Below are 66,944 nucleotides of genomic sequence, written 5' to 3'. Positions count from 1 at the left end.
GGATCCATCAGGCGCCTGGGGCGGAACCATCTGGTCGGTTCCGCCTCCCTGCGGTGGGGCGTAGCGGTCAGGAAGTCAAGTCTGAGGAGAGAATGGTCTGACCATGACAAGGGTTCAATAACTATATCCCCTGTATCTAAGCCATTCAACCACTGACCAGAGACAAAAACCAGGTCCAGCATATTTCCTCCTATGTGAGTGGGGCCCTGAATTAACTGGGTCAGGTCCATGGACGTCATGGAAGCCATGAACTCCCGAGCCACCTCAGATGCTTCACCGATGGACGGCAGGTTGAAATCCCCCATGACTAAAAGCCTGGGGGTATCAACCGCCACCCCGGCTATAACATTGAGGAGCTCGGGCAGGGTCGCTGCCACGCAGCAAGGAGCCAGGTACGCAACCAGCAGGCCCATCTGCCTCCCATGGCCCCACTTCACAAGGAGAGACTCACAGCCGGCTATCTGAGGTACAGTGGCCTCCCTAGGATCAAGACCTTCCTTTACAATAACCGCCACCCCCCCCACCCCTACCCTGGGCCCTCGGCTGATGAAATGCGCAGAAACCCGGTGGGCACATTTCTACGAGGGGGACCCCCCCCCTCCAGGCCCAACCAGGTCTCTGTAATACCCGCCAGGTCCGCTCCCCCCTCCTGAATCAGCTCACAAATGAGGGGGGCTTTATTAACCACGGACCTGGCGTTGCACATCAGCCTAAGACCAAGGCTCTGAGACTCTGGACAACCCAGGGAATGAGAAGAGCATTGGGAGCCGGAGCACGTCACCGCTTGGAGACAGCGGGTGCGTGCCCCCACATGATATGGCCCCCTGCTCCCACCATACCTGCCCCTCCCACCCACGGTCCTGATGACATCGCCCTCTTCCCTACCAACACCAACCCCCTCCGATCCCCGCTCCGCACCTCCCCTAACGTGACCCTGTGCCGGGCCTGGCCCCCTCCCCAACAAATCACCCTACCTATCCTTTGCCAAACAACCCTCCCCCCTCCCAAAACCCCTTAAAAGATTGGCAAATGACAATTTTAAAAAACCCCTCAACCCCCTCTTCGCCACATGCCACCTCTCGGGATTCCAAAATCCGTCATCGAGGTAGGCCCTCGATTAAGTGGAGGGCCAATCCTGCAAGAGGGGGGAGTCTCGCAGAACAAGAAGCTCAGCTGCCGAATACATCTTGCCACAGAGGATAAGTGACCATGTCCCAAGGGTCCAGATGGAAAATAAGAGGTCCAGGGGAGAGCAAATAAGATGGGGGCATCCAAAATCCGAGGTCCAAAGTCCACTGTCCCCTCACCACAGTGGGTAGGATCTCTTGCCGAGTCGACACAGTTCAAGGGGGATACAATCCAACCACCCTCTCACAGTGATTAGTCTGATGGTCAGTCCCCTCTACTGGTGAGATGGAAGTAGTGAACCTTTGCAATATCAGCACAGCACAAGGGGTTAAAATCCATAGCCACCCTCTCACAGTGGCTGGTCTGATAGTCAGTCCCCTCTGCTGGTGAAATGCAAGTAATACCATACCGACTCCGCCCGAGGGGCACAAAAAAACCAAGACCACCCTCTCACGGTGGCTGGTATGATGGTCAGTCCCCTCTGCTGGTGGGATGGAAGAAGTACACCGGCTCCCATAATCTCCCAACACAATTTACAGTCCCCCTCCACGGCAGGGGGAAGGGCTCTGATGAATATGAGCCAGATTTCAGTGCCAGTGAGTCCATAAACGGCAACCGTTATCGAGAGTTAACTTTCACTTTCACACCCTATTAAGCACAAGCACCATTTTCTTCACTCCTTTAATCAGCTTCAAAAAGTAGCAATTTAAGCGTGGAATTAAGGGTTTGTTACTTGTGATTGTCTGTTCTCCTGTCTTCACTCCGTCTGCATAGATAATCAACTTAGAGCTCAATAAAGATTGCAGAAGTGGTCGCGATGTTTTTTTCTGCTTAAAGCAGAAGCGCCCTGGATCTCGGAGTTTCACCGGACTTCCTGGGGAGGTCTCACCCTCCGAGCCCCCAAAACTATTTCAGGGGCTTTCGGGGAGCTCTACCCCCATCCGATTACTCTCCTTTCCCTCTTCTCCCGGGGGAAAGGTTTTCCAGCCGCCAGACAGCTGATTTGCGCTGTCAGGGCGGCTTTACAAGATCACAGGGCTGGCGCTCCGAGAGAGAGCGTCCAGCAACGTCGGCGGTGCCACCGGAAGTCCAAGAAAATCAACAATCTCAATGAGCACCAAGAACCCCCCCCCCCCCGTCCTCCTCCCCCCTCCCTGCAAATCCTACTACCTTGTAGCACTGATGATGTTCCCTAGTTGGGTAATGAAACATCTGCAAGAAAATCACCAGTCTCAATGAGCACCAACAACCTTCCCATTCCCCCCTCCTCCTCCCCGCAGATCCCACTGCTTTGTAACACTGATGTTTCCTAGTTCAGTAATGAAACGTCTACAAACAAACAACCAGGCCAGAGAGTACCAAGGACCACCCAGCCTTCCTCCTCCTCGCTTTCTCCTCCTCCTCCACAAACCCCACTACCTACAGCACTGATGAAGTTGCCTAGTTGGGTCCTGAAACATCTGCAAGAAAACCACCGCACTCTGCACCAATGACCTCACAGTTCAACCCCAAGCTACAAATATTCTTTTGATAATAAACATTGAAAGCTGTAAAAACACAGGAAGCAGGTATATAGGGTTTAACTCTGCGCTCACAGTTCTGAACCTGTAGGGAAGGTAAGTGGAACCCACTACTGCCTGGGGGCTGTTGACTCTCCATCTGAGGGCAGCCCAGGCTCCGCCTCTGTCTGTCTCTGCCAGCTCCATTCCCTTTTCCCCCTCAGAGCTCTCAGGTTGCCTTGATGCTGACCGTGACTCCCATGCCACCGCCTCCTCTGATTCAGCTGCTGGAGGGGCCAGCGGCCAACAGGCCACAACAGAGAGCCATCATGGTTTGCACAAACCATGTTGGCTTGGGTTGGGAGCAAGCCAGGTGACCAACAAATTTCAGACTTTCCTTAATCGCACATTCTCGCCTTCCTGTTGGCGCAATTGCCCTTCAAAGGCGTTTCCCGCTACAATCGGGTTGGCTGCAGGGATGCAATGGGACAGGCCTTTGGAGACTGTCCATCTGGATCTCCCCCCCCCCAAAAAAAGTCTGGATGCCTCCTGGGAAGACAAGACTCATCCCTGTCTAAATCCTTATTAGTGGGAGCCTCTTGGCCAGCAGCTGCCTTGACACACGTGCAATTTTGCATGCAAGACGCCATGATCCATGTACAGGTAGTCCTCGACTTACACCGGTTCATTTACTGACCGTTCAGTCACAACGGCACCAAAAACAAAGTGACGTAGGACCATGATTCACACGACCTTTATAAGCAGCCCCATGGTCGCGGGATCAAAAGTCAAAACGCTTGGCCATTGTTTTTTTTTTTTTTAAGTTTTTCAGCTTTATTTCTTATACACATAAAATGTACATTTTCTTATACATAATTAATCCTACATATACGTTTTCCTTAAAGCATTAAAATAAGGCATTTTAATTACATTCGGAGTTGCTCTTCTACCCTTTCTTCCCTCATTTCGCAACAAACCTCCTTCTTCTCTTTCCCTTCCCTCCCTCCTCTCCTTTCTCCTTCCTCCTACCTAATCCTACTTCCCCTTCCTTTCCCCCACTCCTGTCTTCTTTTCCCCCTTCTCTCCTACTCCTGTCCCCTACCCTTCCTTCCTCTCCTTCTCCCTTTCTTCCATTCCTCTCCCTCCCTCTCCTCTTCCTACCCTCTACTCCTCTCCTTTCTATCTCCTTTGCTGTGGAATATTCTCCTTGTTTGGTATCCGAGCAACTCCTGTATTCTAATAGTATATACCTTCTTTCAATTTCTTTTCAGATTTATTCTATCAGTATTATCATCATAATTGTACATTTATGCTTATTATTTTCTTTCTTTCCCCCCCCCAACCCCCTTTTTCATTTACTCTGGTGTCATCTGGGTTTCTATTTTTTATCCTCTCCCTCAGTTAACTTTCTATTATCTAAATCATTTATCCTCTTCATATTTCTTTTCTAACCATATATAAAATCTTCCCCATGTCTTGAAATACACTGATTCCTCTTTATCTCTTAATCTATTCATTTCCACACAGTCTAAAATCTTTATTACTTCACCTTCTGATGGAATTTTTTCTGTCTTCCAATTTTGTGCAAATACAATTCTTGCTGCTGTTATTATATGTATAGTTAAATACACATCTTCTTTACTATATCTCTCTGGGAGAATACCCAATAAAAAAAACCTCTGGTTTTAATTCTGTAGATTTATGTAACATTTCTTCCAACCATGTCTCTATTCTAGACCAATAATTTTTTTTTCCTAAACATGACCACCACATATAATAGTATGATCCCGGCAAATGCAAACATTTCCAGCATTTGGCTGATTTATCCTTAAACATCTTCGCTAATCTTTCTGGTGGTATATGCCACCTATAAAACATTTTATATAGATTTTCTTTATATGCAGTTGCCATTGTCAATTTATAATTCCTTTCCCATAGTTGTTGCCATTTCTCTAATTCTATTGCATATCCAAAATTTTTCGCCCATGTTATCATTGTCTCTTTTACCTCTTCATCTTCCAATCTAATTTGCAACAAATAATTATACAATCTTTTAATCATTTTTTCCTTTCCAATCATTATCTGATCCAACTCTGATTCCCCCAAATTGAAACCATGTTGTTTCGAGTCTTTATCATATCTTGATTGTATCTACAGCCGTGTATACCAGCCAATCTCAATCCCTTGTTTTTCTAAGTCTTGTTTCTGTTTTAATTCTCCCTTCTCTGTTAAAATGTCTTTATATCTTACAATCTTGTCCATGTTAATCATATTTGGATGTGTCAACGCTTCTATTGTTGAAAGCCACATTGGTACTTCCATATAATGTTTTTCTTTTACTCTTTCCCATACTACCAACAAACCATTCCTTACACAATGTCTCTGGAAATATCCATGGATCCGATTTTTTCCATACCATAAGAAAGCATGCCATCCTAGTTGTAAGTCATGTCCTTCCAAAGTCAATAGTCTTGTATTTCTCAATAAAATCCAGTCTTTAATCCAAGTTAACATTGCCGCTTGGTGATACAATTCCCAATTTGGTAGACCAAATCCTCCTCTAAATCTGGAACCTTGAAGCAATTTAAGGTTGATTCTCGCTTTTTTCCCTTGCCATATATATTTTCACATCATTTTATTCAAACTTTTAAAGTATTGTTTCTCCAACTTTATCGGAATTGTTTGAAAAAAACCCAACAATCTTGGCAATACATTCATTTTGATTAACGCTATTCTCCCCATTAAAGATAATTGTAAATTTTTCCATTTTTCCAAATCTGTTTCAATTTGATTTTTTAGTTGGTAATAGTTATCTTCCTTCACTGTAATACATCTTGAGGTTAATTGAATACCCAAATATTTTACTTTCTTCACTATTTGAATATTTACAAGCATTTGCGGATGATTTAGTATTCATTATGGAAGAACCAATAGAAACGGGTCCAAAGTTAATTGAGCAAATAGAGGAATATGGAAAAGTAGCTGGATTGAAAATTTTATTTATTTATTTTTGCTTTAATTTATATGCCGCCCTTCTCCAGAGACTCAGGGCGGCTTACAATGCGTTAAGCAAAAAATAAAGATAAAACAAAAATTATAGTTAAAAATATGAGAGAAAAGCTTGGGCACTGGTTATGATGGTCGCTGTGTCCTGGAGTTCCCCTTTTGATCCTCTTTGGTGACCAAAGTCAATGGGGAAGGCGGATTCACTTAATGACTCTTGTTCCTGACTTTTATCAACCGTGGTGATTCGCTGAACGGCGGCAAGGAAGGTTGTAAAACGGGACAAAACTCACGGAACAAAGGTCTGTCTTGCTTAATGACACACATTTTCGGTCGTACGTCAAGGACTATCTGGTATAAGTGCTTCAGGTCCGAGGTGGCAAGGAAGGTTGTAAAATGGGACAAAACTGAGAGAATGAACCCGTCTCGCTTGACCACACACACTTTTTGGGTCATAAGTCGAGGACTATCTGCTATAAGTGTTTTAGGTCCCAGGCGATCTTCCTCCCGACCGCCAGGGCAGCGATGGTCTGAGCTCTCAAGAACAGACGCTCTTTCACCGCGCGCCGCCTTGACTCCCAGGCCGGGCTCGGCGCATGCGCGCCACGCGGCCAGCCTTCCGAATGCGCGGCGTTGCGGCAGTCGAGACAAAGGCGGCCCCGCGGTAACGTCCGGCCGGGGGAGGGGCGGGCGGGTGCGGCCAGGTAGCGCAAAACGGGGCGCGGGTGGAGGGGGGGGGAACCGGGGGTCGCGAGTCCCGAGGGAGGGGGGGTCTACAGCTCGGGAGCCAGCCGCTCATCGGCAACCGGGCGCCCTCCGAATGTCTTCCCAGAATCCTCCGCGGCGAGCAGGGGGGGTGTCTTCTGGGATCGCCGTGTTACCCCGTCTAGAAGAACTGGGCTGGTGGTGTTTCCCCTGCAAGACCCCCGCCCCCCAAAGTGCGGGAAGGGCTCTTCTAGAAAACCTCGAGGGGTCCCGGGTGCCTTTTGCACGGAATCCACCAGGCGCGGCGTGGCCTCTCCCGGAAATCTCCATTTTTAGCTGGGGATTTTTCTTTCGCCTGGCTTTGCAGGTCTTGGCCTTTGCGTCCGAATCTAGACTTCCACCTCTCCGGGAGTCCTGCGCTCCTCTGTCCCCCTCCCCCCCCTTTTTTGGGGGGGAGGGTTTCAAACTTTTGAAGGAAGGGGTTTGTCCTAGCGTTTCTTCCGAGGGTGGGGCTGGACTAGACCTCCAAAGTCTCTTCCCGGCTTAGCCTTCTGTAAATGATCTGCCCTGGGAATGGTTTTTTTTGCATTGAGAAAAGGTGGGGGTTGGTCCTTCAGCGGGGCATCAGTTGCAATGATGGATCCAGCCGAGTAAAGGAGAGTTATATGTAGGGTTTTCCTGGAAAAATACGGATTTTTTTTCAGCCTGCCTTCTTTTTTCTTGTTTCCATTTACAAACAGCTCAAAAGTCTAAGTTTCACCCGACGGTGCCCTTTGGGCTTTTTTCCCCGCAATCCTTTCCGTCGGTGGGTTATTCTGCAATAGGAAGAGAGGTAGGTGTCCTTAGTCCGCATTTATATCTCGCGTGATTCCAGTTTTTCCCTACGACCCTGTAATGTAGGCTAGGTGAGTGAGTGAAGTTGAACCTAGATCTCCCAGGGCCTTTTCCATCAACTTAAGTTGCACTGGAGACAAATTCCTTGTGTGTCTAGTCACACTTAGCCAAATAAAGTATTGCCAGGGGTGTCAAACTGGTGGCCCAGAGGCTGGATGCATCATGTGCAGGCCATGTCCACCCCAGCTCCGCGAAGGGAAAAAAGTTGTGAAATGTTATGTTGGTGGCAGTGGGGTCAGCTGATTAGACTGTATTTTCTGAGTGAAGAGGGTTAGAAACTTGAGTTGTAGTTTATGTGGCCATGTTGGTAGTAGGCCTTTCTTAATGTTTCCCGAATGTTAATGAGCAAATGTCCAGCCATGAGGACTAGAAACTTTCTCTAAACCAGGGGTGTCAAACTTGCGGGTCAGATGCATCACGCGCTGGCCACACCCACCCCTGGTTTAGTGAAGGGGGGAAAAGTCGCGATACGTCACGTGACAACGTGATGCTGTGAGTTGGACACCCCTGATCTGGGAATCGGGGAATCTAGTTCCCTAATGGGAACTGGAAAACGTAGGGACTGGGGTTGGATGACTTAAACTTCTCAAGCAGAATACAGATGGTTAAATCTTAGCAGCAGGTGACAAGTAGCCCAGTTGAACTTTGCAATTCTTGAAATGCATGTCTGAATTTGGTGGAGAAGAGTTCTGTGTGAATTCCTCTTTCCCTCTAGCCCGAAAAGCGAGCTGCGGGGTGCAAGGCCTCTGGGTTGGCCTCCCTTCTGCCTTGAGAGACTTCAAACCAGCGTGGGATGGGGAAATGAAGGTCAGGAACTTGGAAACATCTGCTGGGTCCGCCATGTCTGCCGGAGAAGCCAAGGATGCTGGGATGGATCCCCCCAATGCCCAGTTGCTCCATCTGGAGCAGAGGATGGTTGCTGCTGAGCAGAAGTGGATGGGCTGCGAGAAAGCCGTGATGGAAATGGGGAGCCAGCTGGAGAGCAAACTGGCCGTGTTGGGGACCATCTTGGAGGAGAACAGCCTGTTGCAGCGGAGGTTGGAGAACCTTGAGAGCCTGTTGAAGAACCGGAACTTCTGGATCTTGCGATTTCCTCCAGGATTTAAAGGAGAAGTCCCTAAGGTAACCTCTGTCCCACTGGAGTGGCCTGATTCAGAGAAGAGTCGGGACTCAGCAGAAATGGTTTGGGAGGAGGCTACAAAGTGTGACTGGACTTGTAGATGAACCATCATCCATAAAGTTTAGTTCTGCCTTACAACTCAGCCTGTGAAAGAAATTCTGTGGAATTCAGTTAGCATTATGGTTTATCTCTCCCAAATTACAATGAGAAGCCAGGATATCTTTGCAATGAATCACAGTTTGCTCTGATTTTGGACAAGACAGATTAGCTAGTTGAAAACAGGAAGATCATCCACTCTCCGGTTTATGACTGGAAGGAAAAAATGACGACAGATGGAGTTATTTGGATTTTAGGCATCTTCAGATTCTGGAGCTGTAAACCGTAGTCTGTCAAAGAACATACTGCTTGCTTAAAAGCTGGTCATTTTAATTGTTTGTAAGCTGCCTAGAGTCCATAAGAGTGAGTGGATGGCCATACAAATTCTTTAAATATATCAATAAATAATACATTGCCAGCTAGAGGTTTGCGAGTTTTTAGAACCAAAGAGAAGATTAGGATTTCGCTCGGGATCTAGTATGAAAATGCAGAAGGGAAATGGGGTTGACTTGATGGAAGATGCACAGTGATTTTCTTTAGCTGTCTTGCTTTTTCTAGGTGCCCTTGAACTTCAGTAACACTTCGGTCCATTTCAATGAGCAGGAATGGAGGAACCTAGAAGAGTGGCAGAGAGAGCTTTATAGAACCGTCATGAGGAGCAACTATGACATGCTGGTCTCTCTGGGTGAGGACTTTGATCTCTTGTCTATACATTGACTGAGTTATCCTCTGTGTGCATTGCTGAAATGGCCTGGTTTCCTAACAACCTGTCTCCTTTCCTATGGTATAGATCATGCGATTTCCAAGCCTGATATCCTATCCCAGATGGACCAAGGGGAGGAAGTCCGCATGGAGGAGTCAGAAGTCTTGGAGAATAGGGAGATACCTAAAGATCCCAGCTGCACAAGTATGTTAATGGCACTGATAGATGAAGCTTTCTCATTTCTAAATGGTCTTTCCAGTTTATTGCTGGATTTGTTGTTGTCGGTGGGAAGAGAAAGAGCAATTCAAGCCACTTCCTGGACTGCAGTTTCCTTATATCCGCTGCTTCCTTATATCCGCTGCTTCCTTATATCTACTGTTTCCTTATATCAGAGCCTGAACTTGTATTTTACTTCATTATTGACTATTTACTTTCCTGTGGACTTAGATACGTTGGCACATATGCATTGAAAGACAGAAGGTATAATAAAAATAAATGCCCCTTGTTCAGGAGAATACCCTGTGCTTCTGATGGAATGGACAATCACAGAACCTGATGCTATAATACATTTTTTAAATCCGTTGCGTCCTTGGTGCTTTCCAAGCTTGTTTTTTGCAGTCGTTTCGTGACCTGACTAGATAACATCATCAGTTCTAGAAGGGAGGAGGCTATGGGAGGAGGAGGAGGAGGATTGTGGGATGCTTGGTGCTCTCTGAATTTGTTTTCTTGCAGACATTTCATGACCCAGCTACGGTACGTCATCAGTGCTAGAAGGGAGTGAGGTTCGCTCTCTGTTTATGTACAGTAACATGCCTTGCAATGTTGGAAGTGGGAGGGTTTTTGCCCTTTGTACTTCCTCAATTACGAGAAAACCATACCCCCATCAACAGTGGCAGGGGAAGCTACCCTATACAGGTAGTCCTCTCTTAACAACCAGTCACTTAGCAATTGAAGTTACAATGGACCTCTTCAGAGCTAATTCCAATTTGGTTCTGGAGTTCTGATGGCTGTGCCTTCCCTGTGGTCACATGGATCATATTTTGGACACTTGGCAACCAGTTTGCATTTATGGTGTTTTTTGTTGGTTTCCAGCGTTTACTCCTGGTTTTTGGCAAAAAAGTGCCCATTGTGTAAAATGTATTTGTTTCACGACTGAGGCATTTGCAATATGACTGTGGTGTTTGCTTAAGAGCTGCCGCAAAAAAAAGTTGTAAAATCAGGAGGGTCACAAGAAGTGACCTGCTTAAAAACTACCGCAATTTACCACCATAATTCTAGACTCAATTATGGTTGTAAATCAAGGACTACTTGTATAAACAGAGCAAATCCTTCCAATACCAATGATTTTACCTAGTCAGATAATGAAACGTCTGCAGGAAAACAACCAAGGACTAAACAATTCTTGGATATAGATATTCTCTTCAATTTGTTAATCTTAGTTGTTGTTGTTGTTGTTTTCCTTCTCTGCGTGCAGCTTCCTCAGTTGATGTGGCAGAGGTTTCTTCTGGAGATGGAGAGGCCGAGGAAGAAACTAACCTGTTTGTTGACGTAGCAGATGCTTCTTCTGGGGATGGAGAAGCTGAGGAAGAAACAAACCTGTTTGTTGATGCAGCAGATGCTTCTTCTGGAGATGGAGAAGTGGAGGAAGAAAGTAATCTGTTTGTTGATCAAGAGAATTGCTATGAAATGAGCTTCATTGATAGCGCTGGCCTTGGTGAGTGTCTGTTCCGTAATATTTATCTGCTGAGCCTCAGCCATTGACCCACATCTTTTTGTGGTGTAATGTAACAAATTGTACACAAATCCACTTACGATGTGGCAAGTTTACCCAATCCTGTCCCCAAAGCTGGTAATTTGTATTCACGTGTTGACCTGCCAAGTGGCCAAGTTCATACTATGAAATTTGCTATCGGATATGACAATAGCCACCAGTTTAGTTATTTCTAAAAGATTGGAGAAATGAATGGAGGAGCCGATGATTGATGGCTGCCTGCAGATGCCATATTTTCGGTAACAGCTATCAGGCAACAATAATGGAAAATGGCTGTCATTCTTCTGTCTGCTTGCTTGCAAGCTTCCTAGAGATACTTGCTGTTTTGCAAAATAGTTATTAGCCTGATCCAGTCTTTGTGTCGTTATGCTGTTAATACCTCTCAGATGGAAGAATGTGGCAACATTTTCTTGCTTGCTTGGCCAGGCAAACATGATGTTTTTTATCAAGCAATGATTTATCATGCTTTAAAAATACTTGGTCTTTACCAATTTGTCTACCACGTAGTCCTGCCTTTAGGTCAGAACCTTCCTAGAGGAATGACTTGATACAGATATATTTCTTCCTTAAGCATTTAGGCCAAACTGCAGCGGAGGCAGCTCTTTTAGGATCTAGAGGTAGGAAATCTAATTTGATCCCAGAATATCATAGTAATACATTTTATGCACATTGGTACTAGGTAAACTATGTTATATCAAATAAAAAGGTATTGTTGTTTAATTCCCAGTTGAAATCATTTGGGGTCTAATTCTCTTTATTCCACAAAGAATATCAGATTGTTCGTCATAATATCAAGGAAGAAAAAGAAGAACTGCATATTAAGGAGGAACCATGGTCTCCAGGAAGCCCTGGCAGTGATGAATGTGAGTGTAATAATAAAGTGGAACATTTTGATACTCCTGGGAATCTTAATTGGGGTGAGTGAAATATTCTAGGAATTCGAATTGCTGTCCTTCGTTACTGCCTGATATACTCGTATGTGATTACTTTGAAATGGATTTGGCATTTTCTTCATAGTGTTCTATTTTAAAGATGTGGAGTGGGAGGACAAAGAATGGCTTGAAAAGTGATGCTTTGGCATCTCAAGACAATTTAAATTGTGGCAGGGAAGAAAGTGGAGCCTACAAGCATTTCAAGCTACTTTGGTTTCCACTGAGAGCTCATGGAAGACCACCTTTCTGCCTGCTGCACTGGAGTCTAGGGAGGTGAACCAGAGTAGAACTTTTTGATTTGTATCTCTTGTGCACAGATCCACCTGTTGCAGTCACCATTAAACAAGAAGAGGAGTTGTGTGTCGAGGATCAGGAGGGTTTGGCTTCACTTGGTGAGTGCTGGATAATAATGGCAAAGTACAGCAATTATTTAGCATAACCAGGCTTTCCTAAAATTGAAGGAGTATTTAGTCCTTTATGATATAGAGAATGAATTCCATGTGGTAAGTATAACATTTTTTGGTTACATACTTTGAAAATGTTGTTAAGCCCACAAATACAGATACCGTGTTTCCCAAAAAATAAGACCCAACCAGAAAATAAGCCCTAGCATGGTTTTTCAGGATGCTGATCTGTCCCCGTCCCCACACACACACACACAGCCAGTCGAGGGTTAAGGAAACACTTTGGAACGCACCCAGTTCTTATCTCCGACTTGGCAGCGATAGACACACCGTCTGCCAAGTTACTTTATTTTCACAAACAGACAGATAAGATATGAACGTTCAAGAAAGTCCAAACAGAAATAATATTCCTCCCAGCAGTTCCGGACGAGGCTTTAGTGACTGTCCAAGGTTTTGCTTTGTTCGTCACAAAAGATCCTTGACCACCACTCTCTATTATATAGTCTCTGGGGTGTGGTCTCTGGGGTGTGGTCCAGTGACTCAGTTCTAATCCCTAGCACGCCTCCCAAGCTGCTGCAAACGTTTATCACGCCTTCGGAGGCGTGCGTCCAGGAATGATGTGTCATTATCACTCTGATCCGAAGCAGCTGTTTCCTCTCCCTCGGCCGGCACTTGAAACAATGCCAGAGGGGAGGGGCCTGGAGAGGGAGGCCTGGCTGACTCCTCTTCCTCATGCTCGGAGCTTTCTTCCTCCGATGGGACAGGCTCAGAGGGCGGGGCCACAACACTATCCCCCACCGCAGGGCCCTTCCCCCGGGTCTGATGGTCGGGATGGGGTCGGGACGGGAACTGTTCGTGGAAAGCCCGCACCAGGTCAGGGGCCTGAACGGCAGACGCGTCCACCCAGGTGAAATCCTCGGGCCCGTACCCCTTCCAGGCAATGAGGTATTGGAAGCGCCCCTTCAGCCAACGGGAGTCCCGGATACTGTCCACCTCGTACGTCGAGGCATCGTCCTCGTCGGCTGCGGCTGGGGGGGCAGGCGTCGGCGGGCGGCGGAGATGGCTCGCGGGGGCCTCAGGGACCAGGAGGGACCGATGAAAAACAGGGTGGAGCCGCATGGAGCGGGGTAGAGTCAACCGGTAGGCCACCGGATTGATGACCGCCTCGATAGGGAAGGGACCGATAAAGCGTTGGGCCAGTTTCCTCACCGGCCGGTCCGTGGGGAGGTGTTTCGTGGACAACCACACCCGATCTCCTACTTCCAGCGGTGGCGTCGCCCGGCGGGCGCGATCGGCGAACCGTTTATAATCCTCTTTCGCCCGGATCAGCTGCCGCCGCACCAGTTGCTGCACTGCCTGCAGCTCCGAGAGGAAGTCCCGGGTCTCGGGAACAGGGGAGTCCATGATGGTCAACGGGAAAAGCCGTGGATGGTATCCGACGTTGGCATGGAACGGAGTCATCTGGGTGGAGGTGTGTTGGGAGTTATTAAAAGCGAACTCCGCCAGGGGAAGGTACTCGGCCCAGTTGTCCTGCTGCTGGTTGACAAAACAGCGGAGGTACTGCTCCAGTATGCCGATGACCTTCTCCGTGCCCCCGTCAGTCTCCGGATGGTGTGACGATGACAGGCACACCTGCACCTCCAGCGCGGCCATCAGGCTTTTCCAGAAGCGAGCCGTGAACTGGGCCCCGCGGTCCGAAACCACCCGGTCCGGCAGGCCGTGGAGGCGGAAGATATGTTGCAGGAACAGGCGAGCCGTGGTGCGGGCCGAGGGCAGGCCGCGGCACGGGATGAAATGTGCCATCTTCGTGAGCGCATCCACCACCACGAGGACGGTCGTGTACGTAGCGGACAGGGGCAGGTCTGTCAGGAAGTCCATGGAGATGGCTCCCCACGGTCTCTCCAGTGTCGGTAGCGGCTGGAGGAGTCCGGGAGGGGGGCCGGACGCGGCTTTGGCCTGTCGGCACGTCACACAGGACGTCACGTAGGCGTGCACGTCGTGCCGTACCCGAGGCCACCAAAAAGTCCGCGTCACCAGATTCAAAGTCTTAAAGAAGATGAAGTGCCCCGCCGCGGGGTTGTCATGACACTGGTTCATGACGAGGGCTCGGAGCGGACTCGTGGGCACGTACAGCCGACCCCAATGTCTGAGCAAGCCCTCCTCCACGGTCCATGGGGACGCGGGGCCGACGTCCGCTCTCCGCTGCTGCGACCAGTCGTCCCGTCGCTGCGCTTCCAGCACCTGAGCCCGCAGGTCCACCGGTTCCTGGACCGCGGCCAAGGAGTCCGCTGGCAGCACCGTCCGGGGGGGAAGGGAGTCCTTGGGGCAAAAGTATTCCGGCTTACGGGATAGCGCGTCCGCCCTCTGGTTGAGGTTGCTCGGAATGTAGGTGACGTGGAAGTTGAACCGGGCGAAAAACAACGACCACCGGATCTGCCGCTGGTTCAACTTCCGTGCCGTGGTGAGGTGCTCCAGGTTCCGATGGTCCGTCCGCACCTCCACCTGGTGTCGGGCCCCCTCGAGGTGATGTCGCCAAGCCTCGAACGCGGCCTTGATGGCCAGCAACTCCTTTTCCCAGATGGTGTAGTTGCGCTCGGAAGGGTTGAGTTTCCGGGAGTAGTATGCGCAGGGAAAAAGAGTGCCGCCATCCACCGGAGCCTGTAGCAGCACCGCCCCAATCGCCACGTTGGACGCGTCCGTCTCCACCACGAACGGACGGTGTGGATTGGGGTGCCTCAGGACTGGCTCCGTGAGGAAGGCCTGCTTGAGGACCTCGAAGGCCTGCTGCTGCGGGGGCCCCCACTGGAACGGGACCTTCTTCCGAAGGAGCTGGGTCAACGGCAAGGTCAGGGTGGCGAAGCCCGGGATGAAGGTCCGATAGTAGTTGGCGAATCCCAACAGACGCTGGACGTCCTTCACCCGACGCGGGGGTTCCCAACTGCGCAAGGCCTCCACCTTGTGCGGGTCCATCGCGATGCCCTCGGGGGTGATGATGTGCCCGAGGAACTCTATGGAAGTCTGGAAGAAGTAGCATTTCTCCAACTTCGCATAGAGCTGGTGCTCCCGCAGGCGCTGCAGGACCTGGCGGACATGCTGGAGGTGACTTTCCGGGGTCCGGGAATAGATCAAAATGTCATCCAAGTAGATCACCACGAACCGATCCAGCATGTCCCGGAACACATCATTCATCAAGTGCTGGAAGACCGCGGGGGCGTTGGTCAACCCGAACGGCATGACGGTATACTCGAAGTGTCCGTACCGCGTGCCGAACGCCGTCTTCCACTCGTCCCCCTCTCTCACGCGCACCAGGTTGTAAGCCCCTCGGAGATCGAGCTTAGTGAAGATCGAGGCCTCCCGCAACCTCTCCATCAGCTCCGGGATCAGCGGCAGGGGGTAGCGATTTCGCACTGTGATGGCATTCAAGCGCCGGTAGTCGCAACACAGGCGCAAGTCCCCGTCTTCTTTTTTTTTTTTTATTAAAAAAGTTTTAAAAACAAACATATTTTCCCCACAACCCCCCCCAACCCCCCTCCCCCTCCCCGACCTCCCAGAGCAGAACACAAGGTATTTCTATTGATCTTTAACAATGATCTAAATTGCATAACCAATCATTAAACTAACATCCCTATAAAAAAAAATTCTTAACCCCCCATATATAAAATCCTATTTCTTAAACATAATACTTCTAATGTCACTTATATAACGCTTATACAAATAAAAAAAATCATTCATAAATGAATGATTTAACGAAGAGGACCGGGGCCGAGAGCGGGGAGGTCGAAGGCCGGATGAACCCACGGGCCAGGTTCTTTTCCAGAAAGTCCCGTAAGGCGGCCAGCTCGGGCTCCGACATGGAGTACAGGCGTCCCGATGGCAGGGGCGCGTTGGGCATTAGGTCCACCGCACAGTCGTAGGGTCGGTGCAGGGGCAAGCGGTCCGCCTCCTTCTCGCTGAACACGTCAGCGAAGGGCGTCAGCTCCGGAGGCAAGGAGACGTTTGGGGCAGAGACGTCCTGGCCGGCGCAGGTGTGGCGAAGGTGGTCGACACACTGCAGGCTCGGGAACGAGATGGCGTTTCTCGACCACGCCACCTGAGGGTCGTGCGCCCGAAGCCAGGCCATCCCCAGGACCAAGGGAAAGTGCAGATCCGCCGTTACGTAAAACTGGATCGCCTCCTCGTGGTTTCCAATGGCGAGGCGCAAGGGCTGGGTAGCGGTTTTGATGGGCCCCGCCACGAGTTCCCGCCCATCTATAGTTTCAACCCTCAACGGAGGGTCCACTGGAACCAAGGGGACTTTGTAATGGGCCACAAAGGCCTGGTCCATAAAGTTCGTGGTGGCCCCCGAGTCCACCAGCGCGTGCGCTTGGAGCCCCTCCGACCGGTTAGCCAACAACACCCGGGTGTTCAAAATCAGGTGCCGAGGGGGCTCACAGTCCACAGCCGCCGACTCCGGCGGGGCATGGTCACGTGCCTGACCCAGAGTTTCCCCTAGGCCAGGCCTGGCCCGTTTCCCGGCAGGTCACGCCGAGACTCCGGAACAGGCCTGAGCGGTCCACTCTGCTTCCAGGGACACGAGGCGGCAAAATGTCCCGCCTCGCCGCAATAGAGGCACAACCCCCCTTGACGTCTCCGCATCCGCTCCTGGGCCGTCAGTTGAGGTCTGGCTGCTCCGAGCTCCATAGGCTCCTCAGCCGTCGCCACAAAACGCTGTGCGGTCCGGAGCGCTGTCGGTGCGAAACGCGGGGGTGCCGACGCTGTCGATGGTTCCAGAAGAGCCCGACGGGGCCGTCGCCGTTGCAAGCGGGCGTCGATACGCAGGCATTGGGTCACCAGCGCGTCGAGGGTCGGTGGCGCCTCCACACGAACCAGCTCGTCCTGCATCTCGTCGGAAAGGCCGTCCTGGAAGGTGTCCATCAGCGCCACCTCATTCCAAGCCGAATCCTGGCCTAGCAGTCGGAACTCTGCAATATAGTCCTGCAGGGGGCGCTTGCCTTGGCGGAGGTCCTTGATGCGCCTCGCTGCCGTCTGCACCCGGAGGGGGTCCTCAAACATGGTGCGCAGGTGTTGTAAAAAGCCCTGAAAGTCCAGGAGCAAGGGGCTATCTTGCAACAACAGGGGCGTGGCCCATCGGGCGGCAGTGCCCGAGAGGGAGCTGATAACAAATGCCACCCGAGCCCGGTCATCCGGAAAATCCTCCGGCCTCATTGCCATAAACAGTTGGCATTGTCCCAAGAAGGCCGGAAACATCTCCTGCTGCCCAGAAAACCTATCTGGCACGTTCACTGGGCATCTCGGATGGGGAGGGGGAGGAGGTGGAGCTGCAGGAGCATTTCCCAAAGCAAGTTGGGCAGTTAGCTGTGCTACTTGCTGTTGCAGAAGCTGATTGGCCTCCAGCATCTGCTGTATCTGCTGCTGCAGCTGTTGGTCCATCGTGGGTTAACGATGGAGTATGTGGTGACGAACAAGATGATCTGTCCCCGTCCCCACACACACACACACACACACACAGCCAGTCGAGGGTTAAGGAAACACTTTGGAACGCACCCAGTTCTTATCTCCGACTTGGCAGCGATAGACACACCGTCTGCCAAGTTACTTTATTTTCACAAACAGACAGATAAGATATGAACGTTCAAGAAAGTCCAAACAGAAATAATATTCCTCCCAGCAGTTCCGGACGAGGCTTTAGTGACTGTCCAAGGTTTTGCTTTGTTCGTCACAAAAGATCCTTGACCACCACTCTCTATTATATAGTCTCTGGGGTGTGGTCTCTGGGGTGTGGTCCAGTGACTCAGTTCTAATCCCTAGCACGCCTCCCAAGCTGCTGCAAACGTTTATCACGCCTTCGGAGGCGTGCGTCCAGGAATGATGTGTCATTATCACTCTGATCCGAAGCAGCTGTTTCCTCTCCCTCGGCCGGCACTTGAAACAATGCCAGAGGGGAGGGGCCTGGAGAGGGAGGCCTGGCTGACTCCTCTTCCTCATGCTCGGAGCTTTCTTCCTCCGATGGGACAGGCTCAGAGGGCGGGGCCACAACAGATGCTTGTAATATAAACCCTACCGCCAAAATAAGCCCCGGTTAAGATTGTCAGCATTAGTATGTCTGTTGCAACACACAACAGACACATTGAATTATAAAATAATATATAATTAAATACAAAATAATATTGACATTAATACTTAAAATAAATAAACCATTGAACTCAAGACTTATTGCCAAATGACCAGAGTACAGACACAATGCACCTGTGTTGTAATGGACATATTTAATGCACTCATGTTTTCTGTTTTCTGAATTTTCGTGCCTGCAATTTTTCATCCCTTTTTTGTGTCATTCTTAACTGTCATACTTTTTGTTGCCACTCCTGTCTTGTAAGTCTTCAATTAAAACTTGATTTAATGCAGACATATCAAACACAAGGCCTACAGGCCAGGTGGGCGCATATCTGGCCCACGGGGCTGCCCCAGAGATAATGAGGACCGGCCCCTGCAGCCCTGGCCCAGCTCGGCCGACTGTCCCCCTGCTGTGTGCACAGGCGGCAAGCACGCAGGGGCTGACGGTGTTTGGCAGCAGCCACAGCCCACTGGCCCCTTGGCTGGAGCACTCGGGCTGCGCAGCCCACACAGCACAAGTGAGTCGGAGCGCTGTGACTGCTGGGCCAGCCCTCCAAGCAGCAGGTGGCCACCTGCCCACTCTGTCCCACCGTTGGTCTTTGCTTGCTCGCGGATGTGGTGGGGCAGGTGGCTCCCCCGAGGGCAACCACAATGCTGATGCGGCCCTCAATGAAATCGAGTTTGACACCCCTGATTTAATGATAGATCTAAAAGGAATAAATATTTTCACCCCCAGACAAGATGAGTGCAAAAAGAAAGAGCTATTCTGTCGAGTTCAAGAAAGGAATCATGGAGGACTCTTGGGGCAAGAATCTTAACGGCTTTCTGCAATGAAAAGAAGTTGGATCTCTGATTGGTCCAAAAATGGTGAGCAGAGTACAATAACCTTAGTCAACAGTTGGACAAGGGAAATGCTAAGAAGCACAAATGTGGATCAGGTCGGCAACCATTAATTCCTGAACTGGAAGACATCATCTGTGAATGGATTGCTGACAGGAGAGCAAAGGCTTTGGTTGTGCGCAGGGCTGATATTCAAGCACTTGCCCTTGCAGTAGCATCACAGTTAGAAATATCTCCAGAAGAATTCAAAGCATCGTAACACTGGCTGGATGACTTCCTTCAGTGGTATGAACTGTCTTTAAGAAGATTGACAACACTGTTCAAGCTGGAAGATACTGAACTTATTAAATGTGCACTTGCATTCAAGTCCTTTGTTGAAGGCATCGACTTTTCTAAATACCAACTTTCCAACATAATTGCTATGAATGAAACTGCAGTGATTATGTGCCAAGGATATCAAACAACAATTGATCAGAGGGTTGCCTCATCAATCTACATTCCCTCCACTGGTTACGAAAGTGCATGTGTTACCTGTATTTTGGCAATTTGTCTGAATGGAAAGAAAGTCCCACCTGTAATCATCACTAAGGGCAAGAAAAATAAGATTTACGTTCTTGAAACTGAAAAGGCCTGGTGCACAAAAGCAGTTATAAGGAAGTGGGTCAATTTAATATTGCCACTTGTTTTGCGAGGTGGCCAAAGAGGTCTGCTAGTCTGGGATTCAGCCAGCACTCACTGCACTAAAGATATGAAGAACTTCCTTGCAGAGAAAAATAGATCAAATAATGATTCCCGCAGGAATGACTGCCTATCTCCAGACTCTTGATATTGCAATAAACAAGCCATTCAAGGACTATTTGCATATGGAAATCAATGACTACATTGAAAATAGAATGGAGAGAAATCAGTGTGGAAACTTTGTGAAGCCTAGCCTGCCAGAGGTCGTGATTTGGGTGAAGAATTCATGGGATAAAATCACTGACAGCTGTGTTGCCAATACACTACAAGCAGGCTACGTGGACAAGAAGTGCTCATTTAAGGAGAGCTCTATTGCTGAACATGACAGTTTGAGGCCAATGGTTCTAGAGGAAATGGAGTCGCAAGAAATTCAGGCTGGAATTCGAGGTTTGGAGAGTTATGATGATGTTCCAGAAGAAGATGACATGACTGTATTTGAATAAATGTAGATTGTTGTATATCAGGGGTGTCAAACTTGATTTCATTGAGGGCTGCAGCAGCATTGTGGTTGCCCTTAGGGGGAGTGGTTGCCCTTAGGTGGGACAGAGTGGGGCCTGCTGCTTGGAGGGCCGGCCCTGCAGTCGCAGCTGCTGCCGGACACTGTTGGCTGCCACGTGCGTGCTGCTTCCTGTGCGTGCACTAGGAGGGCGCCTGGCTGAGCTGGGCTGGGGCTGCAGGGGGCAGTCCCTCCCCATCTCTGGGGCAGCCCTTTGGGCCAGATATAAGCCCATCCAGCCCACAGGCCTTGTGTTTGACATGGCTGCTGTAAATGAAAAAATAAGAGATCACCTGAAAATAAGCCCTAATGTGTGTCTTGGAGGAAAAATTAATATAAGACCAGGTCTTATTTTCGGGGAAACACTGGTAGTCCTTGGATTATGACCACTTGTTGAGCAACTATTTCAAGTTACAAGTCACTGAACCAAGTGGTACTTAGACTGATCCTTGAAATTCTAGCTGTTGCAATATCTTGTGGTAACACAATCTACATTTGGAAGCTTTGCTGGCTTCCCACAAGCAAAGTCAATGGGGAAGCCGGCAGTTTGTGCATTTAAGTCACTCCTGCCACATTTCTCCTGAGAAGCCCCATTACGGAGATCTCAGGGTTCTTGTACTCCATAGCATTCCAAGCACATGCCCATCTGCAGTTCCCCTCCACCAACCTACCTGCCTGCGGTCCCCACCAACCCACTCATGCTCCCAATCTGTGGCACCCATGCTGTCTCCACCTGTTCTTGCCTGTGACTCCCACCTCTTCCCACTTAACTCTGCTGTCCTGGAGTAACAATGGCAATCAGGACTGCTGGGATTGCTCTTATTAAGTGATTTGGTCAAGTGATGTCACAATTTATCACTCAGTGATGAGAATTCCAGTCTCAATTGTTGTCATAACCCAAGGAGTACCTGTAATGTATTCATAGATGTTTTCATTGCAAGTGATTTTAGCCTGTTATTTGTCCTTCAGATAAGGATGAATTGTAGAACATCTCCTTTTCAGACTTTGGTTTCTAAACTGGAATCTTTCAAACTGTGGATAGGGATTTGTTTTCCTTAAAGAGTGGTTCCTTTTTGCCTTAGCTGGGCACCCAGTGCTACTACAGTCTGTTGAAGAAGAAGAGGGACAGAAGACTCCAACATCCTTGATAGCCTGTAGGAATGCTCTTCTGCACGATGCCACAGATGACCCTGAGCAGAAAGAAGCATATGCAAAAGGATGCCTTGTTCAGTGTGGCAAATGCACTAAGAACTCCACGTACCAGGAGACCTTGACTGATCACCAGTATAGCCGCAAACGAAAATTCCAGTGCACAGAATGCAACAGGAGTTTTGCTTTTGAGGGACAGCTGTCCCAACACTTGCTAATACACGTACCGGGGACACAGTTCCATTGTACTGAATGTAATTTGTGTTTTTCAAGCCAAAAGGCGCTTACTGTGCATGAGCGTGTTCATGCTGTGGATTGGCCGCTGCACTGTTCTGCATGTAACAGGACATTTTTGGACACAGCAGCATTTGACCAGCACCAGCTATCTCATGCTCCAGGCCAGGTTTGCCGGTGTGTGGAGTGCAGCGTTTACTTTACCGATCCAGCAGCTTTGGCAGAACACAAGCGAATGCACTCAGAAGACTGGCCTTTCCGGTGTGCTCAGTGCGACCGAACTTTTGTCCATGAGGGCTTACTGTTGGAACACCTTCAGAATCATAGCCGGACAAGGAGTCGCCGCTGCCATATCTGTGGCTCATGGCTATCCTACAAGGGTTTGCTGAAGCATACTGGGGCCCAGTTGTATCACTGCAAGAAGTGTAATACTTCTTGCCAGGTTCAGGGGTCTGATTCAGTGACTATGAAAAAGAAGCCAGGGAAAGGTAGTTCTTAGCCCTCATTAGGCTGCAGTCAGATGCAAGGATTATTTTTGTGGATTCCTCTTTAAGGCAGTTAAGAAAAGTGAAGGAATGCTCTTGATTATATGGTGATAACATGGAAGTCTTCCTAATTCTCAAGGATTAGGCAACATGGATTGGTCCAGAAAGGATGTTGTTGTGGAATAAGAAGACCTCCTGCTCCTATTAGCAATGGAATGTAGAAGATGCTTCTTTAACTTCTTACCTGCAGTCTCCTAATCTCTCCTCCCTCAGTACATCCAAACTTGATTTTTCTTGTGATCAGGTGGGCAGTTTTCTTCTTTTGACCATTGAATAAGTGTTGGAAATTGCAACCTCTTGCATTGTGTAAGGGCTGTTTTGCTATCTGTAAAATAGGTTTGCTTCTGAGGCATGCCAATTTATGGCAATTGGACTACTGTTTTTGCCATCCACTTATCCAAATCACCTTTTTGTTTTCACTCTCAAGTCCCCCTCTGTAGAGGATTATCACTTGTCTGTTGGGACTTTCTCATGATAGATAACCATAGTCACTGTAGAAAGAATATTCCGAAAAGTTTCACAATGGTCAGGCAGTAAGTGGCTGAAAAACAAGCTGCAAGCTAAATCTGGATATATAATCTCTGAAATATTTTCTGATTTCGCTATTGCACATTTATACTCCGTATTCTTCCTATGCTATGTTTCAGCTTTCCTTGGTCTGAGCTTTTCCATATGTGTTAGACAACAGCAAAGTGGGCTGGATGTATGTGATGTAATCCAACATATCCTGAGGATTTCAGGTTGCAGAAGGTGGCTTTATTTTTTTACTCCATATCAGGAAGAATATATTCGTGTTTTCACTTCTGGAGGAGTTATATATATTTTTTTCCTGAAGCAGTCACTAAGAGGTTTCGATGCATTGTATGCTAAAAGATTATCCTGTGTGCTCATGATTTCCCCTCATGATTTCCTTTGCTCTTAATCCATTAATTTTCCTAAAGGTGGTTCTTCATTTGAGAAATATACCAAACCATACTTTTTCCAGGTTGATGGTAGGTTGGTTGATTCGACTGAAGAAGCTGCTTTATAGTAAGGAGGAAATCAGTCAATTTGCCTCCATCAAGTACTTCTTCGCTTTTGTGAGTGTTTTTAATATTTGCTTTGTCATTAAATGGTTACTTCCCTCCAAAATATCGGATTTGGATTTTGTGGTATTTTTACATATCTTCCTAATTTATAACTTTATTTTAGTCCTATGGCCTTGTTCAAGGTGCTAAAGTTACTGGCTTCAAATTCTGTTGGAGTTCTGCCAATAAAATCTTAGCAGTTTGTATTATCAACTGCTCTAGTCTTGGGTATCAGCAATGCTGGCAGATAGAAACAAATAAACCAGGGGTGAAATGCTCCCGGTTCAGACCGGATCACCTGATCCGGTAGCGATGGCGGCAGGTGGTTCAGAGAACCGGTAGCAAAAATCCCTGGGCCCCCCCCCCCCATGCCCAGCTGAGCTGTGTGATCATCAGAGGCTTTTTTCTTATTTTTAAAAGCATTTTTTCTACCACCTCTTCAGCCAAAAAAATGCTTTTAAAAGTAAAAAAAAAGCCTCTGATGATCGCGCGGCTCAGCTGGGATCGTCAGAGGCTTTTAAAAGCATTTTTTTTTAACTTTTAAAACCCTTTTTTCTACAACCTCTTCAGCCGAAGAGGTTGTAGAAAAAATGCTTTTAAAAGGCTCTGACGATCCCAGCTGAGTTGCTTGATCGTCAGAGGCAGGGGTCAGCAACCTTAAACACTCAAAGAGCCACAAAGGTCCTAACCCGAAGCTCCTGTTCACTTCTGGAGCCGACCGGAAGTGTGGTTCCCCCATCATAGTCTCCTCCTAGCGTGGCGTCCTTTTTCCTCTGCTGTCCGCAAATCCGGTTCCCCCACCATGGAGTCTCCTCCTAGCGCAGCATCCTTTTTCCTCTACCTGTCCTAACCGAAAGCCCTATCAACTGTGCAGCCGACTAGCAACAGGGAGTCAACAGCAGAGGGATGAAAGAGCCACATGCGGCTCCAGAGCCGCGGGTTGCTGGCCCCTGGTCAGAGGCTTTTAAAAGCATTTTTTTACAACCTCTTCAGCCAAAGAGGTTGTAGAAAAAAGGGTTTTAAAAGTTAAAAAAAAAAAAAAGTTGGCCACGCCCACTCAGTCACATTGCCACCACCACCACCAAGCCACGCCCACAGAACCGGTAGTAACAAATTTTACATTTCACCACTGATATAAACTACAGAAAAAGACCAAGTAGTCCCTCGAGTCCACCTTTTTGAGTTTTTTGTTGTTTTTGTCTCAATGTATTTGTTTTTTTAACTATTTTTATTATTTTGTCGGGTGATGAACATATTTATCCCAAGCATATTTGAACTCAGTTACTGACGATTGGACCACTACCTCTGCTGGTAGCTGGTTTCAAGCTTCTACTACTATTTCTGTGGAGTAATCCTTTCTAACATTACTTTTGAACTTCCCTCCTGTCAGTTTATGCCCTTGTGTTCTTGATTTTTGCTTAATATTGTAAATGCTGCCTTCTAAAACTCTATTCATAGCCTTAATATATTTAAAAGTTTCAATCCTGTATCCCCTTTCTTTTTTGTCCTCCAGGCTGTACATGTTCAGTTCCTCCAGTCTCTCCAGAGTTGTTTTGTACCTCAGACCTTGCAACATTTTTCTTTTGTTACAGTGGCACTTTAAAGTGGCCATGTGCTGACAAGGTGTTTCAGAATAAAAATTCTTTTATTCTTCTATGGATCTTTCTATGAAAAGGCAGACCTGATTTCCAATATTTGGAAGGCCATGAATCGGGATGAGTTTGGTCAAATGAACTTTAGGTGTGGTTCTTCTGAGATCATCATTAATTCAGAGAAAGACAAATACCCCCAGGCCACTCAAGATTATGCTCAGAATGGCTGAGGGAAGCAAAAGAGGAAAGACAAGATGGTTGGAGAAGCCTTGAAAGAGCTACATTATCAGTAGTCTTTGATTTACGACTGGTTGCATAGCAACCATTCAAAGTTCTGATGGACCGGGGTGGGGGGGGCACTCAGACTTCGTTCCAATGGTCTCACAACACCTGCATCACATGATCACATAGGGCACTTGGCAGCTGGATTGCACTAACGGCACCGCCGTAAAATCAAGCCTATCAACATGACTGATCCATTTTAAAAATTGTCATGAATTAGTCATAACTTAAGGACTTCATGTATCCTGGAAACCTTCACGTTCCTAGGGCTACTGTTCTGACCAGTGGTGGGTTGCTCCCGGTTCGGTCCTGTTCTTTCTAACCAGTAGTAAAAGCGGCGGGAGGCTCCACTCACCTGCCCAGACGTCATCATGGATGATATGCACATGTGCAGAAGTGCGCGCACAAAGTGCATGTGTGCACTCCCGTTGCGAACCGGTAGTAAAGGTAAGTAGAACCCACCTCTGGTTCTGACCCAGCCTTAGCAGAACCAAGAAACAGCCTCCTTGTCCCGAAAACCCCCTCTTTATTTAGCTCCTGTGAATTACTGGCATTCACACACTGAAAAGTCCTGGCAATAATCCTTCAAAGGGTTAATTGCAGTAACAGACCTTATCAGTTCCTTGAGATACTTGCCAGGCAAAGCTGTAAACCACCCCTCCCTTTTTTTTTTTTTTAATTTATATGCCGCCCTTCTCCAGAGACTCAGGGCGGCTTACAGTGCGTTAAGCAATAGCCTTCATACTTTTGTATATTTTTATACAAAGTCAGCTTATTGCCCCCACAAACTGGGTCCTCAATTTACCTACCTTAGAAAGGATGGAAGGCTGAGTCAACCTTGAGCCTGGTGAGATTCGATCTTACTATAATTGCAGACAGCTGGTGTTAAATTACAGTGCTTAGTCTGCTGAGCTATCCAGGCTCCTATTTATTCCCCAGCCAGGGAGGGGCCATTCAGTGTCCACCTGTGCCTTTCTTCCCGAGTCAGCTCCTTGTCCTCAGTTCTCCAAACAGCTCTGCGCATGCGTGCATCTGGAACAGGCCCCAGCTGTTCATCCTCCCCACTTACCTCCAACTCCGAAGGCTGCTGGGAAATGTCTGACGGCCCTGGCTCTATCGCTGCTTCTGATGCAGAGCATCAGAGCGACAGCTCCCGCAGTACCTGGATGAAACCGTCTATCTAGATCCGTTCCAGTCCGGCTTCAGGCCCGGGTACAGCACGGAAACGGCATTGGTCGCGTTGGTTGATGATCTCTGGAGGGCTCGGGACAGAGGTTGTTCCTCTGTTCTGGTCCTATTAGACCTCAGCGGCTTTTGATACCATCGACCATGGTATCATGCTGCGCCGGTTGGAGGGGTTGGGAGTGGGAGGCACTGTTTTACGGTGGTTCTCCTCCTATCTCTCTGACCGGTCGCAGTCTGTGTTGGCTGGAGGGCAGAGGTCGACCTCAAGGCACTTGGTTTGTGGGGTGCCACAAGGGTCGGTCCTCTCGCCTCTCCTGTTCAACATTTATGTGAAGCCGCTGGGCGAGATCATCCGTGGTTTTGGGGTGCAGTGCCATCTGTACGCTGATGACACTCAGCTGTACATCTCCACCCCAGACCACCCCAACGATGCCCTTGAAGTGATGTCCCGGTGCCTGGAGGCGGTGCGGGTCTGGATGGGGAGGAACAGGCTCCGACTCAATCCCTCCAAGACTGAGTGGCTGTGGCTGCCGGCGTCCCGATATAGTCAGCTGGTGCCATCGCTGACTATTGGGGGCGAGACATTGCCCCCCACGGAGAGGGTGCGTAACTTGGGTGTCCTCCTGGACGCACGGCTGTCTTTAGAAGAGCATTTGACGGCCGTGGCCAGGGGGGCTTTCTATCAGGTTCGCCTGATACGCCAGTTGCGCCCCTTTCTGGATCGGGACTCCCTATGCACGGTCACTCATGCCCTCGTTACTTCCCGCCTCGACTACTGCAACGCTCTCTACATGGGGCTCCCCTTGAGGAGCACTCGGAGGCTCCAACTGGTGCAGAATGCGGCCGCGCGGGTACTTATGGGGGCGACATGGCGCTCCCACGTGACACCTCTCCTGCGCGAGCTGCATTGGCTTCCAGTGGTCTTCCGAGTGCGCTTCAAGGTGTTGGTTCTCATCTTCAAAGCGCTCCATGGCTTAGGACCCAGTTATTTACGAGACCACCTTCTGCCTCCGATAACCTCCCACCGGCCAACACGCTCCCACAGAGAGGGTCTCCTCAGGGTGCCGTCTGTCAGGCAATGTCGGCTGGCGACCCCCCCGGGGAAGAGCCTTCTCTGTGGGGGCACCCGCCCTCTGGAATGAGCTACCCCCAGGGATACGACTAATCCCGGACCTTCCGCCAGGCCCTGAAGACTTTTTTATTTCAGCAAGCCGGGCTGGGTTAAAAAATTTTTAATTGGGTGAATTTTATGGGTAACGGGGTTTTAAATTGGAGAAGCCTAAGATAATTTAATTTTGTTTTAATGTATTTTAATATTGGTATTGTGTGTTTTTAATTCTGGCTGTTCACCGCCCCGAGTCCTTCGGGAGAGGGGGCGGTATAAAAATTTAATAAATAAATAAATAAATAAGAGCCTTCCCCAGACTCCAGGACTGGCCCAAGTTCCTCCCCAACCTCCTCCTCATCCAAGTAAGTCTGCTACGGCCACAACAGGCTACCATGAATCAAGCAGATGCAATGACACCTGCAGAACTGTCTGACAGTTAATTCTTTCAAACATCTGTCCAAATCCTTGGATATGAACACTCCTGTGGTGCTCATCCTGGGTCAAACATTTCCCTCCAAGTGACCGACAGTTGAGGGACGCCAAGTAGTGGAGGATGTTTAGACTGTCCATTCATAATCCCCTGGACTGCGAGATGTGGCAAATAGATAAGAGGATGGATAGGCTAGCCCAGGGGTGGGCAACTGTGGCCCTTTTACAACCTTGGCTGTCTCAGGAATTCTGGGAGTTGAAGTCCACAGGTTGTAAAAGGGCCACAGTTGCCCACCCTTGGGCTAGACAGATGAAGTGTGTTGGAAATGATTCCACACAAAAAAACTTGGATTGGTAAGAAAAGTTTATCTCCCCCCCCCCCCCCCAAAAAAAAAAAAAGCAGTTTGCAAAGTGCAATGGGGTCTTGGCTAGAAGCTTCAACAGGAAGTTCTAATCCAAAAGCCACACCCCTGAATTCAAAAGGACATTTTATACAACCTATCACGACGCCCCATTCCTTCCCCTTCGGTCCCATTGGATAGGTGCTCCGGGGTTACAACTAATCCGAGGCACCTATTAAGAATACATTAACCCCCTTCCCGCCCTCATTTGCTTAACTGCTATTATCCAAATTACCTAGCCATGCACTGGTACTTCCTAACAGTTGACAATACAAAGGATTTTATTTTTGAATTTCATTGTTTCCTACAAATGGATAGATAGCATAGATGGATGGATGGATAAGATGGATAGCATAGAATAGATGGATGAGTAGGATAGATGGATAGTGGAGCTCCCATGTAACACCTCTCCTGCGCGAGCTGCACTGGCTCCCGGTGGTCTTCCGAGTGCGCTTCAAGGTTTTGGTTACCACCTTTAAAGCGCTCCATGGCTTAGGACCTGGTTATCTACGGGACCGCCTGCTACCACCAATAGCCTCCCACCGGCCAGTACGCTCCCATAGAGAGGGGCTCCTCCGGGTGCCGTCAGCCAAACAGTGTCGACTGGCGGCCCCTAGGGGGAGAGCCTTCTCTGTGGGGGCACCTACGATCTGGAACGAGCTCCCCCCGGAGATACGGAGGATCACGGATCTGCGCACCTTCCGTCGCGCGCTTAAAACATTTTTATTTCATCAAGCTGGCCTGGCCTAAATCTCCTCTTTTAAATTTAAATTTTAAATTTTAAATACAAATTTTAATTTGTTATGGGGTATTTTAAAATTCAGCCAAATTATTTAATTTGTTTTAATCTATTTTAAATTTTGTATCCCTGTGTTTTATCTTCTGGCTGTTCACCGCCCTGAGTCCTTCGGGAGAAGGGCGGTATAGAAATTTAATAAAATAAAGTAAAATAAAATAAAATAAATAAATGGATGGGTGGATTGATAGATAACAAGGCCAAATGTTCCCAAATGGGACTTTTGAAGAGGGTCACTCATGTGGGAAGCAAACCTCGCAACAACCCTAGATGGCAATGGGGCCATTGTGGAACCCTTTAACCCCACTTTTTCTTGATGGAAGCTGGGTGGGCGGCGCCTGAGGAGAGGCCAAGATGAGCCCAAGATGCCCATCGCTCAATCAGAAAAGCCAGAGAAGAGAAGGCTGGGGGACGGGGGGAGAAGAGAAAGAGGAAAAAAGAGAAAGGGAAAGATAGAAACAGCAAGAGAGAAAAAGGGAGAGAGACTGAGAAAGGGAAAGAAAAACAGCAAGGGAGAAAGCGATAGAGCAAGAGGGAAAGGGAAAAAGCAAAAGGGAGAGATAGAAAGCAAGAGGAAAAGGGAGAGAAAGGTGGAGAGGGAGAAAAAGGGAAAGAAAGGGAGAGATAGAGCAAGAGGGAAAGGGGGAGAGAGATGGAGAAAGGGAAAGACAGCAAGAGAGAAAGGGATGGAAACGAAAGGGGGAAAGGGAAAAAAGAAAGATACAGCAAGAGGGAAAGAAAAGGAAAGTCGGAGAGAAAGGGAAAGAAAGAGGGAGAAAGGGAAAGAGCAAGAAAGAGACGGAAAGAGAGCAAGAGGGAAAACAAGGGAGAGAGAAAGGGAGAGAAACAGAAAGAGGGAGAGAAAGAGAAAATCAGAGCCACCTTTTTGGTTTTTTTTCCTCTTCCCCTCAGGACTCTCCCCTCAGCCCGACGCAACCAGTCCCTGCGCGCTCCTTCTGAGGCGGACACAGGCAGTTTTCCCGCCCCCCCCCCCCCAAAAAAAAAAGCGCGGAGGGAGGGAAAAAGAGCGCGTGCGTGAGAGGGCGAGCGCGCCTCCTCGCTCCTCCCGCCGGCAGGGGTCCACCGCCCCCAAACGTGACGGCCGCTCTAGGCCTTCCTCCCAGCTCTCGCTCCCCGCCTCCTCTCAGAGCCGGCGGGACAGGTGGGGGGGGGTGGACGTAGCGTCCGCAGGGTGGGCGGGGCTCGTCGGGAGGTCCTCCGTCGCGGGGCATGACGGTCGTTTCCCCCCCTCCTTTCTTTTTACCTCAGAGCGAGGGAGATGGAGGCGCTGTTGTGGCCGGTCGGGGCCGCTTTGCAAGTCCCGGAGGCGTCGGACGGCCCCGGCCTTCGTCTGTTGGGCCTGGAAGGGCGCTTGGCTTCGGCCGAGAAGAAGCTGGGCGGTTGCCAGAGGACGGTAACAGAGCTGGGCAGCCAGCTGGAAGGCAAATGGGCCGCCCTGGGCGGCCTGGTTCAGGAATACGGGCGGCTGCAACGGCGGCTGGAGAACCTGGAAAACCTGCTGAGGAACCGCAACTTCTGGATCCTTCGCTTCCCGCCGGGCGGCCAGGGGGAGACGCCCAAGGTCGTTAGGGGGGATGATGGGCCAAGAGATGGGGGGGGCTAGTTTTGCTGTGGGGGATGATGGGCCAAGAGATGGGGGAGCTGGCTTGGCTGTGGGGCAGAGGGAGGGGGGATGATCGGCCAAGAGATCAGGATGTGAGATTTAAAATTCCCAAAATTTGGCCTGGTGGCTCAGCAGACTGATAGCATTGTGATTAACACCAGCTGTCTGCAATTACTGTAAGTTCGAATCTCACCAGGCTCAAGGTTGACTCAGCCTGCCATCCTTTCAAAGGTAGGTGAAATGAGGACCCAGATTGTGGGGGCAATAAGCTGACTTTGTATAAATATACAAAAGGATGAAGGCTATTGCTTAACACATTGTAAGCCGCCCTGAGTCTCTGGAGAAGGGCGGCATATAAATCAAATTTAAAAAAAAAAAATTATACTCAGAACTCCAAGACAAGTCTGGTTAACAAAATCAAAGATTTATTGGAGAAAAACATGAAAATAAAAAAAAACAAGAAAAGTGGTTGCAAGTGTGGCCTCTTAGACCATTCCCAAATGGATTGAGTTCAAAGAGCGCAAAAAGCAGTTTTCAAGCTATACATTTTATACACCTTCACAATGCAGCCACACCTAAGAAGCCCTCCCAACTCCCCCTTATTCTCTTAAGTCATCCTTTAAGTTGTTTTACACTTTAAAGGGTCTTCTTGACAATTTCCGACCATCCACTAATATATTTACTTGTAATTTTCACCTTGGGCCGATGTTCCCTTCTCGTTCCCTTCTCCTGATAGCGATTTTTGCCCAAGGCTTAAGTTCCTGTCTCCTGGGGAGCTCTTAGCAAGTCATAATACATTGTCTCCACTGATTACCATTTATGGTCACTTTACATAGTCAGAAAACAGCAGACAGATAGTCTCACACTTTGGTATTACATTTGTTACAATTTATAAAAGAATAACCTTTATTTCCTTTAAGGAGGAGAGGGGCTGGTTATCTTGGCTGTGGCGCAGAGAGACTGGCAGGTGGGTGGGTGGGTGGGGGGTCCTTGGGAGGGTTGCCCTGAGGGTGGTGGTGGTTTCCTGCCGGACGTCTTGGGACCCAACTAGGTGACAGCATCAGGGCATGGGAGGGAGGGGGGAGGAGGAGCAAAAAAGACTGGGAGAGTCCTTGGGGGTCTCCTTCAGCTTTTTGGTTTACTGGCAGACATCTTGGGACCCAGCTAGGTAATATTGTCAGTGTTAGAAGGGAAGGTGGTTTGTGGAGAGGAGGAGGAGGAGAAGGACCGGGGAGGGGTCCTTGGGGGTCTCTCTCAGTTTGGTGGATTTCTTGCAGATGTTTCATGACCCAACTAGGGAACATCATCAGTGCTAGAAGAGAAATGGTTTGTGGAGAGGTGGTGGAGAGTAGGAGGATGACTGGGGGTGGTCCTTGGGTGGTCCTCTGAGGTGGGTGGTTTCCTGGCAAACATCTTGTGACCCAGCTGGGTGACAGCATCAGGGATGGGAGGAAGGAGGAGGACTGTGGGGTCCTTGGTACTCTTTGAATTTGGTGGTTTCCTTGCAGATGTTTCATTACCAAACTAGGTAACATCATCAGTGATAGAAGGGAGAATGGGTTGTGTTGAGGAGGGTGGAGAGGAGGAGGAGGAAAAAGACGGGGGGTTCTTGGGGGTCTCTGAGCTTGTTGGTTTCCTTGCAGACATCTCGTGACCTATCTCGGTGATGGCATCACTGCTGGGAGGGAGGAAGGAGGAAAAAGACCGGGCTGTCCTTGGTGCTCTTTGAGCTGGCTGGTTTTCTTGCAGACGTTTCATGACCCAACTAGGAAACATCATCAGTGCTAGAAGGAGAGGGGTGTTTCTGGAGGAGGAGGCGGCCATGGGGTCCCTGGTTTTTTCTGCGCTTGGTGATCAGTGCAGTTGCTCTCAATGTTAAACACGCCGTGAACGTTTAGATCAGGTTTGGATGAGGATCAGATATTCTTGGAAGATGTAGTCCTTGACTTCGGACCACAATTGAACCCAACATTTCTGTTGCAAAGCAAGACATTTATTGAGTGAATTTTGCGCCATTTTACGTCCTTTCTTGCCACAGTGGTTAAATGAATCACTGCAGTTGTTAAGTTGGTCACAGGGTTGTGAACTGAATCTGGCTTCCTGGTTGACAGTGGGAAAAGGAGGATCACATGACCCGGGACACTGCAACCATCCTAAATATGAGTCAGCTGCCAAGCATCTGATTTTTAATCTTGTGACCATGGGGATACTGCAATGGTTAAGTGTGAAAAATGGTCATAAGTCACTTTTTTCAGTGGTATCATTTGAACGGTCACTAAACAAACTGTTGGTGAGGACTACCTCTTAAGAACATTTATATGGCTACCCCCACTCACGGTCGTCATCGTCATCCTTCTGTCTGCAAACGTCACTCCCTTCTATCACTGCTGCTGTTACCTAGTTGGGTCATGAAAAGTCTGGAAGGCAACAACAAAGTTCAATGAACACTACAGACCCACAGTTGTCATTGTCCTCTCTGCTTCACATACCCCATTCCCTCCTTGCACTGATGATGTTACCTAGTTGGGTCAAAGCAGGGACTGCCTTGACCAGGTTTAGCATCAGGCTGAGTCCTACATTATTGGTTTGGGGAGGCTTGAATGAGTGACAAGTTTGAGAGGTTTTGACACTTCCTTTGCGAGCTTCCTTTTTCAATCAGATTCGTTTATTTCTATCAGGGATCTCCGAACTTGGCAACTTTAAGACTTTGGGGGACTTCAACTCCCAGTATTTCCCAGCCCGACAGGCAGTGTTTCACTTAACAACTGTGGCAAGAAAGGTCGTAAAATGGGACAAAACTCATGTCTCGCTTAGCAACAGGAATTTTGGACTCAATTGTCATAAATTGTACCTGTACAACTACCTGTACAGACTGAATTCTGCAAATATGGAGACGCTGGTGATCTCTTAAATTAAATTCTGGGAGTTGAATTCCACCATTCTTGAAACGTGCTGACTGGGGAATTCTGGGAGATGAAGTCCACCTCTCTTAAAAGCATGCTGGCTGTGGAATTCTGGGAATTGCAGTCCACAAGTCTTAAAGTTGCCAAGAGACCCCGATCTAGAGGAAGCTAGTAGGTTTTTGTGTGCTAATGATAAAATACTGTTTTTCCCCCAGTATGCAATTTAACTCCAATTTATAGTATTTGTCAAGTTGCTGTTAAACATACAGGATTTGGAGGCCAGAGAATACCAAAACTGTAACCCTGCTATTGTATTTCCAGGTTCCGGTCACTTTTGATGACCTTTCTGTTCATTTCAACGAGCAAGAATGGGGCAACCTGGATGAATTGCAGAAGGATCTGTATAAGACAGTCATGAAAAGCAATTATGAGATGTTGGTTTCCATGGGTGAGAATATGTTATAATTCATCATCTTTCCAGCCATTGTTTATCCACTGTTTATCCACTAATTCTGCAGTATTCATTTATATAAGAAACTTTTTTATATACAATACCATACAGCAGAAGCCAGAACCAGAACTCAGAATCCAGAAGTACAGTATCAATAATCACAGAAGCAATAATGCAAGGACAAACCAACTCTTTTATACATAACAGTCAAGCTAAGCCACGCCCAGGCTCCAAACTGTCTGAGTCACCAAACAGTCCCCATTGGCTGACTTGTTGCCATGTCTTCCAATTCATGACCTCTTATTCACTGACAAGCTCCACCTCTAAGCCACCGCACCACTCTACAACAGTTCGTTTAGTGACTGTTCGAATTTACAAGGCACTGAAAAAAGGGATTTAGGGCTGGTTTTTAATTTATGACTGCCGCAGCATCCCCATGGTCACCTGATCAAAATTTGGACGCTTGGCAACTGGTTCCTATTTGTGGATGGTCACAGTGTCCCTGAATAAATGTTAGGCCACCCCAATTTCTTTAAACTCTGGGTAGAAAAACGTCATTTCAACATGGAATAACTTGAAACAATCACAGTCCAGGTAGTTCTTGACTTACGACCCCAATTGAACCCCAGGATTTCTGTTGCTAAGTGAGACAGTTGTGAAATGGGTTTTGTCCCATTTTTACGACCTGTCTTGCCCCATTTGTTAAGTGAATCCCTGCAGTTGTTAACTCAGTGACATGGTCGTTAAGTGAATCTGGCTTCCCCCTTGACTTTGCTTGTTGGAAGGTCGCAAAAGGGGATCACGTGAGCCCGATATGCTGTGACGGTCATAAATACGAACCAGTTGTTTAGCATCTGAATTTTGATCGCATGACCATGGGGATGCTGTGACGGTCATAAGTGTGAAAAACAGCCCTCTGTCCTTTTTTCCGGTGCTGTTGTAACTTTGAACGGTCACTAAACGAACTGTTATAAATTGAGGACTTGTACTGTTTTGGGCAAGACTTTGCCGGATGGACGTCGCCCCATTTCTAGTGACGGTGTTATCTTTTCCACTTATTTTGTTTTTCCCCAAAAAATTTTGTATGCAGTTAATAGAACTGTATTTTCATTTGTCGTCTGGATAGATTACGTGATTGCCAAGCCCGAGATCCTGACCCGGATTGAACAAGGAGACTCCTTGTGTGATACAAACATTGAAACCATGCCTGAAAATAACACACCGGCACACCCTGGCACAGGTAAATACACTGTTTCTTGAAATATACAGCTTTGTTTTTCTTTTTTTAATCCTTTTTTTCATAAAACCGGGTGGTTTTCTTGCAGACGTTTCCTGACCCAACTAGGTAGCATCATCATTGTTAGAAGGGAGTGGGGGTTTGCGGAGCGGAGGAGAAAAAGAAGGGAGGAGGAGGAGGAGTGTGGGGTCCTTGGTGCTCTCTGACCTGGGTGGTTTTCTTGCAGATGTTTCATGACCCAACTAGGGAACAGCATCAGTGCCAAAAGGAGGGGGAGTTGTGAAGTGGAGAAAGAAGAGGAGGAGGAGGACTGTGGGGTCCTTGGTGCTCTTGGTCCTTCAAATAACCAGCCCATATAGGGCTTTGACAAGTGGTGCACTGGCCTAGAGATGGAGCTCTCGCCTCACAATCAGGAGGCTGTGAGTTCGATCCTAGGTAGAGGCAGATATTTCTCTGGCACAATGGGAATATATCTGCTGAATATAGCTCCGCATTGGTCACAGGAAGGGCATCCGGCCAGCAAACACTCAGCTCCATTTAGTTGCCCAGACTCCACCCTGCAAGGGATTATGGGGTCATTAAAAGATGATAGTGCTTTGACAACCGGCACCGTGAATTGGACGCTGAAGCAAATCGGCAACCGATAAGACAGCTGACCTGTTTGCAAATCTCGGCTTCTCCAAAACCAGGTCAACCACCCCATTTTGAACCTGGATACTTTTCAAGGGTCGGTCACCTTCAGACCCCGGGGTTTTGACCTTGGGGCTTACGGCAACCTTTCCTCTCTCCTCCATTCAGAGTCCCCCGTTGCTCCAGTTGATGTTTCTTTGTGGCTGAAAGAAGAAGTAGAAGGACCTGAAGGCAGTGGCAACGCCAGGCCTCCTGAGGAGATGAGTGCTGGACTGCACAAGGGTGAATAGCCAGTGTCCTGGAATTGTGGTTTGGCTTAGAAAGAAGGGAGCCTTTGATCATGCTTTTTTTCCCCATAAGGGCAGTCTTCCTCATTGACCCAAAATTCATTGACCCAGGAGATGAGCATCCCAGAATCTTGTTTCCCTTTGGACCGTGCCGGAATGACATATTCTGGACAGAAATGGAAGCTTGTATTGATGAATCTGACTCCTTACTGCTTATTTGTTATTAGATTTTTATCCCGCCTTGATTACTTTATAAGTAACTCAAGGTGGGGAACATCTCTAATGTTCCTTCCCCTTCCTATTTTTCCCACAATGACCCTGTGAGGTGGGTTGGGCTAGGAGAGAGGGACTGGCCCAAAGTCACCCAGCTGGCTTTCATGCCTGGGGCAGGATTAGAATTCATAATCACCTGGTGATTGGCACCAGGTTTGCTTTCTGGTGAGGGGGGACTGCCTGAGGCGGGACTAGAACTCATTGTCTCCTGATGTTAGGGACAGCACCTTAACAACTAACCAAACTGGCTCCTATCTGCTAGGAATTCTAGTTCAACATTAATTTAAACCTCATTATTTCGTTCTTGATTCCTTGTGGTAGCTATGATCCTATTTTCTATCAAAGTTTCTCTTTACCACTATCCCTTGATACCTTTCCACGATCTCCTAGACTACAGGTGTCAAACCCGTGGCGTCACGTTGCTGTTTTGCGACGTTTTTCCCATTCATGGAGCTGCGGCGGGCCTGGCCTGCGTGTGACATATCTGGCCCGCGGGGCTGCCAGTTTGACACCCCTGTCCTAGACCAAATACTTCAGGTTGGTTTCAGTGGGCCCTTCTTCAGCTCTGACTCACCAACTTTCAGTTCATCTCACCTTGTTCCCAACCATCTCCTCTTCGACCCTTAAGGCCGCAGGGACCGTCCTTCTGTCCTGCCTCCTCAGTTCTGTTTCTGCACACCTCTTCCAGTCCATGAGATTCCTTGATGTTAGAGAAGAGCAACGGCCCTGTTTTCCTCTCTTCTGTGTCCAGGTTCTTCAGTGGAGTATATAGACATACCCTCAGGGATTAAAGAGGAGATGGAGGAGGTGTGCTTGGGCCCCGGGGAATGCCACAGAGAGCACATGCAATACAATCCTAGTGAGGGTAAGTTACCACTTTCTGTTGAGAGCTATATAGCACTTAGACTTATATACCGCTTCACAGTGCTTTGCAACCCTCTCTAAGCGGTTTACAGAGTCCACATATTGCCCCCAACAATCTGGGTCCTCTTTTTAACTCATTTTATATGTTTGAAGTCCTACTAGGCTGTGGTAGCTAGATATTTCTTCATTTTGATCTTTGTTGTTATCAGTAGAATAATATTTGAAACTATGGGTTGAACGGTGGGGTCCTTGGTGCTCTCTGAACTTGGTGGTTTTCTTGCAGACGTTTTATGACCCAACTAGACAACATCATCAATGCTGTAGGTAGTGGGGTTTGCGGAAGAGGAGAAAGGGAAGAGGAGGAGGGCTGGGTGGTCCTTGGTGCTCTCTGAGCTTGGTTGTCTGTTTGCAGATGTTTCATGACCCAACTAGAGAACATCATCAGTGCTAGAAAGGAGTGAGGTTAGAGAGGAAATACCTCTCCTTTCTCCCACTGATGATGTTACGTGGGGTCATGAAATGTTGGTTTGTGAAATGTCCGCAAGAAAACTATGAAGCTCAGAGAGCACCAAGGACCCCACAATCATTATATTAAGCTGATCTAAGATCCCCATACCTCTTCCTGTCCTCATTGTATGTTTGGGTCAACCTCTCAACAATCCTCAATCTCCATGGGTGTTAGTTTTTCAGATAGTGTGCATTTCAAGAGAATAAATTGGAGAGACCTTCCTTCCTTCCGTCCTTCCTTCCTTCCTTCCTTCCTTCCTTCCTTCCTTTCCTTCCCTCCCTTTTTCTTTCTTTCTTTCCTTCCCTCCCTCTTTTTCTTTCCTTCCTTTTCTCTTTCTTTCCTTTCTTTTTTCCTCTCTACTTCCTTCCTTCCTTCGCTTTCTTTTTCTTTACTTTTCCTTCTTTCCCTCCCTCCCTTCTTTCTCACTTTTTCCTTCCCTTTTTTCTTTTTCTTTCTGTCTGTCTGTCTGTCTCTCTTCTTTTTTCTTTCTTTCTTCCTTTCTTCTTTCTTTTCTTTCTTCCTCTCTCTCTCTCTCTCTCTCTCTTTCTTTCCCCTTTCTCCTTTCCTTTCTTTCTTTACTTTCCTTTCTTTTTTCTTGACAGAATATCAGACCATTACCATTTCTGAAGAACATCTCTGTGGACTTCAGGAAGACCAGTGTGCTCAGGATCCGTTGTTCTTTGGGGAAGGCCCTAGCTCTGGTAAGAGGAGAATTTTGGGTTCTTCTGATGTCACGTTCAAAAGGGAGTTTATTTGTTGAGATGTGGCCTTCCCACTGAATTAACCAAAAATAATCCCACCTTGCCATCGTATAAAGTAGGCTAGGAAACCACAACTCCTGGTCAAGAATGTCAGGGAGCAGAGTTTGGGGAGGGCAGGATCTGCTTCAGGTCGTCCTTAAATTACGACCGCAATATGAGTCCAACATTTCCATTGCTCACACTTAAGGGAGTTTTGCCCCTTTTTACGCCCTTTCCCCACAGTTTTTGTGAATCACTGCAGTTGTTAAATTGGTAATAGAGTTGTTAAGTGAATCTGGCTTCCCCTTTTGCTTGTCAGTAGGTCGCCAGAGGCGATCACTTGACCCCGGGACGCTGCAACTGTCATAAATACATGCCAATTATTGAATTTTGATCATGTGACCACAGGGTGCTGCGACACTCGTAAGTTTGAAAAACAGTCATAAGTCACTTTTTTTTCTAGTGCCGTTGTAACTTCAAATGGTCACTAAACAAATGATTGTAAGTTGAGGATTACCTGTACAATGCACAGTGGCAACTTGACAAACCATTGTGCTTAGGAGGAATCACTTTTTCCTTGATTTGATTACTTGATTGTGTGCCATCAAGGTAGTGTTGGCCGTTAATAATTGTCATTATTAATGACCGTTAATGAATAAATTGGCCCTTCAACTCTTCCAGTAATGGAACTATGACTGCTTTTAACTGAGTCCATTCACCTTTTTTTTTTTTTTTGCTTTTAATTTATATGCCGCCCTTCTCCGGAGACTCTGGGTGGCTTACAATGCGTTAAGCAATAGCCTTCATACTTTTGTATATTTATACAAAGTCAGCTTATTGCCCCCACAATCTGGGTCCTCATTTCACCTACCTTTGAAAGGATGGAAGGCTGAGTCAACCTTGAGCCTGGTGAGATTTGAACTTGCAATAATTGCAAGCAGCAGATGTTAATAACAGTGCTTTAGTCCACTGTACTACAGGCTCTTGTATTGGTTGTCGTCCTCTTTTCTTTTCTTCTGCATTTCCCACCCTTATGGACTATCCAAGCAAGCGGAATCATTGCATAATATGATAATTTAAGCTAATTTAAGATAACACTAGTGTTAGCAGCACAGAGGGGCTTCCGTGTTGACAATTGGTGACTTCACCGTTCCCTGGGGAACGCTCAGTTCAGTGCTCCTTTCATGTTGCCAACAGGAGCTGGAGTAAAGGATGGGAGCTCACCCCGTCTTAGAACAGCACCGGGTCTCCAACCTAGCGTCCTAACCATGCAAGCCATCATGCTCAGGGGTCGGCAACCTTAAACACTGAAAGAGCCACTTGGACCCGTTTCCCACAAAAAAAAAACCACACCAGAGCCACAAAACCTGGGTGGGCGTGACCAACTCGATGTCACTCACTCCCACCCAGTTACATGACTCCCTAGCCATGCCTACCCACCCACAAAACAATTCTGTCTCTCTCCCTATCTCCCCCTCTCCCCCATGTCTCTCTCCCTCTGTATCTCCCTCTTCCCCTCTCTCACCCCTCTCTATGTATCACTATGTGTCCCTATGTGTCTCTCTCCCCCCCTCTCTGTGTGTGTGTGTGTGTGTCTCTCCCCCCTCCGTTCGGGTGACCGTCCTCCTCCCCCCTCCTCTCGTGATGCCCTGGCAAGCCAGAAGCATGCACACGCACAGGGAGACCCTCCCCAAGCGAGCGCCAAAGAGCAGCAAAGGCGCACGCAGGGTGGGCGGCCTCTCGCTTAGGAAGGTCTTAACAGGACACGGTTTCTCTCCTGCACTAATGCTCCGGCCATCGCCTTGCTGTTTCATCCCCCACCCCCAGCAGCTCTTCAGCCGAGTGCGGAGGGTGCGAACTCCATCCCGAAGCGGCAGGAAGCGAAGGCTGCCTTACGTGCAAATGTGGCTGCACTCTCCTCCTCCCACTCTCGTGACGCCCTGGCTAGCTGTGGCTGAGCCGGGAGCATGCGCACGCGTGGGGAGACCCTCCTTAAGCGAGCCGTTGCCCGCCCCGCACGCACCTTTCCTGAGCTTCAACGCTTCCTTGAGGCTCTCCCCGTGTGTGTGCACGCTCCCGGCTCAGCCACAGCCAGGGCGTCACGAGAGTGGGAGGAGGAGATCCGGCAATGGCCAGATCATTAGTGCAGGACAGAAGCCACGTCCTGTTAAGACCCTCCTAAGTGAGTGGCTGCCCACCCCGCACGTGCCTTTGCTGCACTTTGGCACTCGCTTGAGGGTCTCCCCGCACGTGCTCACGCTCCCGGCTCGGGGTGAGGAGAGTGCAGGAGCGAAGCTGCCCTGTACATGCCTTCGCACCACATTTGCACGTAAGGCAGCCTTCGCTTCCTGCCGCTTCGGGCTGGAGTCAAAAAAAGAAATAAGAGGGGCGAGGGATGGGGCCAACCAGTGATGGGACAGGGAGCTGTGGCAGAGGGCCCAAAGAGCCGCATGCGGCTCTGGAGCCGTGGGTTGCCGACCCCTGAGCCATGTATTTGTTGTCTGGAGAATTCTGGGAGTTGAAATCCACAGGTCTTAAAAGTTGCCACGGTTGGACACCTGATTTACATGCTTTGATCCAGGGAGTGAAATTGTTACCAAACAAGGAAAATATATTTTTACGCTTCTCCCACCTGAAGTTAAATTGTTCTCAAACAATTAAACTTTTTTTTAATGATCTCTCATTTCTCTCTCTCTCTGTCTACAGTATTTTGCAACGGGCTCTTGTTTTCACTTGCCATGTCCTCAAAGGGGAAGAGAAAGGGCCACGGTTCATCCGAAGAGCGCAGCAAGAAGCACAGGAAGGCCATCAGTCTGAATTTGAAGATGAAGATCATCAAAGCCTACGATGCCGGGAAGAAGGTGAACATCATCGCTCAAGAAGAAGGCCTGGCCCATTCCACCATCTCCACCATTTTGAAGAACAAGGAACGGATCAGGGAGGCCATGAAAGGATCCCAGGGGACAAAAGCCATTATCACCAGGCAACGCAAAGGCCTCATCCACGAAACGGAGAAACTCCTGATGCTTTGGATCGAGGATCAGATCCAGAAAAGGATTCCCATCAGCCTCCCTCTCATTCAGGCCAAGGCCCGCAGCATTTTTGCGACCCTGAAGGAACGAGCGGGCGAGGAGTGCACTGAAATGTTCACGGCCAGCCGCGGTTGGTTCATGCGCTTCCAGCGAAGGTTTAATTATCACACTGCGCACCCACTAGGTGAAGCTGCGGGTGCCGACGAAATAGACCAACGCTTCCTGGATGACTTCGACGATCTCATAGCAGAAGGGAGCTATTTGCCCGAACAGATATTCAACGTGGACAAAACCAGGTTATTTTGGAAAAAAATGCTCAAACAGACCTACCTTCACCAAGAAGCCCAAGCTATGCCTGGATACAAAGCCTTTAAGGACAGGATCACTTTGCTGTTGGGTGGAAACGTCACCGGATTCAAGCTGAAGCCGTTTCTGATCCACAAATTGGAGGATTCCCCCGTGTGCGAAAATATTGGCCAGCAGACCCTGCCCGTTTATTATCAATCTGATCAGAAGGCTTGGATGACCCAAGTCGTCTTTGAGGATTGGTTTGTGAATTGTTTCATACCCCAAGTGCAGGAATATTGTTTTCAAAACAGAATCCCTTTTAGAATTCTTCTGCTCCTCAATAACGCCCCTGGATATCCCCCGCACCTGGACAATGTCCATCCAGACGTGAAGGTCGTTTTTCTACCAAAAAACACCAGCCCTTTCCTACAGCCCATGGATCAGGGAGCTGTGTCAACCTTCAAAGCGTGCTATTTACGGGCCACGCTGGCCACAGCCGTTGCCGCAACAGGGGACAATGGGGTGACCTTGCACGAGTTTTGGAAAGCGTACGATATCAGCCACTGCATCGAAAATATCGCAACAGCCTGGAAGGACGTCAGCATGAAATGCATGCAAGGGATTTGGGAACGATGCTTAAAACGCTTTGCTCTCCTCGTCCATAATTTTGAAGGCTTTGACCCAAACGAAGATTTGGATGAAATCAGTCACAACATTTTGACACTCACCCGAGCACTCAGTTTAGAGGTGGATGCGGAAGATGTGAAAAAATGGATCGCCTACCCTGAGGGAGAGCTTTCCAATGAAGAATTGATAGAGCTGAAAGAAGAATTGGAGGCCCAAGGCATTGCAGAGGAGGAAGAAGAAATAAAATTCTAGACTTAAGTTCAGGAAGTTCAATGTGAAAATATCGATTGGTGTTTTTCTCAGACATTAACAAAATGTTACGAAAATTAGGAAGTATGGATCCAAATGTAGAACATTTTGGAAAGTTACATTGGGAGACCAGGAAGTTCATGTGAAAATATTGACCAGTGTTTTCTCATGTTAATGAAACGTTACAAAAATTAGGTAGTATGGATCGAAATGGGCGTTGGTCCTACCTGAACGCCATTTCTAGTAGAGCTGGAAGAGAGCATCCAGGAATGGGTAGTAGCTCTATCTTCTGCATGTAGACTGAGCATGTGATCTTATTTGCATCTCTGGTCAATCCCTCCTTGTCTGGTGATTCCCAGTTCGGCAAAGGCAAGCAATGAAAGACTTGTGACCTGTAAAACAGAAGCCCCTCCCGGACTGCGGACTAGACATTAATAAGGGTGGGGCTGGATGCTCTCTTCCAGCTCTACTAGAAATGGCGTTCAGGTAGGACCAATGCCCATTCTCCCTAGAGCTGTACGAGAGCATCCAGGAATGGGACATACCAAAGCCTGCCTGTCCCCTATGGGTGGGAGTAGGCTGGTCCCAAGTCCCCCCCGACACTATGAACTCTCTGGAGGACACGCCTCCCAAACGCTGCCTCCGCCAAGGCAAAAGAGTCTAATTTATAGTGCCGAATAAATGGAGATGGGGAGGACCAGGTAGCTGCCCGACACACCTCAATAGAGGCCTGTGTTGCCCACGCCGCAGTCGTTGCCGTGCTCCTCGTGGAATGCGCTGTTATATGTCGGGGTTGGCAGTTGTTGCACCGCGTATGCTTTAGCAATGCAAGCTCTAATCCAACGACCCACCATCGAAGGAGTGACCCTGTGTCCCAGTGTAGATGGTTGAAATGAGATAAAGACTCCGTCTTCCAGAAAGATGACGTGCGTTTGATGTAGATACGAAGGGACCTTCTCACATCCAATTTATGCCATCTCTGCTCAAGGGCATGTCTTGGGTCAGGGCAGAAATTGGGTAATACCAACTCCTGAGCCGTATGGAACCATGAATTGACTTTAGGAATGAAGGAAGGGTCCAAAGACTACCCTGTCCGGGTGAAATATGCAGAGGTCCTGTCTTACAGAGAGAGCCGCCAGCTCCGAAATCCTTCGGGCTGATGTAATTGCGACTAAAAAGGCCACCTTAAGTGAAAGGAACTGTAGACTGACTGATCTTAAGGGCTCAAAGTGACTCTCTGTAAGTGCCTGCAAAACCTTAGTCAGATCCCAGGTGGGATACCTGTGAACCACAGGCGGGCGTAGGTTGGAAGTGCCCCTGAGGAACCTGCGCACCGTGGGATGTTTGGCAAGTGACTCCAAACTCCCGCATGAAAGGACTGAAGACATTTTCGCTAGAATAGCAAAAATGTTCCCTAGTAATTCACCGAAATGCTGGAAATGTAAGAGTAACTATGGAACATACTATCATCTCTGGTGGACCTGCCCAGTGGCAAAGAAATTCTGGGCGAAAGTTAAAAAGTGGATAGAGGAAATAATTCAGAATTCAATAAAGGGAGAACCTGAGCAGTTTCTACTAGGGATTTCCATAGAAAACTATACTAAAGAAATATATTATTTAATATTACATATACTGACAGCAGCCCGCATAGTCTATGCGCAAAATTGGAAGAAGGAAAACTTACCATCAGAAGAAGATTTAATTAGGAAAATCTTAAGAGTGCGCAGAGATGGACAAATTAACAAAAGAAATCAAGGAGAAAGAGGATACAGAATATTACAAAGTGTGGTGTCGGTGGTATGAATGGTTGGAGAATAGGAAAAATGAGAAAGGAATAAAGAAGGGGGGGAGAAAAAATGTTGAAGATCAAGGTACAATTCAGACGAAAGAAAGAATGGTGGAAAATAATTGTTGAATAAGATAAAGTTAAAATAGATGTGAATAGATGTAAATAGTAAGAAAGGATCACTTCAAAGTAGCTGTAGGGAAAAGTGATATGTATATAAATGTATGTTTCTTGTTTTTAATGTTTTCAAAATAAAAAACTTTTTTTTTAAAAGAAAGGACTAAAGACAGCGCAGCTACCTGTCTTCGGATGGTGTTGAGTGCTAATCCCTTGTCAAGTCCCTCCTGGAGGAACTCCAGGACCTGTGCCATTGAAACCCCCGTGGGATCCGCCCCAGCTCTAGAGCACCAGGCGCAAAATGCCCTCCAGGTTGAATTATATATCCTATCTGTGGATTGTCGTCTAGAAGCCTGGATGGTTTGAATGACTCTGGGTAAGAAATTCTCCCTCCTCAGGGACTGCCACTCAACTGCCAGGCGGTCAGCTGGAGCCACTGAGGCTCCAGATGGACCAGGTCCCCTTGGCTGAGGTGCAATCTCTCCCAAGGTATTCTCCATGGAGGGCTTACGGACAGGTGGACCAGGTCTGCAAACCATGGTCTCCTGGGCCAATAGAGGGCTAACAAGATCACCTCCGCCTTTACCGTGAAAACTTTCCTGATGACTGCCGGGATCAAAGCAAGAGGGGGAAAGGCGTATAAAAGACCCCGAGGCCACTGGCATCTCAGGACATCTGTTCCTTCCGCCCCCCGTGCTCTGAACCTGCTGAAAAACCTCGGCAGGTGTGTGTTTTCCAGAGTAGCAAACAGATCCATAACCGGTTTCCCGTAACAGACTGTCAGCTCCTGGAACAGGGAGGGATGCAGACGCCACTGTGAGTGGTCCACTGTCACCCTGCTGAGGCAGTCCCCCCTTGGCGATTGATGTGGGCCTTGTCTCAGCTCCTTCTCCCGGGTGATTCGCAGGTAGCAAGAAAACAACGGAACACATGCAGAGTTCTCAGTGAAGTTGGTTTAATGCTTAGCAGGAACTCCGGAACAACGCTGAGCACTATAGCAGTTTAAAGTTGGCGCTACGAACAGCTGCTATCTAGCGCCCTTTATACATTTGCTCCACCCTTCCCTTATTACCGGCTGGATAGCATTCAGCTGTGACACGCAGTCACGCACGCCTCTTTTCCGGGTATCTTGTTCATGGGAGCGTCCCGGTTAATGCCCCCCCCCTCTCCGTTCCCTAGCCCGACGCCCCGGCCGCCTATTCCCGGTGCCACCACCATTTGTGAGTTTTCTGTGTTCAGCATCTGGGTGCAGTCCTGCGTCTTCGTTTGGTTTGCTGAGCGCAGTCCTGCGGTATCAGGTACGTGTGCATGTTCTCTTTCTCCTCCTCCCCATCCCATTATTGTTGAGCGGAGGCTTGGGCTCGACACCTTGGCTGTCACGTCTGTTAAGACTAACACGTGCTCTCCCAATATGGCCGCCTCGAAGCTCTTGAGCGCCAGATAAACTTCCCTGAGCTCCAGGACTTCCGGCGGTGAAGCCAGCGTGTCAGACCAAGGGGACTGCGCTCCGTTCCCTAAATTCCAATTTTCGATCTGGGAGCCACTTCTTTGGCACTATTCATCACGAAGAGGTCAATAGATTAAAGGGGAAATCCCGAGGACCTCGGAGGTGACAGCAATCGCCCCAAAGGTTCAGGGAAAACCCCTTAATTCCGACCGAAAAAAACTCAGCCCTTTCTGGGCTGGCCAGAATGCTGACTGCCGTCTCAGAAATGGAAGCGAAGATCGAATAAAGACATCACCAAATCAACAAAGAATAAGACTGTGAAAGGTACATACATACAGTGACGGAAGTATAATTAAGAGAGAGACTCCGAACAGATCAGCAAGGCTGAGCCATAAGGAAGCGGCGAAGTGAAAGCAAACGGAGCGAATCAGCGAGACCAACCAGAGGGTGACTAAGCAGAGCTGACAGACAACGGAATTAAGGTGGACTGAGAGAAATACTGGAGAGTTGTGGATTGAATATCAAATACATTGTTACAAAATTGGGACTTGGATTTGGAATTGGCAAGGACTAATTGATTTGCGAAGGAATATAAGATCAAGTGTTGGATTTATTATAAACGGAAGTGGAGCTGAGGCGAGAGAGACAGAGCACAGATGGTAATTAACTTTGAGAGCGATCGGGAGGAACTTTGAGACTTTTTATCGGTGGCAAAGAGATAACATTTTAAAAGACACTGAAGTTTTGGAGTTATAGAAGCAGCATCCCTGGGAGGCACACGGAAGGATTCTGATAAGAACCACAGGACGAACGGTTTGAATGATGCAACATTGAGTGTGGATTGCAACGTTTATAATCCCGGAGCTAAATATAACGCTTGAGACTTAATTCAATCAAACCTTTTCTAACTTGTTTTAAATTTTTCTACTAGCAATACTTAACACTTTAATATATAGTATACTATATAGAAGATTACAGTATATATAACGCATAGTTTTGGAACGTTTCAAGTTGAAATTTAAAATACAAAATTTAAGCATAAGTAAGAGGAAATGGAATATAAATAAGAAAGTAATTTGATTGAAACAGATTTTGAATAAGAATAATATAAGTTTACTTGTACCTTCTTCGTATTTATTTGATTGTTTTTGTGCTATAATTTAATATTAGATTAAGTGATTGATATATTATCCTATTATCTTATTTATAATTAATTATATTATTTAAGTGAGGAATTGAGGTTGGTAAGAGTTAATAGATTGAATAGAGATATAATTAAGAATTAAATAGAATTAAATAGAGCTAATAGAATATTTAAATAGAATATTTAACATAGAAATTGACAATGACCTGCTGAAACGTATTTTTTCCCTACTCCCTGTTAAAGATTAAATTAATCCCTTATATAATGATATTAGCCGAATTTGAGAAATTAGAGTGGATTTGAAATTTGAATAACAGAAATTGGCTCCTGCAACTAACAGAAGAGAAATTCCATTATACAATATAGACTGTGAATGAAAATTTGGGAACTGCTAAACCAGAGAATCAAGATGACAACTACTGGCCCATCCGCAACGACTAAAACTAGTAAAATAGTCACCAGCCAAACATCGTCCATTGCATCACCTGCACAACAGAAAACGATAGATACAATGTTATTGGCAGAAAAAGAGAAAACTCCCCAATCAATTAATATCCAAAATATACACTCAATACTAGCAACGATACAAGAGGGGATGAACAGAACACAGGAATCAATTGCCAATAACCATCAAGAAAGCAAGAAAAACCATAAAGAATTGAAGTTGGATGTAACAGAAATAAAGGACAACCTAAAAAAAATGGACGATAAAATGGAGAAAATTCAGCAAAACATTGCCAAGAACGAACAATGAATCCAAAACGAAGTAAAGATGGAACAAACAGAGAAAAAACTGGAGGATCTAGAATGTGACCAGATAACAACAAATAAAGAACTGCAAGACTCAATTTCATTCTTAGAGATAGAGAAGGCGTCATTTTATCTAAGATTCCAAAATATCGCAGAGACCAAAGAAGAAGATCTGAGAGATTTAATGGTGGGAATTCTAGCGGAGGCGACCCAAAAGAATAAGGAAGAAATAAATCAGGAAATTGATGACGTCTATAGGGTATTTACCAATTATGCCCGAAGGAATAAACTACCTAAAGAGATTCACATTCGGTTTGCAAGAAAATCTGTGAAAGAGATAATATACAAAATGAGAGAGGAACCAATCACTTATAAGGGGAAAGAAATAATTATACTAAAACAAATACCAAGAAGAATAAGAGAAACAAGAAAAAATTACAGTTTTTTGACAACAGAATTAAACAACCATAAAATAATGTTCCGCTGGTTAACACCTGAGGGAATTCTTGTATCTTGGCAAGACAAAAAACATAGACTAATTACGCTACAGGAGGCACAACAGTTTTTTGACAGCAATTTCGTCTTAGAAGAGGAACAAGAATCCGAAACACAGCGAGAATCTGTAAATCAAGAGGACCAATTGGAAGAAGTACAGCGTGAAGGAAGAACAAGGGGAGAGAAAGAAAGGATGGAAAGAGAGGGAGCAAGGGAAAAAATACAAATTACTGGAAAAAACACTAGGAAACTCAGGACAACAAGGAGATAGAAGATTGGCATGGAGAAAGAAATAAGATTAATATCAATAAACATAAATGGCCTTAACACTCCATCTAAGAGATCACACACATTCAGGAATCTACAAACATTGAACATGGATATTATCACACTACAAGAAGTTCATATCAAAAATCAACAACGTAGATTATTAGAAAACAAACGACTAGGAACACTTTACACAGCATTATCAGAACAAAAAAATAAAGGCATCGCAATGTACATTCAAAATCATATACAAGCAAAGCAAATATACGCTGACGAGGGCAGGATGATGGTCGAAATCAAAACATGAACGAAAAAAAATATTACTAGTGTCACTCTATGCACCGAATGGAACGCAAAGTGATTATTTCAAAAAGATCCACAACAGAATCAAAGAACTGGACTATTCAAACATATGTCTCATTGGAGACTACAACACAATTGTAAATACAGAGAAAGACTATCGGACCAGCAAACAAAATAAATCTAGGAAAAAATTACTCCTGGAGACATTTTACGATATGGCACAAGAGTTTCAACTAAAGGATGCCTGGAGGGAAATTAACTACGATAAACATCAATTTACATTCTACTCAAACCCGCACCAATTGTGGTCCAGAATTGACATGGCCTGGATGACAGCAGAACTTAGAGCAGACATCAAAAAAATAGAAATAGCAACTAATACATGGGCAGACCACAGTCCGATTGAAATAATATGGAAGGGCCACCAACCGCGGAGAAGATGGATGATGGATAGAGACCTTATGAATGATAAGCAATATGTGGAAATGATCCAAAAGGAATTGAAATTATTTTTCCAAACAAATGTTAAAGAACACACCAGTCTGCAAAATTTATGGGACACAACTAAGGCATACATTAGAGGCCTAACAATTGCCTATACTGCACAAAAAAACAAAGACAAACAACGAACAAAACAAAGCTTATTGACAACACTACAACAATATGAATTAGAACTACAGGAACACCCACATAACCAAGAAATTAAAGAGAAAATAAACCTTACAAGACACAAATTGAATTTGACTACAACTGCAGAGATAGCAAGGAAAATAAAAATGACCAAACAAAATCAATTTGAGCACACAAACAAAACTGGACGGTGGTTAGCTTACAAATTGAAGACAGAAAAAGAAAAGATAACAATGCAATTAAAAGACAAGGACGGATGTTTATACCAGAATAATGAAGACAAAAAACGAATTGCAAAGGAATTCTTCAAAAACTTATACGCAGAAGAAGAAATCCGAGAGAAGGATATGAGAGAATACCTAAATAAACTAAAAATACAGGAATTAAAAGAAGGCCACATTGAATTACTGAACAGACCGATCTCTATGTTAGAATTAATAGAAACAAGGAAGAAACAAAAAAAAAATAAGACACTGGGAACAGACGGCATACCAGCGGAGTTCTACAAGACATTTCAACAATCGCTAGATGGTATCCTACTACAAGTATTCAACGACGCACTTTTGGAAGCTGCAACCCCGCAATCATGGAACGAGACAATAATCACATTAATTCCAAAACAAGATTCGGACCCCACTGAAATCAAAATTTACAGACCAATCTCCGTCCTCAATGTAGATTATAAACTATATACATCCATCATAACACAGAGACTGAAAACCTTTATCAAACACTATATACATCCCGACCAAAATGGCTTCATCCCCGGACGAGAAATCCAAAATAACACAAGAACAATTATGGACACCCTTGAATTCTATGAGCAAAGACTGGACAAACAGCTAGCCTTAATCTTCCTGGATGCACAAAAAGCGTTTGATAACCTTAATTGGACATTCCTCATTGCACAACTGGAAAAGATGAAATTTGGAGAAAGATTTGTAAAGATGATTAAAAGGATATACAGTACCCAAACCGCAAAAATATTAATTAATGGTGAGACAACAGGACAATTTGACATAAAAAGAGGGGTGAGACAAGGATGCCCCCTATCCCCCATATTGTTTATATTAACCTTGGAAATACTATTAGAAGAAATCAGAAAGGATACAGAAATAACGGGATTAAAAATAAAAAATCAGGAGTATAAATTGCAAGCCTTCGCCGATGACATAGTACTTATCTTAGAAAAACCGCTACAATCAGGACTAAAATTACTGACTAAAATACAGCAATATGGAGAAGTGGCGGGCTTGAAAGTCAACAAACAGAAAACTAAAATTTTAACAAAGAATCTCACCAAACACAAAGAAAAAGAGTTGGAAAATATGCTAGGAATGCAAACAACAAAAAAGGTCAAATACCTAGGAGTGTGGCTCACCAACAAAATATCGACGCTGAAGGAAGACAATTATACTAAACTGGCTAAACAAGTAGAAAAAGACTTGGAAAAGTGGACAAAACTCCAGTTATCTTTTTTAGGTAAAATTGCCACTATCGAAATGAATATATTTTTTTTAATTTATTTTATTTTATTTTATTTTATTTTGAATTTGTATACCGCCCTTCTCCCTGAGGACTCAGGGCGGTGAACAGCCAAGTAAAAACATCAAGTACAAATATTAAAATACAGTTAAAAATATACATATATAAATTTGGCCCCGTTAATTAAAAACAATAAACAAAACACTTAAAAACACTTAAAAAATTAGGCCAGCCCGGCTTGCTGGAAAAGGAAGGTTTTAAGGGCACGGTGGAAGGCACTGAGGTCTTGGATTCTCCTTATCTCTGGAGGCAGTTGATTCCAGAGGGTAGGTGCCCCCACAGAGAAGGCCCTCCCCCTGGGGGTCACCAGCCTACACTGTTTGGCTGATGGCACCCTGAGGAGGCCCTCTCTGTGGGAGCGCACAGGTCGATGGGAGGTCGTCGGTGGCAGCAGGTGGTCTCGAAGATAGCTAGTCCCTATGCCATGGAGCGCTTTAAAGGTGATAACCTACACCTTGAAGCGCACCCGGAAGACCACTGGGAGCCAGTGCAGCTCGCGCAGGAGCGGTGTTACATGGGAGCGCCATGCTGCTCCCGTCACTACCCACACTGCTGCGTTCTGGACCGGTTGGAGCCTCCGGGTGCTCTTCAAGGGGAGCCCCATGTAGAGAGCGTTGCAGTAGTCAAGGCGAGAGGTGACGAGGGCATGAGTGACTGTGCACAGGGAATCCCGATCAAGAAAGGGCCGCAACTGGCGAATCAGGCGAACCTGACAAAAGGTCCCCCTGGTTACAGCCGTCAGATGTTCCTCCAAGGACAGCTGCGTATCCAGGAGGACTTCCAGATTGCGAGCCCTCTCAGTGGGGGCCAACGACTCGCCCCCAATAGTCAGTGATGGAGTCAACTGACTATATCGGGATGCCGGGAGCCACAGCCACTCAGTCTTGGAAGGGTTGAGCCTGAGCTTGTTCCTCCCCATCCAGATCCGCACAGCCTCCAGGCACTGGGACATCACTTCAAGGGCATCGTTGGGGTGGCCTGGGGTGGAGATGTACAGCTGGGTGTCATCAGCGTACTGGTGGTATCTCACCCCAAAGCCACGGATGATCTCGCCCAGATTTAATTTGATTTATATGCCGCCCTTCTCCGGAGACTCAGGGCGGCTTACAATGTGCTAAGCAATATCAGCAATACCAAGAGTGCTGTACCTATTCAGGGTGATTCCAGTAAACCCGGGCAGAACATACTTTAAAGATTTGGACAGGATGATACTAAAATACATATGGCAGAAAAAAAAGGCAAGAATCAAATTAAAGCACTTACAGGATAAACGAGATGGAGGAATGGGACTTCCTGATTAGCAGATTTATTATAAAGCGTCAGCATTAACATGGATAAAGGATTGGATTGAATTGAATTGAAGAACAGACGAACATTAACATTGGAAGGTTTCGACTTGATAAAGGGATGGCATGCATACCTATGGGAAGACAAACCCACAAAACAAGAACAATTCCGTAGACATATCGTGAGGAGTACCCTGATCAAAACCTGGAACGAAATTAGAAAGATTCACTATGATAAGATACCACGTTGGATCTCTACAATGGAAGCACAAATCTATCCAAATACAATGGACACAAATAAAATGAAAACATACCAGGATCTCTTAAATGAAGAAGGAAAATTAAAAACAATAGAACAATTAAGAACTCAAGGTCTTGAAATGGATTGGTGGCCATACTTACAATTAAAATCCAGACACAAAACAGATATGGAGAAATTTGGAATCCAAAAAGAACTAAACCAACTGGACAAAATCTTATTGAGCCCCAATGAGAAACTAATAACAAAAATCTATAACTTCTTACTGGCATATAAATTAGAGGAGGAGATAGTCCAGGAAAATATGATTACATGGGCGATGAATTTCAGATACCCTATAGAACTAAACAAATGGGGAAAACTATGGAAAATTAACAGCAAACTAACACTATCAGTACCGTACAAAGAAAATATCTACAAGATGTTTTATAGATGGCTTCTCCCACCGGCACGAATCTCCAAAATGTTCCCCAATACATCTTCACTCTGCTGGAAATGCAAAGCACAAAAAGGGACATACTACCACATGTGGTGGTCGTGTCCCAAAGCCAAACAATTCTGGAATAATATCAAAACCCAATTGGAACAAATAACAGCTCAAAAAGTACCACTAAGACCAGAAACATATTTATTAGGCATATTTACAGGTAATTATGACAGAGAAATAATATATTTGATCACACATATTTTGACTGCCTCAAGGATCACTTATGCACAAAATTGGAAGTTGGAAGAAGTCCCAACACGATAGAATAATATCTAAAGTCATGGAATGTGCTGAGATGGACAGACTCACCAAGGAAATTCAAGGAAAGGAAGAATCTGACTACTACCTGGTTTGGCAAAGGTGGTATCAATGGTTAGAGGGAAAAAACAAAACCAAAAGAGGATCCTAAAAGAGTAAAACAAAATTCTGTACCAAATAAGATATAACAACGCATAATTAAATATTAAAAAATATTGTTATATAAGGCGAGAGGAAGGAATACATATCGAGGAATTTAGGTTATTGATGTCGGAGGAAATCAGACATTACGTTTAGATGTTATTTATGTTATTAATGTCATATTTGTCACATTTGCATGTGTATGTGTATTTTGTGTGTTTATGTATGTAATAAAAATTTATAAAAAAACCCCAAAACTTCCCTGAGCTCCAGCCAATTGATCCTGTGCGCCAGATCCGCCCTTGTCCACCGACCCTGTGCCATCTGTGGCTGGCAGTGTGCCCCTCAGCCATAAAGGCTGGCGTCTGTCGTGATGATCAGATGGTCTGGTTCTTTGAAGAGGCACCCTTTGGAAAGGGCCTGTGACCACCACCACCGAAGTGACTGCAGTACCTGTAGAGAAACACTTACCCTGTCCTGGGTATTGTTCCTGCCAGGTCGTTGGTAAGGCAAGAGAAACCACTGCAGCGCCCTGGTGTGTAGTCGTGCCCACAGAACGATGGCAATGCACGACATCATCTTCCCCAGGAGCTGCGACAGGAGTACAAGAGGTACTGTGTCCATGGCCGTGATGTGGCTTGCTAGCTGTTGCAAGCTGTCCCGTCTCTCCAGGGATAGAGAGACCATGCATACAGATGTATCTATAATGGCTCCCAAATGGAGCAATCTGGTGGTCTGATGAAAATGACTCTTCTTGTTTATCAAAAAGCCATGTTTTTGCAGAACCTGGATTGTGATCCAAAGGTCTGTCTCTGCCTGAACTGCTGATGAGGACTGAATCAGAATGTCATCCAGGTAACACTGGACTCTGATTGGCACGGATCGAAGGTGGGCTGCTAAGGCCGCCAATATCTTTGTAAAGGCTCGTGGCACTGAAGACAGGCTGAATGGCATGGCCTTGTATGGTAGTAATCGATGCAAACAGTTCCAAAACAAACAGACTTTATTAGAACAGCTGAGAATTAACTCATTCTCAGTGTAGTCCAAACTAAATTAAAACAAACTTCATAACACAAATTCTTCAGTCTAATCAGCAACCTTGGTATAATTAGGCAAACTGCCAAAGGCTTCTCTTGGCAAAAGTTCAAAAACAAGACACAAGAGATAAGTGCAGCAATACTATCAACATTTTCCGACAAAGACCAAGAGCTGTTGCTGGTCTTTAAAGCCTTATGGGAGGGGCCAATCATCTCGACCCTACTCCCGAGTCGTCCTCTTTGCTTTAGCTGCTCTTGCCTTCTGGCATCTCTTCTCATACATACACTAGGAACAGGCTCCTCCTGTTCCTCTGCCTCTCTACTGTCAGCCTCTGGAGGCTCCGGAGTCCGCACATCACTCCCTGATGGCCCTGGCCCCATCTCTGCCTCCAACACAGAGCCCTCATCCAGGCCTTTCCCAGCCTCCAGGACTGGCTCATGTTCTTCCTCAGCCTCATAGTTGTCTGACTCCGCTGCCAGCTCCGCAGGCTGCTGGTGAACCACAACAGGTATATGGAAATATGCCTCTGTGACGTCTATTGAGGTAAGGAAGTCGCCCTGTTGTATACCTCCCAGAATTGATTGGAGGGACTACATTTTCAATAGTTTGTACTCCAGACACGTGTTGAGACGTTTGAGATCCAAAATAGCTCTGCACCCCCCCCCCCCCGAGTTCTTTTGGACTAAGAACAGGATCAAGTAGAAACCCTGTCCCCGTGTTGTGGCTCCATTACCTGAGCCTGTGTCATCGGCAGGAGAGGACTCCGAGAGTGAAGAAGAGGAGTTGGCAAGGCCTCCCTCTCCAGGACCCTCCTCTCTGGCAATGCCTTCGGTGTCCGCCGAAGGGCAAGAGATAGGGCCGGGGCCAAGCACGTCCACGCAGCCACAGATGGACAGTGATGAGGGTAATGAGTCTTGGCTGGATCCACGCCAGCGTCGCAGAGATAAGTGCATGCAACAGAAGAAAAGGCGTGCCTGAGATTAGGCTGAGTCACTGGACCACACCCCACAGGATATAAAAGGGAATGTGGTGGCCATTCAAACCTTGTGACGAACAAAGCTGAAAGCTTCCACGCCATTCTGCATTGCCAGACTTTTGCTATAAGACTTAGCTGGATTATCTCTGGACTTGATTAACTCCGTAATTATTGAGCTGTTTCTTTTGATGTATCAGAAGTGGGGAGAAGTTATCTCTCCTCTTTGTAAATAATAAACTCTTGGCAGGCAGCCACTAGGTTGTTGCCAAGTTCCGTTATCTTAAGGAAAAGGATTTTGCCAACTGGTTTGGTCTTTAACTCTTGAACGTCTGTTGGTGTGTGTGCGTGAGGTTGGGGACAGAACACCCCATTCCTCCTGCGGAACAGGTTGAATTGCCTGGATCTCCAGGTGTTGAATCGCTGAGTTCATCAGGCTTTGTTTGGCTGCATTCCTGGAGACAGGGCAGCTGATAAAAAACCTGGGGGGGGGGGGTTGCAGAGAAATTCCAAAGCCAAACCCCAGCGAACTGTGCTGAGTACTGTCTGAAGTGGTGGCCTCTCACTGACAGTAATGGAGGCTGAGCTGACTGCCCAAATGCGTGACGACCCTGCAGTCATTTTGAACAATATGGGCAACTTCCTGCTCCACGAAAGGGCCGCTTGCCCTGAAACTGCTGGCGCCCCCGGAACTCAGACCTCTCCGTCTGCCTTTCCTGTCTGCCAGAATAAGGTCTCTGGAACTGTTGGAACTTGGCTCCTGACTCTGGAGCACGAAAGGACTGCCACCTAGAATATGGAGAGAACTTCCTGTCCCCCCTCCGGAAAAGGGAGGGCATGGCTTTGCCCCTGCCCTTAGTCTCCACCAAAATGGAGTCCAGGGCCTCTCCGAACAAATTATTGTCTGCGATGGGGGCAGAAGCCAACTTCCACTTGTTTTTATTGTCAGCTTGCCAATGTTTGAGCCATAACAAACGATGGGCTGTTAGCGAAGAGGCCAGTGACCTGGATGTGAACTTTGCCGTATTCAAGATGGCATCTGCTGAAAACTCAGCTGCCGCCACCAACTTATTTATATCCTGATGAATTATCACATCCTTTGGGGGAATCCTGTCCTGTAACTGGCGAAGCCAGAGCAAGGAAGCCCTATTCTTATGAAGCTGATGTGGCAGCTTTAATAGACCAGGCTGCTGCCTGGTGGGCCTTCCTTAAGGATCCCTCAGCCTTTTTGTCCTCCGCCTTCAGACAGTCCATTGCCTCTGTAGGCAAGAGTGCTACTGAAGTCATGGCAGCCACTGGTTTGTCCACAGTGGGAACCTCCAAAGCTGCTGAAAATTCTGCAGCTAGATTGTAAAGCCACCTTTCAGCTTTAGATGGGGGCATGCCCGCTCCAGGATTGGTCCACTGCCTTTCAACCACATCCAAAAATAATTTGGGTGAAGGAATCATCTGGATTCTGGGCAGGTGCAGACACCTGGTCAGGATCCAAGTTAGTAATAGACTTGGACTTGTGCAGCAATGACTTAAATAACTGGCTTAAAAAGGCCTGCCAAGGGCGATGGATCTGGAGATACCCCTTCATCTCCTGAAAGGGTCTGGAATTCCTCCTCCTCAGCCAAGGATTCCCCACTCCTCATAGAAGGAGCTAGAGAAGTAATCTCATGAGGATCCAGCCACTCCTGCTGAAGGAGGAGCCTTGGTAGTACAGGGGTTTAAGGCACCCTGTTATTAAGCTGGTTATTAAGACCAGCTGCCTGCAATTACTGCAGGGTTCGAATCTCGCCAAGGCTCAAGGTTGACTCAGCCTTCCATCCTTTCTAAGGTAGGTAAATTGAGGACCCAGTTGTGGGGGCAATAAGCTGACTTTGTATAAATATGCAAAAGGATGAAGGCTATTGCTGAGCACATTGTAAGCCGCCCTGAGTCTTCGGAGAAGGGCGGCATATAAATCAAATTAAAAAAAAAAAAGATAGGTGGATCCTGCTGATGATAGTAAGAAGAAACCCTTTGAGAAGGGAGATTCCTCTGCTGCAAGCCTGCAGCAATTCCCTGCGTAATAGCTTGGGAAATTATCTGTTGCAATTGTTCAGGAAACTCTGAAACAGCTTTGTCCACTGGGCGGAGCCCTGCTGCAGTGGGTGTGAATGAGGCTTCTGGCCTGGCTCTTGAAGGTTGAATAAGCTCCTCTGATCCTGCTGCAGGCAAGACAGGGCTTGCAAGAGAAAATGCTACAGCCCTATCTAAAACCTCTCCTAAGGTTGGATAGCATGCCTCACCGGCACCATCTGGTGACCATTGCCTGCAAGAAGCAGTTTGCTGAGGCCCTGGATCATTAGCAGGAGCCAATGGCCTTTCTTCCTGAGGGCGGGAAGCCTCAGCCCCTCCCAGAGGAGAACCTTCTTGATCCAGGCTTTTCTGGGCCTTTTGGATCTTAGCCAGCTGCTTCTCCAAAGTCTTTAGGCGTTGTTCTGCATCCTTCTCCGCCACTCCTAGAAGTAGTTGCCTGGCTTCTAGTTGTAGCACCTTTTGCTGCAGCATTCTATGCAGATGGGCTCAGGCTTAGAGCCGGAAATGCCCCAGGAGAAGCTCTCTTTCTGCCCGCAGCGGGCTGCTGGCTGGTGGAGCATGCACGAGATGCCATCTTCCACCCTGAATAAAGTCAGGTGGACCCGCAATGGGTAATAGCTGCAGCCCAATTTGCACTCTCTGCACTACTGCCGCTGACCAGTATGCCCCAGACGCCGCTGGGCAGTGACTGAGTCCACCTTCCTGGCAGGAATGGCCAGGCCTCTGCTCACCAAGGAGCCAAATAATGCCAACCGGCCCTTACCACTAACCGCGGCTGGCTGGGACCTCGGCTTGTCAAAGCCGGCAATAAAAAACAGCTGTTCGGCGGACCGAAGAGCTGCTTGATCACTTTAGCAATCCACAGAACCAAATTAAATTCAGTTGTGCTCACGATTTGGAGAATCCAGGCCCAAAGGCGCAGCTCTCCAATACGTCTCTTCTCTCTTTTTTTGGGGGGGGGGGACATTTTCAGGGCTGGAGAGAATGATGTGAAGGCTATATCCTCTTGGTGACAAAGAATTTGGAGAGATGGGGCAAAACTCAAGATTTCATGTCACTGCACAGGCATAGGGCATTAGAACTGGGAGCCTTTCAGAGTCTCAGCGATAAACGTACCACATGGAAAACTGCAACCGAGCCTTCGGCAAATGCAGCTTGATCAACAGCAGTGAAATAAGGAAGGGTATCTCTGAGGAGTGGGCAGCTTCTGTGGACAGAAAGGGTGGAACTGTTCTGAATTTTGGCCACGGACAGCTGCAACTCGGGGCCCTCTGGAGAAGAGACACAGGCGGCAGTCAATTCTGACTTTCTGGCTGTCTTTCGTAGGGGAGTTTTTTATTTGAGGGAAGGGGCTGATTCAGCCCCTGAAGTTTGCCTCTGCTTTGTAGTACCTGCTGCGCACAAAGTGCTTTCAAATGCTCCTCTGATTGTCTAGCAAAGTGCGTGGAGGGCGAGGCTGGAAAACCACAGCCATGCACGGCGACCTTGAGATCTGTGTTTTTCTCCGTGCAGGTGAGGAAACCACAGCCTCGGGGTGTAGCCGCACACCCTTTGACTCCGGTGTGCTCCGGCCTCCGGTGCTGGACTGGGTAATAGAACCAAGAAGGTAAGTGGACGCGATCACATTTTAGGCACGATATTTTTCCGGTTCGGCCAGGACTTGCAGCTCCTCGGACTGCAGTGCAGGACAGCAAGAGTCTTTGGGCAGTTGTCTCCATCGAAGAAATATTTCAGACAATTGGTGTGTTCTGATCTCTGGGAGCTGGGCTTATTCCACAGGACTGGAGCCTGCCCCACATGGTCCTGATCAGCAAGCAAGAAAAAGAAGCCTCCATGGGGAGAGAAGCAGCATTGGAACCGCCCCACGTAAGGCAGCGAGGATCTCAAGTGACCCACCAGCGAGCCAATTCTAGCCCAGTGGTTCATTTGGCACAAAAGACCAGTTCTTGCGGCCCAGCTTCAGGTCCCACTGGGTAGGTTGGCCTCAGGGTCTTTCTCCAGGGGCTTGGCGACTGGCAAGCTTGGTGGCACTGCAGGCCCAGATGGTGGTTGCTTGTATCAGAAGTGCTTGCTGCAGTGTGGGCAGGCATACGGGTTCTCTTCCATGTGCATGCGCTGGTGTTCCAGCAGGTACTTCCTGCGGGCGAAGGTCTTGAGGCACTCGGTGCAGTGGTAGCGCCTCTCGCCATTGGCGTGGCTGGCCTGGTGGCTGAGGAAGGCCTAGGCGTGGCCAAAACTCTGTCCATGCTCGCGACAGGAGTACAGCTTAGCTCCAGCTTGGTGGACGCTGGTTTGGTGCTTGACCAGGTGGTGGGCGTGCACAAAGCGCTTGTCGCATTGCCCGAAGTGGTACAGCTGCTCCCCTGTATGGATCCGGTAGTGGTTGGTCAGCTTGGACTTCTCTGTGAAGCGCTTCTTGCACTTGGGACACTGGTAGGGCTTTTCCCCTGTGTGGGTGTGTTAGGAAATGGCTATTGCCTAACTGGTTGTGTTGGCAATATATATATAAACCATCAATGCATGTTTGCAGTCAAAATGTAATGTATAGCTTTAAGACTGTGATGCTGTATTGCATCGTACTGTATTCTGTTTGGCTAGCTCTGTAGCCAATGTACTTAAGAGGAAGCTTGAATCATGGCTTATTGTTCTTATTACATTATTATTGCTACCTCTGCTCCTCTCTGCCTGTTCTCTCTGCATGATCACTGCTTGATCATTGCTACTTGTTGTTTTCTACTGTTTTACTGACTGTTTTACTGCTGTACTTGTTCCTGTTTGCAACTCCAAAAAGAACTGTTTTATTGCATATGACTACAACAACTGGTAAGAAGACTTTGTTCTTGGAATATCCCTGGATTGACAATTTAACTATCTTTATCTGTGTATGACCTGGATTGTTTATTGGACTTTGCTTTGCTTTTTCCTAAAAGTAAAAGAATATCACAACTCAGTGTGTCTGTATTGACAGTGCTTATTCACAGTCACTCTCAGCCGTTTTTCTTATGTGCACACCCTTGCTACTCGAGGGTTACTCTGCGCATATTCCTCAACAGGGTACAGATGTGATCATGCAGGTGCTGTTTCCGGATGAAGGTCTTGTTGCACTGGAAACACTGGAAAGGGCGTGGCCACTCGCAGTGGGTCTTCTGGTGGACCACCAGGCTGGACTTGCGGTTGAAGGCTTTGTGGCACTCCGAGCACTGGTGCGGCCGGTCAGTGTGGATGGCCTGGTGCCGAGTCAGCTGGGCCTGGTGGCTGAAGCCGCAGCCACACTCAGAGCACACAAAGGGCCTGTCACTCTTCCCCACGGCGTGGGTCTTCTGGTGGATAAGCAGGCTGGTCTTGAGCTGGAAACACTTCAGGCAGAGGGAGCAGGCATGTGGCTGGCCAGCTGTTTCGGAGTCACATTGCTGAAGCTGTTGTTATCCTCTGGGCACAGGTAAGGCTTAGGGACCTGGGGGACACCGGACTTGGTCACTGGCCTGACCCCTTCCCCATACACTTCCTCTCCTGCGGGGATCCTCGGGGACAAGGAAAGCTAATCAAGAGCCTTGAAGCATCTCAGCTGGCCTTCAAGCAAGTTGCTGGTGGGGCGGCCTCAGGTTCGGGGCAGGTTCTCACTGGGGTGGGGCAGCTCCTCTGTTGGCTTTTGGGGAGGAGGAGGGGCAGGTTGCCTCTGAGGGCAACTTTGCCTCTGACAGCATCTGGGGGTCTGAAAGACCTCGTTGCTGGGTGCTGCATGGAGCTGGAAGGGAACAGGATATGGTCTCTAACCTCCTTCCCTTCTAGCACTGATTACCTAGTTGGGTCATGAAACGTCTGCAAGAAAACCACAAAGCTCAGAGAGCACCAAGGAACCCACAGTCCTTTACCTCCTCCTCTTCCTCCTCCTCCTTTTCCACTCCACAAACCCCATTCCCTCCTAGCACTGATGATGATAACTAGCTGGGTCATGAAACATCTGCAAGGAAACCACCCAGCTCGGAGAGCACCAAAGTCACTTTCCAAATGCTGCCAGACATCCAGAGTCATCCCAGAGGCAAACCACGGCAACGAGTGCTAATCATGGCGTGCCCTGGAAAGTTGGGGAATGGAAAATGGAAGGCAGGGTCTACATTGACAGATCCAGGCCCGGAAGGAGCCTCAGCTTTTTGAGCCCTTCAAGAATGCTTCAGAAGAAGGACCAACTCCTACCCCATGTCTGTGGGACCCTGGTGCTCCCCAACGCTTGAAAGGTACCCCATTCTTGGCCTGAAGTGGGGAAGGGGAAGCCTCTGGTCCCAGAGCCTAACCCAGCCCCCTCCTGCCAAATTCAGCCACACTGAATTCCTGATCACATCCTGATCAGGAAAGGGGGGTTGAGACCTCCAAGGTCATTTCCCCTTCCCCCTCCCTCCCTCCTCCCTTTCCAGCCCTCCCCTTCCCCTCCCTCCCCCCCCACTTCCCAGAGCAAAATACAGGGTATAACAATTGACAATCATAAGCTAACATAAGCTAATTATCTATAGCCTCCTATCCCCCTCTTGAACTTTTAACTCCCCTTTTACTAAACTAAATTTAAGTACTTTATAAAATCTCTTTGGTCATTCATAAGCTATTTGAAATTTTTTAGTCCGATATTTGCCTTGAATATAATCAATCCATCTTCTCCAGTCTAACATATATTTCTCATTTGAATGGTCCTTTAGATATGCTGAGATTTTCGCCATTTCTGCTAAATTTACTACTTTTAATGTCCATTCTTGAATAGTAGGTAAATCTTCCTTCTTCCAGTACTGCGCCACCAAGAGTCTTGCTGCAGTTATTAAGTTCAGAATCAAATTAGTCTCTATAACCGTACAATCTGTAATTATACCTAACAAAAACAACTGTGGAGTAAACTTTATCCTTTTTAAAAAAATATTTTGAATAATCCACCATATTTTTATCCAAAATGCTTTAACTTTTTTACAAGTCCACCAAACATGAAAATAGGTAGCATCAACACAATCACATCTCCAACATTTGGGTTGTAGGTTTGGGTACATACAAGCTAACTTTTTAGGATCCAAATGCCATCTATAAAACATTTAAAAAAAATTTTCTCTCAAATTTTGAGCTTGTGTAAATTTTACATTTCTTACCCAGATTCTTTCCCATGTTTCCATCATTATTGGTTCCTCAAAATTTTGTGCCCATTTTATCATACAATCCTTAACTAACTCTGTCTCCGAGTCTATTTCTATCAATATATTATACAACCTTTTTATGTGCATTTTACTCTGGTCCCTAATTTGTTTTATCAAATTTTCTTCACTTTGTGTAATACCAATTTTCTGATCTTTTTTCCATCTATTCTGCAGCTGTACATATCGAAACCAGGTTTGAATTGCCCTTTCCTCTCTTAGTACATTCAGAGACTTTAACTGTAGTACATTTCTTTCTGTAATCAGAAGTTCTTTATAAGTAATTACATCCTGCCTTTGTTCTATACTTATATTTTCTATCGCATGTCTGGATACTACCCACATGGGTATCTTGCCATTCAATTTATATTGGTATTTTTTCCAAACCCGCAGGAGGGCATTCCTTAATATGTGGCTTTTAAAAGTCCTATCCACCTTCTTCTCATAAACTTACCTACTCATAAAGGTAGGTGAAATGAGGACCCAGTTTGTGGGGGCAATAAGCTGAATTTGTATAAAATATACAAAAGTATGAAGGCTATTGCTTAACGTATTGTAAGACGCCCTGAGTCTCCAGAGAAGGGCGGCATATAAATCAAATTTAAAAAAAAAAAAAAAAAACTAGGCATGCCAACCATATAGCAAATCATACCCTTCAATATTCAGTATTCTTTCATCTGTTAAATTAATCCAGTCACTAATTGCTGACAAAACAGCTGCTTCATAGTACAATTTTAGATTGGGCAATTTCAAACCTCCTCTTTCACGTGTATCCTGCATTATTTTTAATTTAACTCTCGGTCTCTTCCCTACCCAAACAAAGTTATTAATGCCTCTCTGCCATTCCTCCAAATTTGCATCCTTTTTAAGTATTGGTATCATTTGAAAAAGAAATAGAAACTTGGGCAGAACATTCATTTTAACTACTGCTATTCTTCCCAACAAAGACAGTTGTAATTTTTTCCATTTATCCATCTCTGTCTGTATTTTATGCCATAACAATTCATAATTATACTTGTATAATTTCCCATTTGACGTTGTAATAAAAATTCCTAAGTACTTAACCTTTTTCACTATCTCGCATCCTGTTACTCTTTCCATTTCTTCTTTTTGATTTGTATTCATATCCTTAACTATCATCTTTGTTTTCCCTATATTTATTTTAAACCCTGACACTTGACCATATTGCCTAATTATCTCCATCAAACCTGTAACTGAATTTACTGGTTGGGTTAAAGTTACAACCAAATCATCTGCAAATGCTCGTAATCTATAATCATGTTGCCTGATCTTAATACCCTGTATGTTATCCGAGTCCCGTATTTTATTCAGCAATACTTCCAGAGTTAAAATAAACAATAGTGGAGACAAGGGACATCCCTGTCTTGTTCCTTTCTCAATTTTAAAAGTTTCTGTGAGACTACCATTAACTATTATTTGTGCTGTTTGTTTCTGGTATATTGCCTTAATAGATTGTATGAAATGCTCTCCCAACTGCACCTTTTGTGCTACTTTCACTAAAAACTGCCAATTCAATCAAACGCTTTCTCTGCATCCAAAAACATAAACACTGCAGGGACTTGGTTGTTCTTCCCCAAATATTCCAGTATATTAACAATTTGTCTCACATTACTTTTCATTTGTCTCCCTTGTATAAATCCAGTTTGATCTTTATGAATCACTTGTTGCATAACTGACATTAGTCTATTTGCCAAAATTTTTGCAAAGATTTTATAATCTGTATTAAGCAATGATATGGGTCTGTAATTTTTGGGTTGACTATGATCTTGATCTTCTTTCGGAATCAGGGAAATAAAAGCTGTTCTCCAGGATGGTGGCACCTCTCCTCCCCGTTGTATTTTAGCAAATAACTCCTTAAGAGGTTCTACCATTTCTAATTGAAAATTTTTATAATACACTGCTGTCAAACCATCTGTGCCAGGAGCCTTTCCACTTTTTAGTTGTTTAATTGCCAAAAGAATTTCCTCAGTGGTTATTAATACATTCAATCTTTCCCTTTGTTCATCAGTAATTGCAGGAATATTCTCCTTCTGCAAATATCTCTCTATATCATTACCTTGTATATTATCACCAGCATATAACCTCGTATAAAAATCTAAAAATGCTTTTTTAATCATATTCTGTTGATATACCTCTTTACCTTTATACTCTATTTTTTCTATTGTACGAGATTTTTGTTTTTTCCTTAACATATATGCTAACCACCTGCCTGGTTTATTTGCATTCCAAAAAGTATTATGTTTAGCATATTGCAAGTTCATTGCAACTTGATCTGACATCAACATATTAAACTGTCCTCGCAATATTGTAATGGCTTCTTTTATATTCTTATCATCTGGTTTATCCACTAATGCCTGTTCCTTCTTTTTTATTTCCTCTTCCAATTCCCTCCGGTTTTTCCCCTGTCTACGTCTATAGGAATTATTCAAATTTATTAAAACTCCTCTCATATATGCTTTACTTGCATCCCATACCATTTCCACAGGTGTACCCTTATGCATATTTAAAACAAAAAATTCTTTCATTAACTCTTTACATTCTATCACATTTGCCTCATATCGAAATAAGTTTTCATTCAGTCTCCAAGATCTCCTAGACCCCTCCCCAAACTCTAGTTCCATCCACACCGGATTATGGTCTGTTAAAGTTCTTGGACATATCTTCGTCTTCTTTACCCTGGAAAGAAAATCATTTGTAATTAGTATAAAATCAATTCTAGAAAAAGATTGGTGCCTATCAGAAAAAAAAGTAAAATCCTGTTCTTTACAATTTCGTTCACGCCATATATCTCTCAACTCCATATCATCTATCATGTCAAAAAAGATTTAGGCAATTTAGCCCGTGTTTGAATATTTGGCAAAAGGGTCTTTTTGTCTTTTTTAGTGTCCAATACACCATTCCAATCACCCATCATTATACATGATTTGTAATCCATTTGTATTAATTTTTTATGCAAAAGTTTATAAAATTTCTCTTGTTGTTGATTAGGTGTACATACTCCCACTAAATTTATTTATTTATTTATTTGATCAAATTTGTATACCGCCCTACTCCCGAAGGACTCAGGGCGGTGAACAGGCACAAAATAAAACACATAGATACAAAAGTTAAGAGCAGAATTAAAACCAAATTAAATATTTGAGCCCAAGACAATTTAAAACATCCCAAAAATTTAGAACAAATTTAAAATTTCAATTTAAATTTAAAATTAAAAAATTAAAAGGGGGGAAAGGTCAGGCCAGGCCGGCTTGCTGAAATAGAAAGGTCTTTAGAGCGTGGCGGAAAGTGCGCAGGTCCGGGATCCTACGTATCTCCGGGGGGAGCTCATTCCAGATAGTAGGTGCCCCCACAGAGAAGGCCCTCCCCCTGGGGGCCACCAGTCAACACTGTTTGGCCGACGGCACCCGGAGGAGCCCCTCTCTATGAGAGCGTACTGGCCAGTGGGAGGTTGATTGTGGTAGTAGGCGGTCCCGTAAATAGCCAGGTCCTAAGCCATGGAGCGCTCTAAAGGTGGTAACCAGAACCTTGAAGCGCACCTGGAAGACCATCGGGAGCCAGTGCAGCTCATGCAGGAGAGGTGTTACGTGGGAGCGCCATGTCGCTCCCCTAACTACCCGCGCGGCCGCACTCTGCGCCAGTTGGAGCCTCCGGGTGCTCCTCAAGGGGAGCCCCATGTAGAGAGCATTGCAATAGTCCAGGCGGGAAGTGACGAGGGCATGAGTGACTGTGTGTAAAGAGTCCCAATCCAGAAAGGGACGCAACTGGTGAATCAGGCGAACCTTATGGAAAACCCTCCCGGTCACGGCCGTCAAATGCTCTTC

At 46.7% G+C, this 66,944-nt stretch overlaps 2 protein-coding genes and 1 pseudogene across 5 annotated transcripts; 2 read left to right on the top strand and 1 right to left on the bottom strand.

The window, feature by feature from the left end:
• Nucleotides 1-6,268: 6,268 nt before the first annotated feature.
• LOC139317360 (zinc finger protein 777-like) lies at nucleotides 6,269-25,003 on the top strand. 4 transcript variants are annotated; one of them, XM_070944382.1, is made up of 10 exons: nucleotides 6,269-6,294; nucleotides 7,076-7,167; nucleotides 7,945-8,351; nucleotides 9,004-9,130; nucleotides 9,236-9,352; nucleotides 10,623-10,862; nucleotides 11,687-11,782; nucleotides 12,169-12,243; nucleotides 23,313-23,450; nucleotides 24,952-25,003. In XM_070944382.1, exons 3-9 carry the CDS (start codon nucleotides 8,031-8,033, stop codon nucleotides 23,399-23,401), a joined length of 1,065 nt encoding a protein of 354 aa, XP_070800483.1. In that variant the 5' UTR covers nucleotides 6,269-6,294; nucleotides 7,076-7,167; nucleotides 7,945-8,030; the 3' UTR covers nucleotides 23,402-23,450; nucleotides 24,952-25,003. The 4 variants fall into 4 exon arrangements, with proteins under 4 accessions (XP_070800483.1, XP_070800482.1, XP_070800481.1 ...); XM_070944381.1 differs by lacking the exon at nucleotides 24,952-25,003 and having other exon boundaries at nucleotides 23,313-23,502; XM_070944380.1 differs by lacking the exon at nucleotides 24,952-25,003 and having other exon boundaries at nucleotides 21,526-23,502.
• Nucleotides 25,004-30,510: 5,507 nt separating this feature from the next.
• On the top strand, nucleotides 30,511-44,926 carry LOC139317465 (tigger transposable element-derived protein 1-like). The gene is made up of 7 exons (XM_070944531.1): nucleotides 30,511-30,813; nucleotides 34,080-34,206; nucleotides 35,336-35,449; nucleotides 36,245-36,358; nucleotides 37,388-37,501; nucleotides 38,611-38,709; nucleotides 41,455-44,926. Exons 1-7 carry the CDS (start codon nucleotides 30,511-30,513, stop codon nucleotides 42,945-42,947), a joined length of 2,364 nt encoding a protein of 787 aa, XP_070800632.1. The 3' UTR covers nucleotides 42,948-44,926.
• Nucleotides 44,927-59,896: 14,970 nt separating this feature from the next.
• LOC139317580 (zinc finger protein 883-like) overlaps nucleotides 59,897-66,944 on the bottom strand; it is a 13,304-nt pseudogene continuing 6,256 nt past the window's right edge.

This window comes from Pituophis catenifer, unplaced genomic scaffold (assembly GCF_029215685.1).
Source record: "Pituophis catenifer annectens isolate HBS135680 unplaced genomic scaffold, rPitCat1.0.hap2 SCAF_5, whole genome shotgun sequence".
Classification (NCBI taxonomy): Eukaryota; Metazoa; Chordata; class Lepidosauria; order Squamata; family Colubridae; genus Pituophis; species Pituophis catenifer.
Note: the sequence above shows the minus strand (reverse complement) of the source record. Positions and strands in the feature narration are given on the sequence as shown.

Coding starts and splice junctions, on each gene's coding strand:
- LOC139317360 (XM_070944380.1), top strand. CDS start 8,031: ATGAAGGTCAGGAACTTGGAAACATCTGCTGGGTCCGCCATGTCTGCC. Junction 10,863..11,686: donor CATTGATAGCGCTGGCCTTG/GTGAGTGTCTGT, acceptor TATTCCACAAAG/AATATCAGATTGTTCGTCAT. Junction 12,244..21,525: donor GGAGGGTTTGGCTTCACTTG/GTGAGTGCTGGA, acceptor TTTTTGCCTTAG/CTGGGCACCCAGTGCTACTA.
- LOC139317465 (XM_070944531.1), top strand. CDS start 30,511: ATGGAGGCGCTGTTGTGGCCGGTCGGGGCCGCTTTGCAAGTCCCGGAG. Junction 30,814..34,079: donor GCCAGGGGGAGACGCCCAAG/GTCGTTAGGGGG, acceptor TTGTATTTCCAG/GTTCCGGTCACTTTTGATGA. Junction 37,502..38,610: donor GCAATACAATCCTAGTGAGG/GTAAGTTACCAC, acceptor TTTTCTTGACAG/AATATCAGACCATTACCATT.